At 40.1% G+C, this 72,089-nt stretch overlaps 3 protein-coding genes and 2 non-coding genes across 5 annotated transcripts; 3 read left to right on the forward strand and 2 right to left on the reverse strand.

Moving 5' to 3' along the window:
- Positions 1-15,382: 15,382 nt before the first annotated feature.
- LOC133534159 (uncharacterized) lies at positions 15,383-17,315 on the forward strand. The gene is made up of 2 exons (XM_061873245.1): positions 15,383-16,548; positions 16,716-17,315. Exons 1-2 carry the CDS (start codon positions 15,834-15,836, stop codon positions 16,745-16,747), a joined length of 747 nt encoding a protein of 248 aa, XP_061729229.1. The 5' UTR covers positions 15,383-15,833; the 3' UTR covers positions 16,748-17,315.
- Positions 17,121-18,064, reverse strand: LOC133534157 (uncharacterized). Its single transcript, XM_061873242.1, has 2 exons — positions 17,328-18,064; positions 17,121-17,175 (listed from the first exon to the last, which is right to left on the reverse strand). Exons 1-2 carry the CDS (start codon positions 18,062-18,064, stop codon positions 17,121-17,123), a joined length of 792 nt encoding a protein of 263 aa, XP_061729226.1.
- A 4,745-nt stretch (positions 18,065-22,809) lies between these two features.
- On the reverse strand, positions 22,810-22,882 carry Trnaa-agc (transfer RNA alanine (anticodon AGC)). Its single transcript has one exon. It is a non-coding gene; the product is annotated as a tRNA-Ala (tRNA).
- A 130-nt stretch (positions 22,883-23,012) lies between these two features.
- Positions 23,013-23,085, forward strand: Trnaa-agc (transfer RNA alanine (anticodon AGC)). Its single transcript has one exon. It is a non-coding gene; the product is annotated as a tRNA-Ala (tRNA).
- Positions 23,086-27,831: 4,746 nt separating this feature from the next.
- On the forward strand, positions 27,832-28,764 carry LOC133534158 (uncharacterized). Its single transcript, XM_061873243.1, has one exon. It carries the CDS (start codon positions 27,832-27,834, stop codon positions 28,762-28,764), a length of 933 nt encoding a protein of 310 aa, XP_061729227.1.
- The last annotated feature ends 43,325 nt before the right edge of the window (positions 28,765-72,089 follow it).

Below are 72,089 nucleotides of genomic sequence, written 5' to 3' on the forward strand. Positions count from 1 at the left end.
CAATTTACAATAGGGTACAAAACTACACTACTCACGTACTGTTGTTGAGTAATAGCAGTACTTAGGATAGGTTAGCAGGTAAAAATATATGCTTAATTTTTTCCCCATTTAACGGGTTCGATTCACGGCTCAGCCAGGTGATTTTTTTTCAAATTATTTGAATGCAGTTCATATTATTTTTAAATAAAAATAGAAATGAAGCTATTTTTACTTCTACTCCTCCTCAAATACGTTTATCTACGTTACGTAAACATAGCCATACATTTGACGTGCCCCTCCCCCGCAAAAATCGGCAGACTGTTTTGTACAGAAAATTACAGACGAGGCGTCTCCAGTTGTTAAATCCTCCAAGTTAAATGTATGCGACGCGGTCATTCTTTATAAGTGAAAAGGAAACAGCTTAATGCATGTACGTTATATAGTAAATTATATTTCCAATATACAGTTAGGTGCAAGGCTGTGTTCCGATATATTTAGCCAGTTGTCACCAAATATTTGACGAGTAAAAGTAAACATAGCTTCATGTCTATTTTTATTTTAAAACAATACCAACTGCATTCAAAGAATTAACAAAAAAAGCCTGCCTGATCCAGGAATCTAACCCGCTAAATGTGAAAAACCTACTATTTAACTGTACCGATAGAAAAACTAAATCAAAGGGATCTTCAAAATAACATAGCATCTTAAATAATTGTATGTAATTAACCTATTTAAAATTCTTCGAATGCAGTTCGTATTATTTTTATAACAAAAATTAAATCTTTTTTTCTATATTATCTACAGTATTCAGGGTACCTACTGTCTGTCCATGTAGTAAAGTGTCCCACCCCTGTCTACTGAAAAAATAATATTGCAAATTTATTTAAGAAGTAGTGGGTAACTGGGTAATAATTCTTAAATAACAAATGTTCAATACTTTTGACCTATCAAGTGCAAAAATATGTATCTCAAGAACCGTTGTATGTATGTACAGTCAACAATACTATTAGCTTAGCACCTTTGCATAGAAAATTCTATGCAGGGGATGTACCTTTTCTATGCAGCTGACTGTACATATGTATGTTTTGTGCGTTTAAATCTTTTTATCCTATAAAAGGAACTGCAAAGAAACACCTTAATCGTTTAATTTTTATAATGTGCATTACATCCGTTATCAACAGGGCCCGTACATTTCATGTCTTTGACGCAAAAATTACAGAATTTAACATACAAGGAGGTTTTTTACAATACTACAAATTTCGATAACTTACCTACAGACGTGTAGAAAAATAAAAATCGATGTTAAAAATCACATATATGTATTATTTAATAATCTATTATCTAGTTGAGTGACAATAAGATGAAAGTCAGTTAGACGTTTCTGTACTGATTCTTACGTATCTAAAGAGGTTAACAAATGATTAATTATTACCAAAATACTAATTGGAATCATACTCTATGTAGCAGGACGTCATTGTTCAGTCAATGGCATGAAATGTACGGGCCCGGGTTATCAACTATCATGGCTAAATTGATTCGGCTACCTATTTCAGTAGTTAATTTAGAAGAAACATGGTGTTTGAATTTGATTGATATACGAGTAAATAGTTGATGTCTCATTGGAAACTTACCTATGTTAATTATCGTTTCCTACTAGGCATTATCTACATTATTTGTATTTTTTTTTATTCTTATGGACATGTAACTGTTTTTGATTAATAAAAATTAGTTATATAAATATTGTTGTATTTTTTCAGGTAGCTATTGTCGTTCGGGACTTTTGGCATTGCTAGTTCCGCAATATTTCACTGCGGAGCTAGCAACGTCAGCATTGCTATCCCCGCAATATTACACTGCGGAGCTAGCAACGTCAGCATTGCTATCCCCGCAATATTACACTGCGGAGCTAGAAACGCCAGCATTGCTATCCCCGCAATATTACACTGCGGAGCTAGAAACGCCAGCATTGCTATCCCCGCAATATTACACTGCGGAGCTAGCAACGCCAGCATTGCTATCCCCGCAATATTACACTGCGGAGCTAGCAATGCCAGCATTGCTATCCCCGCAATATTACACTGCGGAGCTAGCAACGCCAGCATTGCTATCCCCGCAATGGCCGCAATATTACACTGCGGAGCTAGCAACGTCAGCATTGCTATCCCCGCAATATTACACTGCGGAGCTAGCAACGTCAGCATTGCTATGCCCGCAATATTACACTGCGGAGCTAGCAATGCCAGCATTGCTATCCCCGCAATATTACACTGCGGAGCTAGCAACGCCAGCATTGCTATCCCCGCAATATTACACTGCGGAGCTAGCAACGTCAGCATTGCTATCCCCGCAATATTACACTGCGGAGCTAGCAACGCCAGCATTGCTATCCCCGCAATATTACACTGCGGAGCTAGCAACGCCAGCATTGCTATCCCCGCAATATTACACTGCGGAGCTAGCAATGTCAGCATTGCTATCCCCGCAATATTACACTGCGGAGCTAGCAACGCCAGCATTGCTATCCCCGCAATATTACACTGCGGAGCTAGCAACGCCAGCATTGCTATCCCCGCAATATTACACTGCGGAGCTAGCAACGTCAGTATTGCTATCCCCGCAATATTACACTGCGGAGCTAGCAACGTCAGTATTGCTATCCCCGCAATATTACACTGCGGAGCTAGCAACGTCAGCATTGCTAACCCCGCAATATTACACTGCCAAGCTAGCAACGTCAGCATTGATATCCCCGCTATGTTACACTGCGAAGCTAGCTACGTCAGCATTGCTATCCCCGCAATATAACACTGAGGAGTTAGCAACGTCAGCATTGCTATCTGCACAATATGACACTGCTGAGCTAGCAACGTCAGCATTGATAAAACCACAAAATAAAAATTGTTAAGATAGCTATGTTCAGAATAGGCATCAAAGAAAAATTGTTAAAAACTAAATTTGTTAGATTAACAATGTTTATATTTCAATGTAAATATTTGCTAAATTAGCAACGTTAAAAACCACAATTTCTACTATGTTTTATTGTCAACGTTATTCCACAATGTCAGCATTGCTAAATATTCACAAAGTTAAAATTGCGAAATAGGAGCCGACAGAGTAAAATTGAGAAAAATGTCACTTTGTGAAATTAGCTATATGATTTTTCACAAAGTTGAAATTGCGAAATAGGAGCCGACAGAGTAAAATTGTGAAAAACTTGACTTTGTGAAATTCGCTATGTGCTTTTTCACAAAGTAAACGTTTCCGCTTTGTCATTTTCGCAATATTTTTTCGCAAAATTAAGCTTGCTGCGCCCGCAATTTAACTCTGTCGGCTCCTATTTAGCAACTTTTTTTTGTTATTTTCACAATAGTTTTTTCTGAGTGTATAGTGAACTCTGCCGTATACTAAACCATCCACATCGCAATGAGATGCGGTGCGACGCCAGTGTGATGACCGCCTTACGTTAATTTCACTCAATAGGCACAGTCCGTACCAAAAGTAACTCATCGTGTGAAATGTTGGAAATGATCTACACGCTTAATTTTGAATACCTTACACGCTTCACTACATTTGCCTGTCTTTCAAACCTTAAAACGTGCCTTCAAATCTAAGCGAGCAATGATTCCCCATTTGCTATGTATGAATTGTAGACACAACTTATCATTAAGCCAACTATTTATTAAAAGACGTCTTAATTAAACACAATAAGGCTTTATTTTGCAAACTCTTAAATCATGGATAACTTTAATCATGGTTAATAAATTAAGAAAAGAAGCCTTTAGTTTAGGACTTAGCCTTTAATAACTATGTATTACATAGTATAAAAATTGTATAGAAAATAAGGATCGCGGCCGCGTGTGTTCGGTCCGGCGACCTGTGGCGAAATAGAAAGAGCGTCGGCTGCGCCGGTGGCTGGTGGCGGCTTGGCGGGGTTCCTCACCCCCACGCTCGTCTGATGACGTTGTGCGCAGCGGCGCGGACATGCTGGGGGCCCTTGAAAGCCCTGCTTTCAAGAATCATGAAGAAGGCATATACGGTTCAGAGCCCGTCTGACAACTCCTCGCACGGTATCAATATCTGCGACTCGTGGTACTCCGTCTGAGCCAGTATGAAGCTTCAGCACTCTGCCCAGACGCCATAACATTGGGGGTTGATTTTCTTCTTTAATAAGGACTAGGTCTCCCTGCTGCAGACAGGCGCGGATACAAGATTTGGCTTAGGGGGGGGCCATTTTGAGAAAATCATATATTTTTGGTAAAAAATAAAATTTACTCAATTTAGTAATGTGAGAGCCAGGGTTTTAGGGGGGGGCCATTGCCCCTATGCCCCCCCCCCCCCTTGTATCCGCGCCTGGCTGCAGATCCCTGGCGCGCGTTCTCCATTTGGAACGTTGCTGCAGCTCCATGACGTACTCGGACTGCCAGCGCTGCCAGAAGTGCTGCCTTATCTGCTCCAGCCGATTGAAGCGGTCCAAGTTGCGAATGTTGGCTTCCGTCAGGTCCGGGGCCGGAAGCGACGTCAGTGGCCTGCCAAGGAGAAAGTGCCCGGGTGTGAGCGCTGCGTAGTCTTTGGGAGAGGAGGAAAGGGGGCAGAGAGGACGACTGTTAAGGACAGCCTCAATTTGAGCAAATAAAGTCGAAAGCTCCTCAAATCTGAGGTGCGTGTTCCCTAAAATGCGCTTAATATGAAATTTTGCTGATTTAATGCCAGCCTCTACATAACCGTTAAAATTAGGAGCGTAAGCCGGGGAGAATTTAAATTCAATGTTATGATCACCTGCAAACTCTAATATAGGGCCAGAATTTTGTTTGAAAAAGGTAGTAATCTCCTTGGCAGCGGCAACAAAGTTTTTGCCGTTGTCACAGTAGATTTCTTTTGGCTTACCCCTACGTGAAATGAAGCGGCGCAGGGACAATATGAAGGCGTCCTTAGAAAGTTCACTCACTGCCTCCAAATGTACACATTTAAATCTAAGACATATGAAGAGACATAAATAACATTTTGTTATCTTACAGCCACGGCCTCGCCGATCAGTGATCATAAATGGACCTGCAAAATCGACAGCTATAGTAGAAAATGGGAAGCCGGGCGTGACACGTTGTGATGGCAAATTGCCCATTATATTGGACATTGTTCGGCCATATTGCCGAATACAAATGACACATTTGCGAGCCGTACGTCGTGCTAAGTCCCTACCCCCAATGGGCCAGAACTGCTCACGCACGGATGCCAACATGAGTTGAGGTCCCGCATGTAAGAGGCGTTTGTGTTCGTAAGTGAAAATTAGTTTTGTGAGTGTGTGTTTGGAACAAAGAAGTATGGGATGTTTTACAGAAAAGTCATATCTGGATTTACCTAGCCTGCCCCCTACTCTCAGGATCCCCTGAGAGTCAACAAATGGAGCTAATGAAATGAGACGTGATTTAGGGCTTAGTTTTTTGTTATTTACAAGTGTAGGTAAATCTACAGGGAATGATTGTTGTTGTGACAGCTTCACCAAAACAGTTAAGGCATTTTCAAGTTCTATTGCACTTAGCGGGCCCTTCAAACATTGCTTTTTGCATTTGATATTGATGAAGCGTAATATATAGGCAATAACCCTTTTAAATTTACTTAATTGCGAGTACTTATAGAAATCTATGAGAGCGTCCCCTTTTTGTTCCACATTAGTCAAAAATGAAGGGTTCGCTGGTTTAAATTCAGGTAAATCATGGGTCACATGGTTAGTATTAAGAACTGGCCAATTTTCCTCGGGTTCTAGAAGAAAGGATGGGCCATGCCACCACAACTGTTGAGACTGTACATGCTGAGGGTCGATCCCGCGAGATGCAAGATCGGCAGGATTCAGAGCTGTGGGGACATGGCGCCACTCCGAGCTCCCGGTGAGCTCTTGAATAGCTGCGACACGGTTTGCGACATACGTTTTTAATTTTGAGGGACATGTATTAATCCATGCTAATACTACACTGGAATCGGACCAGTAAGTACAGCGTGCTATAGGCTTGCGAGACGCTTTGCTTACCGTCGAAGCAAGGCGACTGGCAAGAAGCGCCGCAGCAAGTTCCAATCTCGGTGTAGTCGCAGAACGCGTCGAAGTCACGCGTGATTTAGAGCAAAGCAAATTTACAGTTTGTTTGCCCGAGGGAAAGGTGGCTTTGATGTACATACAAGCGCCATACGCAGCTTGCGAGGCGTCAGAGAAGGAATGAAGTTCAATAAATGAAGGTGAGTCACTGTTATCAAATATGTTCCTGGGCACAGTAAGAAGCTTCAGGTATTTTATGTTATCTATGAAGTGTGCCCAGGCTCGCTGAATTTCAGGGGGCACTTGAGTATCCCAATCCAGTTTAAGAGACCAAAGTTTCTGTAAGAGAATTTTGGGTTTGACAGTACACAAGGTCAAAAGGCCCAAAGGGTCGAATATCTTAAATGTCGTGGACAAAATAGACCGTTTAGTTACTTTATCAGGTGAAGCACTACTATCGTCAATATTAAAATGAAGTGTGTCTTGCGTAGGATTCCATAATAATCCTAGCGTATGAAGTGATTGACTCAATACAAGACTGTCATTTTGTATATTTTCTAATTCAGAATTAATCAGAAGTTGAGAGTTTGATCTATATTTTCACAAGTTAAAGCAACCCCGAGACAGCGAATTAGATACAGCTTGTTTAATATTTAGTAAGTCAGACTCTTCATCAGCTCCGGTAAGTAAATCATCACAATAGAAGTCGTTTTGGATTATCGTTTTGATAGATGAATCAGCTGACTCCTCACCGAGCTGCCACAAGCATCTGGCTGCCAAGAAACTGGCACTAGAGAAACCGTAAGTCACAGTATTAAGTCTAAGCGTTTTAATAGGAAGAGATTCATTTTCACGCCAAAGAATCAACTGAAGGTCGCGATCTAGCTCGTTCATAACGATTTGTCTGTATTGCTTTTCTATATCACCTGACAAAACGTACCTATAGTGACGAAATCTCAATAAAATGTTGAACAAAGAATCTTGTATATTTGGCCCCACAATTTGAAGGTCGTTTATAGAATAACCTGACTTCGTGCGCATGGACGCGTCATATACTACGCGCAATTTAGTAGATTCACTCGAGCTCTTTAACACAGAGTGGTGGGGCACAAAAAATGAGGTGTGAGGCCTTTCTACGATAGAATCAGAAAGATGCCCAAGATCGCGGTATTCCTGCAAGAAATCAGAGTACATTTTCTTATGTTCCAGGTTTTGGTTAAGACGTTTTTCTAAGCTAAGAAAGCGCTTTTTTGCAAGGAAGTAAGAGTCGCCTAAACAGTCAGGCGTGTCAATAAGGGGCAATCTAACACAAAATTGACCATTTTCTAATCGAGTTGTGTTCTGAATAAAGTGCGATTCACTTTCGGTTAAAATAGGTTTAGATTCATGATGCTTGGGAAAGTCTTCGTACTCCCAGAACTTTTGAAGTTGTGAGTTTAGGTCAGTGTCGCTCTGTGTGGCCACAAAATTGCACGAAATCGTTTTATTTAGAGGCTTGCCCTTAGTTGGCATGCGGCCTCCTATTAGCCAACCTAACTCGGAGTTGTAAAGAGTGGGAAGATTGTTCCCTAGAGGGCGCTTCTCTGTGCCGATGATGGCCCAGAAAACTTCAGCACCCAATAAGACGTCAATTTGTGAAGGCTGATTAAATGTCGGATCTGCTAATTTGATTGATGATGGTATATTAAGATGGTTCACAGAAATGAAGTTCTCAGGAAGACGTTGAGTTATACGAGGAAGTACTACAAAGTCGAGATCGCAAACGAATGTACTCTGCCTTGATTTTATAAGAGCAGAGCAGCGTTCTGGAATGATGTTAATAGGGATGTCCATGACGGCCGTGATGTTGTCATTGGAACGATGAGAAGTCAGCTGAAGACGCTGTCTTAAGTCATTAGTCATCATACAGCTCATACTACCATTGTCAATCAGTGCCCTCACTGTTTCTACTTTATTCGTCTGCGGGTTAACAATATTTATTATCGCAGTACATAGCAAAACCGCAGACGAGGATACTGCTGACATAACAATTGAAGAAGAGGAAGAGCTCTCAGCACCACCGTTGTTGTCACCAGAAGGGCTAACAGAAGCTGGCGATGTGGGTGTGTTAGTGGTGTGTTTGTGTAGGCATGTGTTATGACGCCTCTTACATACGCGACATCCTCCCAGTCGACAGCGCGCCGTGTCGTGGTCGGGGCGCAAGCAGTTGAAGCAGAGCTTGAGCTTTGCAGCCTGGGCCCATTTTTCGTCGGTCGTCAGACTGCTGAAGACCTTGCAATCGAAGATACGATGCTTCCCCTGGCACACGACGCACGGCCGCGGTGTCTTTTCGATAGCTGAAATGGCAAATGATTTACTTTGAGGCATTTCTGATTTTAATTGAGGCTTAACTTGTTTATCTCTTTTTGATCTATACAAAGTTTCCAAAACATCAGCTCGAGATTTCAAAAAATTTTTGAATTCATCTAATGAGGGTAATTCGACTAAATTATTGCGATATTCTTCCCATTTTGTACGAGTAGCTTGGTCCAACTTCGTTGTTAACATATGTATGATGATGGTGTCCCACTGATCAGTAGGCTGGCCGAGCGTCTTTAACGCCCGCAAGTTTTTGGTCACATGATCACTAAGATACCTAAGTGCCTTATCGGATTCGCGCTGCAAAGGTTCGATGCTAAATAAAGAATTAAGATGATTAGTAATAAGTTGACGATTATTATTATATCGTTCGCACAAAAGGTCCCATGCTTCAGAATAATTATCAGCTGATACTTCTAAATTTGAAATGACGCGCGCTGCTTCACCTTCAAGGTATGACGTTAAGTAGTGAAACTTATGTATAGCCTTATGTAACAGACTGACATCTACATTTATTTATTTACTCTCTTAGAAATTATTGAATTTGTTTGGAGTGAATTTCGTGCATAATATTCGCACTTGTAATGTGACAGTGGCATCCGGTGACATCTGGCGGTGAATGACTGAACTAGCAGGTAGTTTACTCATGATAATATTGCATAGTACAATATTTGTTTATAATATATTTTTCAATATAAATTCTTAAGTAATGTTTATTGAATAATCGATTAAACACAATAAACTACTTCGTAAGCTTTTAATTTATTTATGTTATCTTTAGAGATGCCATCTGTTGTAAGGCAGATCAATCTAAATACGCGGGAATAAAAGTGACCAATCATAGACGAGGATAGTAAATATTATCCAATCAAAACTCTGCATTCTGGTTGGGCTTAGGAGTAGGATTAACATGGCGGTTGAGGGGTTCTCATGGGGGAACGAGGTTATTTAAGGAACTGCAAAGTGGATTCGGGATCTTTTGCCTTCAGGAGAGCGTCGAGTCAAGAAGGAATCCTGTGAGTGTTAGGTTGTAAGGAAAACCATGTGTCTAAGCTTGTTTGCAGATACGTCTATTAGCGGCCATCTTCAGGAGATATGAAAAGAACAGCGACTGCAATGGGCGACGCGCGGGTCGTATTGACTTGAACCATGGTTGTGAAGAACTGCGTGAGCCTACCACGGGCAGCTGCCGAAAGGGCTACATTTCACGAGCATCGGGTCTTAAAGGTTCTTAATTTGTCACTGTGAGTGGCAAATCATAAGAAAACCGTGTATTAGAACTTGTTCGCAGATACGAGTATAAGCTGCCACCTTCGTTGGAAGCTTAGCGTGTGGATACGGCCAACATGGGCGGGACGCTGTAGGAGCTTCATCCGGACCATGGGCGTGTTGAAAAACACAAAACCATCATGAGTCAGCTGCCAAACAACTACGTGTTACGATGCGGTAATTTCATATACCTACTTAATTATTTGCATATCATTTTATATCTTGAGGAAACCTAAAATACATATTTCGTTCATTCATAGGCTCCAATGTTTGCTTAATATCAGTAGGATTGTAGGCTTGGTTGATACCAACGAGTTGCCCATAAATAAAATCATTATTTCTATATATGAATAGCGGGTAGGTTGAATAGATCGCGTTGGGTACCCTTCATTGTGGAACGAGATGACGATTCTTGTGCTCTGTGAATGCAAGTCGGATTCTTGTACGAGAGTGTTATTTTAACTACGACGGCAAAATGGATTGAGATATTTAATTTCATTTGTTCAGTGTATTTCTAAATCATGTATATGCTTTTTAAATATAATCAATTTTGAAGATAGGTAAATCAGTGTTCGTGTGTAATATGATTATAGGGTAGGTAGATGCATTCAATTACGATAAGTACTTGATTTGAGTTGTGAAATCATTAGCAAATAAATGAATGTGTGTTTAGTAGTAAACGAGCGCGTTTATTATGGTGGATTAACCGTTTACGAAAAGAAGTGGAACGTATGTATTTTCCATGTTTTAATTCAATGGCAAGGGTGGAATGTGTCTCGATTTAGATATAGATGGCATAAGTAGATGTGTTCAATTAGGTTGATAAATAACTTTAGTTGGGTTACACTCGGCGGTCATTTCTTTATCGTTTATGTAGGTTTAGCCGTCAATATCAGTCATTATTACCATATATAGTATAACACGTAAAGTCAACGAACGGTGTAGGTAATTTAATTCATGAAATGTTTTAACATGTATTTAAAATTATTTATTTCTGAATTCTCGGTTCATGTACGAGGAATATCGAGTCCTGTCAGCGGATCCTAAGGGCGCCTGCTTCGTGTCTCGCCATCAATTCCTGGGGTGTTCTGCCTTCGAGAGCTTCAACGCTTCAAATCAAGATGCGGACCTCGCAGATGTGGGCGAAGTCGAAGATTCACTCCGGTGCAAGCTAGTAGACACGGTGCGTTGGTTCTGATTTATATGTTATCTCAATCTTGACCTGACATATCTATATATCGCATACTTTCATGTTTCAGTGTTAGTGAATTACAGCACTTTGATTGAAAATGTAGGTTGATAGGTTGAGTGTATTAATTATGATGTAATACGCAGTTACATAATTCACCTTTTACAATACTACAAAAATAATTGGTTGTGTAATTATTTGTGCGCGCGTATATAGGTATACGGCCACGTTTGTTTAATTAGCAACCAAGTTCATGAACTAGATTGATATAATTGTTTGGTGAATGAGTTTTACAAAATACTTATTTATTTAGAATGTTGTACAAATGGCTAATGACGTAATATTATGTCGCAATACATTATAGGTTTTATTCAATGACTTCTTACAGTAGCTTAATTACTGTGGCTACTGTTATAGGTATTCTGTACGTCACTAAGTTTAGATCCTTTGACTTCCACTATTATAGTTTGACTATCATAATTGAAATGATTCTTCCTTCGAATGCCTAGTTGTTTTTATTCATATAGATACTTAGCTTCATATATTCCGTAGGGCGTAAATGTTTAACTCGATTAGAATATTAAGCACTATTTTTGTCTCAATTTCCGGTTCACGGTGGTTGCGGAGCGAGTCTTGTTCCATCAGCGGCTTTCGAGTGTCTCGGTGTCTCCGAGCATCCTCGTCGGTACCTGATCAACCCCACTGCCACGGGCGCCCAGATGCAAGACCTACCTTCTACATGAAGAGGCTGGCTGCACTACGCCGCATCTGTATCTCACGCCTGCACATTGTGTCCAGTGCGCCGTCCATTTGCGTGGAACGAGAATTGATCCTGCCTTGCCTTGTCTTCTCATCATGATGTGAGAGCATCGAAGCCCATCAAGCAGATCTTAATACCTAGCGGTGACGTAACCTTTCAATAAATTGTACAAAAGGTTTTAATTTCATAGTCTAGTTATGATAGGAGTATACAAGCGGTTTAAATAATATTCACGATTCCTAACTGCTTACTTATTTGTAGGTAGATAACTGGTGCCTATTTGATACGTATTTTATGATCATGATTCCGTTTTATAGGTACATACCTAAGTATATTACGTATGTTGAAATGTTATTGTGGGTGTATATATTTTGATCATTTGGTATATAGTTTGATCTGTATTTGCCAATGTATTATACCTGCCCTAATTTATTTGTCATATTGAATCAAATCATATGACTAGAATGTGGTTATTACATTTTGGATTATGTCCAATTGAGAGGATATTATATATATTTACTAATCAATTGTAGTTGTTGAAACCTGTCACAGTGGTTTTATAAGTGGCTGTTTTAACAATGCGGTTTTTGGTTATATTTGGGATTGTCGTTGCATTTGATTGATCCCAGTTATGACTAAAGGTATCAAATCCTAAACCGACTGGCTTTTAATTTAATTAACAGTTGTACTCTTTGCGAGATGTCGCATATAATAATTTAGTAAAATGGCTGATCTCATGATATTAGGGGCAACGCTTATATCATTGTCTTGTATATTTTCGTTCTTGGTCACTCATGTCATTTATTTACTATTATCCCGGTTTCAGTACTTGATAGTCTGAACCTTACGTGTGATATTCCATTAGGCTACATGCCTCAGGTACTGCAGACGGTGCAAGGTCCAAGTGACTTACCTATGGAAACATTTCACGTGGGATTTGCGGCTTGACATATTAGGGAGTTGTCCATAGAGCGGTGTATGCATGATAATTTTATGAGATTCAAAAGGTTGCCTTATAGTTGACTGCAACCAGCTATTTTATTTTACAGTATATTAAGGTGATAAAGTTGTGTGAAGCCAGACTACACCCCGTCGATCCTACCTAATTTTATAGCGTATTTATGAATGTGTTATCATAAGTACTAATATATCTTTACTTATATTTGATCAAAAGGTATCAAATCTTAATCCAACTGGCTTTTAATTTAATTAAGTCTTACTCTTTGCGTGACGTTGCATATGATAATTTAGTAAAATGGCTGATCTCATGATATTAGGGGCAACGCTTATATCATTGTTGTTAAGACCTATCTTAACAAGTTTAGGTATTACCATACCTAAATACCTACTTACCTAATCTAGATAGATTAAGTCTCTCTATCGTCGGTAGGTGGCACCACCTATGAAATGTACCTAATTAAGGTGACATCTACCGAAACCTTGTGTACTTGCTATCTAAGCTTAGCCATATCAATGTATGCAATAGTTCATAAACAATCCATAGTGTGGCGCTGTACGCGACTATATAAGCTTCTACATGTGTATAGATTAGATCACTTTTTGCAACTAGCCTTCTGTTAACATTAAATATAACTATTGTAATTCTCTGCTTTGATTCGGTCTCCATCACCTCCAACGCTGAACATATGGTGACCCCTAGTTTAAATCGCGGTTAATCTCAGTATTCACAAGCGAATCGCTAGTAAAGGCTGTAGCAGGATAGCCTAGGAAAAATTGCCCCCAGCGATTTTGGGCCGAAACTGTAATCAAACGATGCCTTTTGGGGAGGTTATACTCTGCACAAAGTTTCATCCCTCTGTTACCCCCTGGGGGTGAAAAAAACCCGATTAACCCCAAAACTGTTTTAATTATTTTTTCCTAAACTATGAAAGTGACGAATTTCAAATTTCGTACAAATATTAATAAGACTAAAAGCTATGTGCTAAAAAAATATTAACCCCCTAACCATTGAAATTCTTGTAAAAAAAACAAAAATAAAAAAAGAATCAACCTGTATATCAAGTTTGGCTCATGGTACCACACCATTTTTTTTTTTCAAAAATGAACCAGTTTATATTCTACATGATACAAAAGTTTCATGGACCTACTCCAGAAGGAACATTGCGAAATTAATATGTATTGGCTCTTTGGTGCGTACTATTCATTGAACTCCCACTGAGAGCCTTGCATTATTAATAAACAATGGCTTGCGATCGGACCGCTGCTCGTGCCCGATTTGAAAAAGGTGGGGATAAAGAAGAATGAATCAAACTCATTTGTACATGGATCTCAAGTTTGGCTCATGGTACACACACCATTTTTTTTTTTCAAAAATGTACCAATTTATATTCTATATTATATAAAAGTTTCATGGACCTACTCCAGAAGGAACATTGCGAAATTAAAATAAACGTACTATTTCGTAGCTACTAATCATTATACTCGTATCATGCTTAATACGCAACGTCTCGGACCCGAAAACAAAATAATTTAAAAAAACCGGCCAAGAGCATGTCGGGCCACGCTCAGTGTAGGGTTCCGTAGTTACTCTTCCGTCACAATAAGCTAAACTGGAGCTTAAAGTATAGTAAATTGTTAACCAAGGGATGAAACGGTACCTTTCACGTGAGTTAAACAAATAGGCAAATTTGCATAATCAGTACCTAATTAAAGTATGTCTTTTTACTATGAAGGGGAAACTTTTTGCGATAACTCAAAAACAGCTAACTGATCATGTCCGCTATAGTTTTCATTTAATGTCTTTCTTAAGCTCTACTTCCACGATTTTTTTAATTTTTTTTGGACCTATGGTTCAAAAGTTAGAGGGGGGGCGGGACTAATTTTTTTTCTTTCGGAGCGATTATCTCCGAATATATTCACTTAATCAAAAAATGTTTGTTGAAGACCCCTATTAGTTTTGAAATACCTTTCCAACGATACCCCACACTGTAGGAATGAAGCAAAAAACAAAAATTCACCCCCACTTTACGTGTAGGGGAGGTACCCTCAAAAAAATTAAATTTTTAGATTTTATTGTACGACTTTGTCGGCTTTATTGGTTTATATATCCATGCTAAATTTCAGCATTCTAGCACTAACGATCACGGAGCAAAGCCTCGGACAGACAGACAGACAGACAGACAGGCAGGCGGACATGGCGAAACTATAAGGGTTCCTAGTTGACTACGGAACCCTAAAAATGTTTTTATAAATACAAATGAGTTTGATTCATACTTCTTTATCCCCACCTTTTTCAAATCGGGCACGAGCAGCGCCAGCGGTCCGATCGCAAGCCATTGTTTATTAATAATGCAAGGCTCTTAGTGGGAGTTCAATGAATAGTACGCACCAAAGAGCCAATACATATTAATTTCGCAATGTTCCTTCTGGAGTAGGTCCATGAAACTTTTGTATCATGTAGAATATAAACTGGTTCATTTTTGAAAAAAAAAAATGGTGTGGTACCATGAGCCAAACTTGATATACAGGTTGATTCTTTTTTTATTTTTGTTTTTTTTACAAGAATTTCAATGGTTAGGGGGTTAATATTTTTTTAGCACATAGCTTTTAGTCTTATTAATATTTGTACGAAATTTGAAATTCGTCACTTTCATAGTTTAGGAAAAAATAATTAAAACAGTTTTGGGGTTAATCGGGTGTTTTTCACCCCCAGGGGGTAACAGAGGGATGAAACTTTGTGCAGAGTATAACCTCCCCAAAAGGCATCGTTTGATTGCAGTTTCGGCCCAAAATCGCTGGGGGCAATTTTTCCTAGGCTATCCTGCTACACCCTTTAGTATAATTTGCAAGCCGGTACGTCGAGGAATCGCCGCGTATCCTGATTTAGGCCGGGAGAGCAACGTTACCACGTAGGCAGCGACCGCGTGGGGCTCCGCCGACCTGAAGAAGCTAAAGAGGTGACTAGGAGGCGACCACACCACTCGATCGAGCGGCCTGAGCCAACGCGAAAGGCGCCGACCGAGCCACCAAAGCGGAACCACGTGCGTGGCACGCGGCCCGCAGCAGGGAACGACGACCGCAACTACCAAAGGGACCACGTGGGTGGTACCACATCCAAGGCAGAAGGAGTGCCCAAGCGAGGGCAATCACCAAGTAACACCACGCGCACGAGCTTCAATCGAGAAGGCAAGTGAGCTGGCAATTCCTAACCTATTTACCTAATCTCCCTACCAAATTTAATTGTAATCGTTTAATCTCCCTACCAATTGTAAATTGTAATCGTTTGCTTAATCATGAGTAATGAGACAGAAAAATCCAAAATAACTCTAGGGGAGTTAGAAATTAAACAGTTAAAATGTAAACGTGGTGTCTATAAGCGAAAATTAACTATATTTAAGAAATTCATAGAAAATATCGACACAAGCGCATTGACGGCCGAAATAATTTTAGACGTAAGCTTAAGACTAGATCAATTACCAAAGTTATACCATGATTTCTCTGAGACACAGGACCGGATCGAGACACTGTGCAGCGAGGAAGGTGACATCGAGGCCCAAGAGGCCGAACGTGAGTCTTTCGAGGACACATTTTACCGACTTAGCGCTAAGGGCAAGCTGCTGGCGAAAGTAAATACCGAATCACCACCAATTGACCATAGTCCGCAAGCCCCGCAGCAGCAACCCCTCGGTGAGTCGATAAAATATCCCGAAATTAGCCTCCCTAGCTTTGATGGAGACCTAACGCAGTGGCTGCAGTTTCGAGACACATTTGATGCTCTAGTCAATCAAGCTAGCTTGGCACCGATCGTAAAATATAAATACCTACGCAGTTGTTTACGAGACGGTGCACTCGAGGTAATTAGTTCGCTCGATTTCTCCGAGGAAGGGTACACGCTCGCATGGCAGATGCTTTGTGAACGTTATAACAATCCTAAACGTTTAGTTTCCAACCACATGCGAGCCTTGTTCGACGTGGAACCGGTACCGTCAACTCCTTCGGGTCTTAGAGGTCTGTGCGATAATATTTCCAAACATTTGAGATCTTTGCGTTCATTAAATGTACCTACCGAAAATTGGGATCTCGCAATTATTCACTTACTAGTTAAAAAGTTAGACAGCCGATTGCAATCAAAGTGGGAGAATAGTGTTGATTTGAGAAAATTGCCTTCGTTGCAGGATTTCAAAAACTTTCTAAAGAACCGAGCTGACCGGCTGGAAGCGACCAGCCCAGCAGTACCATCGGACGCACCCAGCACTTCCAAGAAGGCCATGGTAACCACGTCCGAACCTATTAAGGTAACCTCAAAACAGTTTAAATCCAACCAGTGCCCGTATTGTTCGAGTACACATTATATTAATCAGTGTCCAAAGTTTATTGCATTAAACGTTATCGCGCGAATCCGAGCCGTGAATAAATTACGATTATGCTTTAATTGTTTGTCCGGAACGCATGTCTTAACAAACTGCAGGGCCAGTACATGTCGAGTATGTAAGGGCAAGCATCATGCGTTACTACACAAACCAAATACCAACACTCATGTAGGTAGTAACCCCATACCAACGCGATTACCAATATCAACATTAATCGACGAACAACCGAGTTCTAGTCAAATCGAGACTACCTTGTCGAATAACACTATAATCGAAAAACAAATAAACAATGCGCGAAATAGATCAGTTTTCCTCACAACAGCCCAAGTGCTCGTTAGGGATAAGCATAACAATGTGCATAAACTAAAAGCATTTTTAGACAATGGCTCCCAAGAAAATTTCATTTCACAACGGCACCGATCCGACCGCTTTGATTGCCCCTCCAGACTGCACATCCTAGCGTCGAGTTTCTCCAAAGCAGCTAACACCGCTGTCATGTCCGGGATGGGCGTTGCTCCTCCTCGCGAGGACGATGTTTTTACCTCGGCCACGTGGGAAGTCGGCCTCACCGCCTCTAGCACCTTGTCTGCGATGGCGGCCAGACTGTCCAAATTCTGCGTGTCGGCGACTGCAACTGCTGCTCTAGCCGCTTGAGGTAGGTGATTCTGCCACAGAATACACAGCGTCTGGTCAGGGACGTTGCCTCTCGCTAGATCCCTCATCTTCCTCAACAGGTGTGATGGTTTTTGGTCGCCCAGCTCCATATCGCTGAGGAGCTTCTGCAGCTGAGCTTTTGCACAGTCCTCATAAATCTCCAAGAGCTTTTCCTTAAGGGCAACGTACTTCCCTGTTGCTGGCGGCTGAAGCAGAAGGTCTGTGATCTGCCCTATCGCACTCTTCGTCAGCTTCCCCAGCACTAGGTCATACCTCGCCTGGTCCTTGAGGTGCTGTGGATTTAGGATGGCCTCCACCTGCAGGAACCAATGCCTGGGCTGGTCCGCCCAGAACTCTGGCAACCTTGATGCCACCGTGACAGCTGCCAGGTCCAACTGCCTGTTGGTCCGTTCCTCTCTCGCTGCAGACGACGCGTCCGCCGGCGGGGGGCGCTGGCCGCGCTCCCTGACGCCGGGCGCCTCGCCTTCACCGTCTGACATATTAGAATGTCTTTGTGTACTTGCCCCGGTTCACTCCCGCAAAATGAGTTGCCCCCGATAAACAGAAAACAACTTTCCGCACTAAATCGTTTATAGTCACTATCGCGTTTTTGTCGGGGTCACCACTTGTAGGTTTCTATCTACTGTCTATTTATCTGACTCCAAGGGTTTAACTAATTGGTGAGAAGGGAAAGTCACTTAGCACGGAAAATATAAAAGTTTATTACTTCACTGTTACACTACAAAGATCAAGGTTAAAACTTAATTGCTTCTACGAACACTATACCTATGTATAGTTGGGAGAGAACCGGGCTAGTCGAAAGGCGGGGGACAACTGCCGGGGCCCGCGCCTCGCGGCTTGCACGTGGAATGCCAAGTCAGCATTCCTGCAACTGTGTACACATGTGTCCCTACAAGGTTTTGTGTAAATTGTTTTAAATATAACGATGTTTTCGGAAAAAATCACGCTGGCTAGGAGCTTTAATCGAAAACGCTGCCTAATCCGTTTGAGCTATAACAACACAATGTATGGTGGGGTTGTTTCTCATTCATAGGTCTACAAAAAAGTCCGCGATGTTAAATGTCTATCTTTTAAGGATAACTTACTATATCCATTCTTAACTTCTAGAAAAAGATCACGTAATATGTGGCATTTGCAAAGCTACCTATTTACATGGATACATTATTAACAATTATCAAAATAAATACGTTAGTTATATTAAGCATTTCATACAGATTACAATGGTCCCTTACACCATACAATTTAAATGAATATTTCAGGAGTAATCGTAAATCAAAGTTTCATTTCGAGCCATATAATTGTACGAAATGTTAAAGACGCTATCCGCAGTTAGTTCAAATTTTTACCACCTTACGAGCTGGGATCGCTTTACTTACCCCCACCATGCACTTCGCACGGTCCCAATATACAATACATTCATAATTTAAATAAATAAATATACCAATAATAAAAGAAATTAATATTAGATACCTACATATCTAAATATATGTGCATACATAAATTATATAAGTATATGCACAATATATACCTACACAGCGGCACATTAAGGAAGAGACAAGTAATGATTTTTAGTAGGGTTTCAAAGGTTTGTAGAGTTTATTGCACAAATTTAAATTGACTTAGGTGACAACCTGTCTGGCCTATTGGGTAGTGACCCTACCTATGAAGCCGATGGTCCCGGGTTCAAATCCTGGTAAGGGCATTTATTCGTGTGATGAGCATGGATATTCGTTCCGAAGTCATGGATGTCTTCTATGTATTTAAGTATTTATACATATGTATATCGTTGCTAAGTACCCACAACACAAGCCTTATTGAGCTTTCCGTGGGACTTAGTCAATTTGTGTAATACTGTCCCATAATAAGTAGTTTATTTATTTATTTATTGCGATGGATAGATAACATCCACCATAATCTTCTACGTCATTTCTTTTTAATTACTGTATTATTGTGCAGATTAAAAACGGTTGGTACGTGGCGTATAAATAAATTGCTGCAGCGGCTAATGCTTCCACGTCCATCTTGTAAAACGAATAGATCGCAACTGAATGTCGCCATCGTGTAGTGGCGTGTCAGCCATCGCATGGCCATCTCACTGGGTCAGCGCTGGGCCATCGTGAAGAGGAGCCATAACACGCAACAGATACAAGTGCGAAAAATAGGAAATTGCAACAAGTGGGGATAAATTAAAACATGACCGATGGGAGTGTTTTAAATCGACACGAGTTGCGAATTATCTATTCGCACATATATCGTACGTTTTACAGTACATAAATTTTCGACATAGTTACGTAATGTGCTAATTATAGCACTAGTGCGATAAAGTAGCGCCATATGTACTGTAAACTATATTAGAATGCATTAAGGTTCTTTTTATACTGTAAACGTTGTTGTCTATGGACTACTGGTTGTCAAAGGGTTAAGGAATTTGTAATTGAATAAAAAAAAAAACAGTTTAAACACGTATTCTTTTATTAAATTAAAACTTTAACAGATACATACTCTTAGATTCAATATTTCTAATAAGTATACAGTCACCACATCAAAAAAATACTTTCACTTTCCTACAACTTTGCCCGGATCATTCAGTATGGGCAAAGTTGTAAATTAAAGTATCTAATGACAGTTTATGTGGATACGAAACTAAACACTTGCATTTAATCAATGTACAATTAACGTAATTTTAACATGGAAAGTAAGAAATGTACAATATATGTTTATAGATCGTGTCATTCATGAAGACGCGTGCCTTGATTCGTATTGTCATATTATTAAAGGTCAGATTTGACAAATCTGCGCGTCATCGTGAACGACACGAACTACATCATTGTCAATTTGAATTTCCTTAAACGCACCTTTTGATTACATTGATATTAAAGCAATACGATACGTTATTTTGTCTAATAGGCAGAAACTAATACAAAAGTATGTTACAAAAAAAGTATGTTAGTTTTTGAGAATGAAAGCAAACAGAGCAAAATACAAGAATTATAAGAGACATTTTTGTCCAGTACAAAAATAACCGCTTAAGATAAATGCCCGAATAAAAATAATAACATTATTATCTATTTGACATGTTTACTCCAAGGAGGAGTCCTATCACCACTACTATGGAACCTGGTGGTGAATGACCTGATCACCACACTAAACAACAATCACTATTACACAATCGGCTATGCTGACGATATAGTGATACTGACGAGCGGCAATCATTCAGGTACGGTATGCGATGTTACCCGCTCTGCACTAGCCATCGTGGAGCGCTGGTGTATTAACAACGAACTCTCAGTCAATCCCAACAAAACTGAGCTGGTTATGTTCACCAACAAACGCAACTTGGGAAACTTCTGCCTTCCCAAACTGTTCAACACTGAACTCCAACTATCTGCAGAGGTAAAGTATTTAGGGTTAATACTTGACAGCAAATTGAATTGGAGTAATCACTTAAACGGCAAAATTGACAAAGCCACAGTCGTATTCTGGCAATGTCGTAGAATGGTGGGTAGAACCTGGGGGCTAACCCCCAAGATCACTCTATGGCTTTACCAGGCAGTCATACGACCAATAATAAGCTACGGTGCAATAGTTTGGTGGCCACGCACCAAACTATCCACAGTTGAAGCTAAACTACAACGACTCCAGAGGTTGGCCTGTTTGGCGACTACGGGCTGCATGAGGACAACACCAACCGCGGCCCTGGAAGCTTTACTGGGCCTGCCGCCGCTGCACCTCTTTATACAACAGGAAGCGCTAGCTTCGGCGGTACGTCTCAAAAAATCGAATCTCTGGAGACCACCCAGGGTACCACACACCGAGATCCTCTACGAGGCGATAGGTAAGGAACCGCTAATAGAAGCGGTGACTGACAGGATACCCAGGCAATACATCTTCGACAAGAAATACAAGATACAGTTACACGAAGAACCTCGTGAAGGACTTAACCCGAGAGAGCTGAGAATCTTCACGGATGGATCAAAGACAAGGTCAGGCACTGGCGCGGGAGTATTCTCAGAGGACCTAAACATACATATCTCAACACCACTAGGCGCCCACAACACAGTCTTCCAGGCGGAATGTATGGGCATCATAATGGCAGCACACGCAATCGTCTCAAGGAAAGTAGAGGACTACCCCATCCGCATACTCTCTGACAGTCGGTCAGTACTGCAAGCTCTGCAAAGTTATACTTTGACCTCAGGGCTAATCTACGAATGCCACAAGGCTCTGTCAGAGGTAAGCACCACCACCAGCGTAACTCTGCAGTGGATTAAGGGACACAGCAACTCGCGAGGGAACGATGCAGCCGACATATTGGCGAGAGGTGGCTCGGAACTGAGGGTGGCAGGACCGGAGCCAATCATACCTCTGCCTTATGCCTGGCTCCGGAACATGCTGAGACGCAACACCAAGGTAAAACACCAACAGTACTGGTCTAACCTAGGCACGTGCAGGCAGGCGAAGGAGGCCCTCCCGACAATCGACCCCGGTTTGCGGTTTGGTTTCAGCTCCGGCTTTTGACTGGGGCCATAACCGGCCACGCCCCACTAAACAAACACCTATTAACCCTACGTGTTACAGATAGCCCCCTCTGCAGAGCGTGCATGGAGGAGGAGGAGACAGCCGCCCACGTCATTCTTGAATGCCCAGGGGTGGCAGAATACCGGGCACAATACCTCGGTTCCCCGGGGTCTCTCCCAGAAGTCGTCGGCAACATCAAGGGTCTGCTAGGCTTCCTGGTAGAGTTGGGTTGGCAGGAGTAGTGCCGTCAACCCACCATCACGCAAAATAGGCGCGAATTGCGACGTCGAGTTGCGGAAACCCAGCCCGCGAATACGAATACGAATACGAATACGACATGTTTACTGTATAGATACTAGGAATTACATTAAAGGCCTACCTCAAACTAGACTAAATTGTCTCATTATGATCTAAATAACACACCACTCAGTGCATCTTGCTCGTACTTACAGTCAGACCAAGACAAGTCTGCAACGATTGATAGCACACGCAGTGAAGTGTTATTTAGACGTCATATATTAATAGAAGTTTGATGTTTCAAATTACAGTTGCACTGCGTGTGGTATCAAAATCGTTGCAGGCTTGTCTTGGTCTGACTCTAGACTGCTTTTCCTCTGAGACAGAGATTAGAGATGTGCGGGAATGAACCAATGGCATTGGTTCTCCTTCCCTACGCTGGAAATAAATTAAAAGTGGAAAAATTCACTGTCTTGGGTGGGACCTGAACCCACGACCACTGGATCGCTAGCCCAGTGCCCTGCCATCTGAGCTACCAAGACCGTACCCAATACAGCGAATATTTCCACCATATATGAGCCGTGGGGAGGCCCTAGCGACATCTACCGTAAAAGTTTTACACTTCTTAAACGGCTACCGGAGTTCCTAGTCATATTGGCTGTATTGGGTACGGTCTTGGTAGCTCAGATGGCAGGGCACTGGGCTAGCGATCCAGTGGTCGTGGGTTCAGGTCCCACCCAAGACAGTGAATTTTTCCACTTTTAATTTATTTCCAGCGTAGGGAAGGAGAACCAATGCCATTGGTTCATTCCCGCACATCTCTAATCTCTGTCTCAGAGGAAAAGCAGTCTAGAGTCAGACCAAGACAAGCCTGCAACGATTTTGATACCACACGCAGTGCAACTGTAATTTGAAACATCAAACTTCTATTAATATATGACGTCTAAATAACACTTCACTGCGTGTGCTATCAATCGTTGCAGACTTGTCTTGGTCTGACTGTAAGTACGAGCAAGATGCACTGAGTGGTGTGTTATTTAGATCATAATGAGACAATTTAGTCTAGTTTGAGGTAGGCCTTTAATGTAATTCCTAGTATCTATACAGTAAACATGTCGTATTCGTATTCGTATTCGTATTCGCGGGCTGGGTTTCCGCAACTCGACGTCGCAATTCGCGCCTATTTTGCGTGATGGTGGGTTGACGGCACTACTCCTGCCAACCCAACTCTACCAGGAAGCCTAGCAGACCCTTGATGTTGCCGACGACTTCTGGGAGAGACCCCGGGGAACCGAGGTATTGTGCCCGGTATTCTGCCACCCCTGGGCATTCAAGAATGACGTGGGCGGCTGTCTCCTCCTCCTCCATGCACGCTCTGCAGAGGGGGCTATCTGTAACACGTAGGGTTAATAGGTGTTTGTTTAGTGGGGCGTGGCCGGTTATGGCCCCAGTCAAAAGCCGGAGCTGAAACCAAACCGCAAACCGGGGTCGATTGTCGGGAGGGCCTCCTTCGCCTGCCTGCACGTGCCTAGGTTAGACCAGTACTGTTGGTGTTTTACCTTGGTGTTGCGTCTCAGCATGTTCCGGAGCCAGGCATAAGGCAGAGGTATGATTGGCTCCGGTCCTGCCACCCTCAGTTCCGAGCCACCTCTCGCCAATATGTCGGCTGCATCGTTCCCTCGCGAGTTGCTGTGTCCCTTAATCCACTGCAGAGTTACGCTGGTGGTGGTGCTTACCTCTGACAGAGCCTTGTGGCATTCGTAGATTAGCCCTGAGGTCAAAGTATAACTTTGCAGAGCTTGCAGTACTGACCGACTGTCAGAGAGTATGCGGATGGGGTAGTCCTCTACTTTCCTTGAGACGATTGCGTGTGCTGCCATTATGATGCCCATACATTCCGCCTGGAAGACTGTGTTGTGGGCGCCTAGTGGTGTTGAGATATGTATGTTTAGGTCCTCTGAGAATACTCCCGCGCCAGTGCCTGACCTTGTCTTTGATCCATCCGTGAAGATTCTCAGCTCTCTCGGGTTAAGTCCTTCACGAGGTTCTTCGTGTAACTGTATCTTGTATTTCTTGTCGAAGATGTATTGCCTGGGTATCCTGTCAGTCACCGCTTCTATTAGCGGTTCCTTACCTATCGCCTCGTAGAGGATCTCGGTGTGTGGTACCCTGGGTGGTCTCCAGAGATTCGATTTTTTGAGACGTACCGCCGAAGCTAGCGCTTCCTGTTGTATAAAGAGGTGCAGCGGCGGCAGGCCCAGTAAAGCTTCCAGGGCCGCGGTTGGTGTTGTCCTCATGCAGCCCGTAGTCGCCAAACAGGCCAACCTCTGGAGTCGTTGTAGTTTAGCTTCAACTGTGGATAGTTTGGTGCGTGGCCACCAAACTATTGCACCGTAGCTTATTATTGGTCGTATGACTGCCTGGTAAAGCCATAGAGTGATCTTGGGGGTTAGCCCCCAGGTTCTACCCACCATTCTACGACATTGCCAGAATACGACTGTGGCTTTGTCAATTTTGCCGTTTAAGTGATTACTCCAATTCAATTTGCTGTCAAGTATTAACCCTAAATACTTTACCTCTGCAGATAGTTGGAGTTCAGTGTTGAACAGTTTGGGAAGGCAGAAGTTTCCCAAGTTGCGTTTGTTGGTGAACATAACCAGCTCAGTTTTGTTGGGATTGACTGAGAGTTCGTTGTTAATACACCAGCGCTCCACGATGGCTAGTGCAGAGCGGGTAACATCGCATACCGTACCTGAATGATTGCCGCTCGTCAGTATCACTATATCGTCAGCATAGCCGATTGTGTAATAGTGATTGTTGTTTAGTGTGGTGATCAGGTCATTCACCACCAGGTTCCATAGTAGTGGTGATAGGACTCCTCCTTGGAGTAAACATGTCAAATAGATAATAATGTTATTATTTTTATTCGGGCATTTATCTTAAGCGGTTATTTTTGTACTGGACAAAAATGTCTCTTATAATTCTTGTATTTTGCTCTGTTTGCTTTCATTCTCAAAAACTAACATACTTTTTTTTGTAACATACTTTTGTATTAGTTTCTGCCTATTAGACAAAATAACGTATCGTATTGCTTTAATATCAATGTAATCAAAAGGTGCGTTTAAGGAAATTCAAATTGACAATGATGTAGTTCGTGTCGTTCACGATGACGCGCAGATTTGTCAAATCTGACCTTTAATAATATGACAATACGAATCAAGGCACGCGTCTTCATGAATGACACGATCTATAAACATATATTGTACATTTCTTACTTTCCATGTTAAAATTACGTTAATTGTACATTGATTAAATGCAAGTGTTTAGTTTCGTATCCACATAAACTGTCATTAGATACTTTAATTTACAACTTTGCCCATACTGAATGATCCGGGCAAAGTTGTAGGAAAGTGAAAGTATTTTTTTGATGTGGTGACTGTATACTTATTAGAAATATTGAATCTAAGAGTATGTATCTGTTAAAGTTTTAATTTAATAAAAGAATACGTGTTTAAACTGTTTTTTTTTTTATTCAATTACAAATTCCTTAACCCTTTGACAACCAGTAGTCCATAGACAACAACGTTTACAGTATAAAAAGAACCTTAATGCATTCTAATATAGTTTACAGTACATATGGCGCTACTTTATCGCACTAGTGCTATAATTAGCACATTACGTAACTATGTCGAAAATTTATGTACTGTAAAACGTACGATATATGTGCGAATAGATAATTCGCAACTCGTGTCGATTTAAAACACTCCCATCGGTCATGTTTTAATTTATCCCCACTTGTTGCAATTTCCTATTTTTCGCACTTGTATCTGTTGCGTGTTATGGCTCCTCTTCACGATGGCCCAGCGCTGACCCAGTGAGATGGCCATGCGATGGCTGACACGCCACTACACGATGGCGACATTCAGTTGCGATCTATTCGTTTTACAAGATGGACGTGGAAGCATTAGCCGCTGCAGCAATTTATTTATACGCCACGTACCAACCGTTTTTAATCTGCACAATAATACAGTAATTAAAAAGAAATGACGTAGAAGATTATGGTGGATGTTATCTATCCATCGCAATAAATAAATAAATAAACTACTTATTATGGGACAGTATTACACAAATTGACTAAGTCCCACGGAAAGCTCAATAAGGCTTGTGTTGTGGGTACTTAGCAACGATATACATATGTATAAATACTTAAATACATAGAAGACATCCATGACTTCGGAACGAATATCCATGCTCATCACACGAATAAATGCCCTTACCAGGATTTGAACCCGGGACCATCGGCTTCATAGGTAGGGTCACTACCCAATAGGCCAGACAGGTTGTCACCTAAGTCAATTTAAATTTGTGCAATAAACTCTACAAACCTTTGAAACCCTACTAAAAATCATTACTTGTCTCTTCCTTAATGTGCCGCTGTGTAGGTATATATTGTGCATATACTTATATAATTTATGTATGCACATATATTTAGATATGTAGGTATCTAATATTAATTTCTTTTATTATTGGTATATTTATTTATTTAAATTATGAATGTATTGTATATTGGGACCGTGGGAAGTGCATGGTGGGGGTAAGTAAAGCGATCCCAGCTCGTAAGGTGGTAAAAATTTGAACTAACTGCGGATAGCGTCTTTAACATTTCGTACAATTATATGGCTCGAAATGAAACTTTGATTTACGATTACTCCTGAAATATTCATTTAAATTGTATGGTGTAAGGGACCATTGTAATCTGTATGAAATGCTTAATATAACTAACGTATTTATTTTGATAATTGTTAATAATGTATCCATGTAAATAGGTAGCTTTGCAAATGCCACATATTACGTGATCTTTTTCTAGAAGTTAAGAATGGATATAGTAAGTTATCCTTAAAAGATAGACATTTAACATCGCGGACTTTTTTGTAGACCTATGAATGAGAAACAACCCCACCATACATTGTGTTGTTATAGCTCAAACGGATTAGGCAGCGTTTTCGATTAAAGCTCCTAGCCAGCGTGATTTTTTCCGAAAACATCGTTATATTTAAAACAATTTACACAAAACCTTGTAGGGACACATGTGTACACAGTTGCAGGAATGCTGACTTGGCATTCCACGTGCAAGCCGCGAGGCGCGGGCCCCGGCAGTTGTCCCCCGCCTTTCGACTAGCCCGGTTCTCTCCCAACTATACATAGGTATAGTGTTCGTAGAAGCAATTAAGTTTTAACCTTGATCTTTGTAGTGTAACAGTGAAGTAATAAACTTTTATATTTTCCGTGCTAAGTGACTTTCCCTTCTCACCAATTAGTTAAACCCTTGGAGTCAGATAAATAGACAGTAGATAGAAACCTACAAGTGGTGACCCCGACAAAAACGCGATAGTGACTATAAACGATTTAGTGCGGAAAGTTGTTTTCTGTTTATCGGGGGCAACTCATTTTGCGGGAGTGAACCGGGGCAAGTACACAAAGACATTCTAATATGTCAGACGGTGAAGGCGAGGCGCCCGGCGTCAGGGAGCGCGGCCAGCGCCCCCCGCCGGCGGACGCGTCGTCTGCAGCGAGAGAGGAACGGACCAACAGGCAGTTGGACCTGGCAGCTGTCACGGTGGCATCAAGGTTGCCAGAGTTCTGGGCGGACCAGCCCAGGCATTGGTTCCTGCAGGTGGAGGCCATCCTAAATCCACAGCACCTCAAGGACCAGGCGAGGTATGACCTAGTGCTGGGGAAGCTGACGAAGAGTGCGATAGGGCAGATCACAGACCTTCTGCTTCAGCCGCCAGCAACAGGGAAGTACGTTGCCCTTAAGGAAAAGCTCTTGGAGATTTATGAGGACTGTGCAAAAGCTCAGCTGCAGAAGCTCCTCAGCGATATGGAGCTGGGCGACCAAAAACCATCACACCTGTTGAGGAAGATGAGGGATCTAGCGAGAGGCAACGTCCCTGACCAGACGCTGTGTATTCTGTGGCAGAATCACCTACCTCAAGCGGCTAGAGCAGCAGTTGCAGTCGCCGACACGCAGAATTTGGACAGTCTGGCCGCCATCGCAGACAAGGTGCTAGAGGCGGTGAGGCCGACTTCCCACGTGGCCGAGGTAAAAACATCGTCCTCGCGAGGAGGAGCAACGCCCATCCCGGACATGACAGCGGTGTTAGCTGCTTTGGAGAAACTCGACGCTAGGATGTGCAGTCTGGAGGGGCAATCAAAGCGGTCGGATCGGTGCCGTTGTCAAACGCGAGGAAGATCCGCATCACGAGGGAACATGCGTCGCCGTTCAGCATCGCGCGGAAGGAGCACCACCAGAAGAACGCCTGAAAGCCCTGACTGGCTATGTTCTTACCACTACAGGTATAGAGAGAAGGCGCAACGATGCGTACCACCTTGCGCTTGGAGAACAGAGCCGTCGGGAAACTAAAAGGAGTACAAGAGGTAGCGGAAACTTGTACAACTCCACCGTCGCACCGCTTGTCAGTGACAGACTCTAACAGTGGTTTTCGTTTTCTAATCGACACGGGTGCCGAGGTCAGTGTAATACCTACCGGTCAAAAACAAGTACTTTATTGGTGAAAGTGTGTGTAGATTATATGCCGCTAATGGTTCAGAAATTAAAACGTATGGTATAAAGACTCTAGATTTAAATTTAGGTTTGCGAAGAGCATATAAATGGTCATTTATCATTGCTAATGTCCGACAACCTATATTGGGTGCAGATTTTTTAATTAATTATGGTCTTATTGTAGATTTGAGATCCAAGAGGTTATTAGACAGTTTAACCTACTTAAGTGTAATCGGATCCATTGAGCATTGTAGTAATCCGTCAATTAGAGTTTTAGATAGAAACCACCCTTTCCATGACTTGCTACGTAATTACCCGGACATTACCAAACCCGTAAATTTCAGAGAACCACCTAGCCATAGCATCAAACATCATATCGAGACCAGAGGACCTCCAATTTTCGCTAGAGCGAGACCACTGCCTCCGGATCGCTACAAAAAGGTAAAGGAAGAATTTAGAATTATGCAGGAGTTGGGTATCTGCAGGACTTCAAAAAGTCCTTGGGCAAGTCCGTTGCATGTCGTTCCAAAAAAGAACGGCGAACTTCGCCCATGTGGAGATTATAGACGGTTAAATCAGGCCACAAAGTCCGACAGATATCCAATCCCGCGCATACAAGATTTTACGTACATTTTGACAGGAAAAAAGATTTTTTCGACAATAGATATCAACAGGGCATACCACTTCATTCCGGTGGTGGATGAAGAATAGAGAAGACAGCCATAATTACGCCTTTCGGTTTGTGGGAGTTCCCAAAAATGTCATTTGGTTTGAAAAATGCAGCGCAGACATTTCAGAGATTCATGGACACCACAGTTTTCCCAAATTTTGATTTTATTTTTGTGTACATTGACGATATTCTCATAGCTAGCGACTCGGAGCAAGAACATGAGGGACACCTTAAAGCTGTGTTCGAGAGGTTGAACCAGTTTGGAATCACCATCAACGTGTCAAAATGCTGTTTTGGTAAGTCGAAACTGGATTTTCTAGGTTTCGAGGTGTCTACAGAGGGCATACGGCCATTGCCAGAGAAAGTGCAAGCAATCACAGACTACCCGAAACCCGAGACGGTACAGGACTTACGCCGTTTTCTAGGTATGGTTAACTTTTATCGGGCTCACTTACCAAACGCAGCATCATACCAAGCAGAGCTCAACAAGTATCTGCATAACAGCAAGAAGCGGGACAAAACCAAGATCGCATGGACAGCAGAGTCGACTGAGGCGTTTGAGAAATGTAAGCAAAGCTTAAAAAACGCGGCTACATTGTCTCACCCTCACGTTGATGCTCCCATGGCGCTGATGTCAGATGCATCAGACCGAGCAGTTGGTGCAGTTCTACAGATACAGGTAGGAGACTCATGGAAACCTTTAGGATATTTCTCTAAAAAACTGACGGACGCACAGCAGAAGTACAGTACTTACGACAGAGAGCTGTTAGGAATTTTTCTCGGAGTTCGTTATTTTAGAAAAATGTTTGAAGGGCAACCTTTAATCATTTTTACAGATCACAAACCTCTCATTTATGCATTCAAAAACGGAGATAACAACAAGGAAACGCCTCGTAGGGCAAGGCAGTTGTTATTTATTAGCGAATTTACAACAGATATTCGATATGTAGAGGGTAAGAATAATATTCCGGCAGATTGTTTATCGCGAATAGAAACGGTTTCCTGTCCCACGATTCTCGACTACGGTGCAGTTGCTGACGCACAGCAACGTGACAACTTCATTTCCAACGAAGCGCTCGGCGAAAACAACAGCTCACATTTCAGAAAGGTATTTTTGCCCACTCGCGATAAGGCAATCTATTGCGAAACTTCAACTAGCAATATTAGACCTTATTTGCCTACTGACTTTAGGAAAGTAGCATTCGAGTCAGTACACAACCTTAGCCATCCAGGAATAAGGACTACAAGGAAAATGATCACTAGTAGGTTCTTCTGGCCAGGTATGAATCGTGATATAGGAATTTGGGCGAAATGCACATGCACATGTAACAAGGCACACCTTGTCAGAGTTTAATGAGTATCCACCCGTCGATAGGTTCGAACACATTAACGTGGATATAGTAGGACCTTTACCCACTACGGAGGAGGGGTATAGGTGTCTACGACAACAAGTGACCGCGCGGGGCGCGGGCGCGCGGGGTACGGACCCCACCACACTCCATTAGCTCCAGCGGCCGCCACAACGCCGCACGCGTCTTACATACCTATTACTCGCGAATACCAATTTTGTATCAGTTTCGGATATTAAATCCATATTAAGTATACATCAAGATCTTTTACTTGCACCATAATCGCCTGCAAGTTTTTGGCGACCGTGACAGGACGAGTTACCTCAACAGACCTGCGCGTACGCGACTTAGCAACAAGGAAGGCAGAACGTTCGAGAAGCGCGAACAAAGAAACTGCAGCGCGTAACCTTTGGACTGCATGCCACGCGTGTTTCCACGGCGATCTACTTCCAGGGGAGTGCCCAATTCTTATACTTTACCTCTTTACCTTACCTAGTTTTGATTTTTGTGCTTAGTGTACTTTATTCTAAAAGAAAATAAAATCGTCATTTATTAATTTCTTAAAATTCCGGTAATCATCTTTCTTATCTTTTGTGCATTCTTCGCCTATGTTGCTACGCGCCTTTACATAATACAACATTAAAAATTACTCGGAAAAGTAAAACATTTTAAGCCTAAAAGCAATTTATCCGTTGGCCTGCTGGAGCTAATCAACCTTAATCTATAAGTCATAAAGTGCTAATTGCATCGCATCTTGAGTTTGCACTGCTTAAAAATAAAATTTATCTTAAGTTGTTTACGTAAAAATAATAAGTGCTTGTGCACCGAACACGCCTTTGTTCACGCTTTCTTTATACAAAGCATTCCTTAATCATTATTTCGCTTAGCTATTTCATAAAGGCAATTCCTTTAAGTAACTCTAAATTAGTAAAATTAATTTGTTACAATTTTATAATTATTTTCTCACATTATTAAACATAGTGTTTATTCCTCAAAGGTCCAAACAATTAGATACCTTATATATTTGCATTATAGCTCATTTCGATTCGGGCCGACATTTCCAGGATAAATCCTTCGGACTGACTGCGCTCGCGTCGGCTGTGCCTAGCAACTCTCTGCAGTGCCGACCTACTTCGCGTCAGCTGTTCGAGCGAGACTTGACCTACTTTCGCGCGGCGTCCCCGCGCACCTGGAACTCCTGCCTGGTTTGATGCACAGTTTTCTTGTCTTGTTTATTGATTGCCCTTCACTAGATCTCGTTTATTACCGTTTTTGTTGGGTCATTATTTATCCATTTCAACTTCAGTGTCTCGCGTAAGAAATAAATTAATATAAATTTACATAATGTCTCCAACCGGAACCCCTCAAGGCGGTGTAGATATTGAAAATGAATTAAAGCTTAAAGATTTAATTAAACAACGCGGTTCAATTAGAGGTAGATTGACACATTTTGAACAATTTATTGAAGAGTTGAAAGGGATAAAAACTGACCAAATTTCCGAAGCGCAATTTAATGAATTGAATTTGCGAAGCGTAAAAATTGAAGCATTATTCTGTGATTTTGAAAATTGTCAAAGTCAAATAGAACTATTTCATCCTAACGTGGATGAACAAATTCAAGAAAGAGAGAAAACTGAAAGCCGGTTTTACAGTGGTATTGCCTGTGCTCAAACATTATTAAAATTACGACCCATAAATAATGAGGATAAGCAAAGTTCGCACAGTAGTTGCTCGCGTCAGGATAATGTAAACGTAAAGTTACCAGTTATCAAATTACCGATATTTGATGGTAATTATTTTTTATGGCTGGAATTCCGCGATACGTTCGAGTCATTAATAAATAATAATGAAACTATCCCTGACATAAACAAATTCCATTATTTACGATCGTCCTTAGAAGGGAGCGCGGCACTTGTAATCAAGTCCATTGAATTTTCGTCACAAAATTACAAGGTTGCATGGGATTTGTTATGTCAGAGGTATAATAATAAGAAAATTCTTATTAATAACCACCTGAAGGCTCTCTTTAAAATAGAACCCTTAACCAGAGAATCTCATAAATCTTTAAGATACTTAATTGACCTTGTGACAAAAAACTTGAGGGCACTGACTACACTTGGTCAGCCAGTTGACCAATGGGATACGCTGATTATATTTATGGTGTCCAGTAAACTGGACTCGACCACCAGTGGTAAGTGGGAGGAGCATAGAAATAATCTCTCCGATTTGCCACTGTTGGATGAATTTATCGAGTTTCTCCGCAATCGAGCGGACATTTTAGAAACTACATTAGCTAATAGACATGAAAAAAGCGTCTCTCATATTCATAAAGATAGTCAACCGAAAAGTGAACATAAGGGCTCATTCACGCTGAATGAACATAAAGGCTCATTTACACATAGTAAATTTTCAAAAAGTTTCCTCACGTCCAGTGCTTCTAAACCAGCAGGTTTCTCGTGTCCAATGTGTAGTCAGGGTCACAGAATCATAGACTGCGAATCATTCAAATCTTTACCGATCGAAAACAAGTGGAGCGAAGCCTTAAAGTTAAAACTTTGCACCAACTGTTTACGACGCGGACATGAAGCACGTAATTGTAAATTAGGAGAATGTAGATTATGTCATAAGAAGCATAATACATTACTACATAAAGAAAATAACGTAACTCAACCCTTGCCTGTGACGACACCCACGGTTGGATCATCAAATGACCTTGAAGTAGTCAACCAACCGCATAGGGCTTTATCAGTCCGTTCAGGTAGGCAGGTTATGCTTGGTACCGCTTTAGTTAAGGTATCCAATCCCAATACAAATGTAGATTATGTAGCTCGCGCTGTCCTTGATGCAGGCAGCCAATCTTGCTTTATTACTGAAGACCTAAAAAACAAACTTGGATTAGGGAATCCTGAACCCGATTCTTTAGACATATCGGGCATAAAAAATATTAAACTCTCAGTATCCGATCAATGCGACGTAAATGTCAGTTCCCTGTCCAATCAGTTCCAAGTGACGTTAAACTGCTTAGTCATATCTGAAATTACAGATCAGCTGCCTAACTTGCCAGTAGACCTTACTCAACTAAACTTACCAAAAAATATTCAGCTCGCTGATCCTGAATTTCATCAAGTTTCTGATGTTGATATGTTGCTAGGTGCTGAAATATTTTACGAAATATTAGGTTCTGAGAAAATATCTCTGGGCACAAATATGCCCATTCTTGTAAATACAGAGTTCGGCTGGATCGTAGCAGGTCGTTTAAGTCCAACTCATTGCCCTAAGCTTAAAGCCCCACAGAAGATTAATTGCTTTTTTACAAAGGAAATCAGTGAAAAATTAACCAGGTTCTGGAACCTTGAAGAACTTCCTGAAGCCAAAGCTCCCTTGTCAGCTGACGAGGAGTTTTGTGAAGAGCACTTTAAAGCTCATACTTACCGTTTACCAGACGGCAGGTTTACATTTCAGATGCCACTGAAAGGGACACCTGAAATGTTACTAGGCGACTCTTACCGAGGAGCTGCCAAACGATTTTATACCTTAGAGAAAAAGTTAAATAACAATCCTAATTTGAAAAAACAATATAGTGATTTTATACATGAATATGAGTCTTTAGGTCATCTCACACGAATCGATAAGCCGAAATTCGGTTATTACCTAGCACATTTCTGCGTTTTAAGAGAAAATAGTGAAAGTACCAAATTAAGGGTAGTCTTTGATGGTAGCATGAAAAGCGCCTCTTTAAAGAGCCTAAACGACATACAATATGTAGGCCCTGTGGTGCAAGACGATCTTTTCAATATTTTGATCAGGTTCCGTCAACATAGATATGTTTTTACGGCAGATATAGAAAAATGTTATCGCCAAATCCTAATTCATGATTCGCAACGAAATTTACAGTTAATATTATGGCGCGAAGATGACACAAAGCCTTTGCAAGTGCTTCAATTAAATACTGTCTCCTACGGCACGGCCTCAGCACCGTTCTTAAGCACGCGGTGCCTTTTACAGCTCGCCTTAGAATGCCCGGATCCTTTAGTATCTGAAGTCATTAAAAGTGATTGCTATATGGATGATATCTTAACAGGTGCAGATAGTAAAGAAACTTTGTTTCACATACTCAACGGAGTAGTAGGCACACTTAATTCGGCATGTTTTCCAGTGCATAAATTCCGTAGCAACTGTCCTGAAATATTTAAGGATTCAGCAGTATCTGATAATCTAAACCTAAGTAAACAGTCCAGTGTGTTAGGTGTACAGTGGACACCAAATATTGACAATCTTACCTTTGCGATAGAACCAATTCCTAAAGATGAAATAGTTACAAAGAGAACCATCTTATCTAACACTTGTAAGATATTTGATCCTCTTGGGCTCCTAAGTGCTTGCACTATAACACTTAAAATCTTACTTCAAAGACTGTGGTCTATCAAGTTGACTTGGGATGAGGAGGTACCCGCGGACATTAAGAAAACGTGGCTAAAATTACATAACGACTTGCATGCTTTACTCTCAGTTTCTGTACCTAGACATGTACGATGCTCGTCTCCTGTCGCTTGTGCGATCCATTGTTTTGTAGACGCGTCTAAAGACGCTTACGCGGCGTGCGTATACGTACGCACCACGGATAGTTCAAACGTCATAACTGTCAGATTGCTTTGCGCCAAAACACGAGTCTGTCCCCTTAAAGTTCAGACTATACCGAAACTTGAATTGGCAGCAGCCTTACTGGGCGCGCGACTCGTTTCCAAGGTCAGCGGAGCTCTCCGTTGCTCCATACAGGAAAAGGTTTTCTGGTCCGACTCAACTGTAGCACTTGCCTGGATAAAAACAAGCCCTAAAATACTTAAAACATTCGTGTGTAACAGAGTGAATGAGATTCGTGAGCTTACCTCTAGAGACTCGTGGCGTCATGTGCCTACTGATAAAAATCCCGCTGACCTGGCCTCGAGAGGAGTAGCTCCAAGTTAGGGAATGCTAACCGGTTAACCGGTTAACCGGTTACCCGGTTACCCGGTAATTTGACCAATATTACAGTCGGTAAAATACCGGTAATATCCAGCCGTAACCGGGAATTTACCGAACGTTGTATAGGCAAATAAAAATGTAAAAACCTGTTGAATTAGCCCATCTATGTCTTCGTACTTACAAAAAAAAAACAATTACTACGGTTTACGATTACGAAGAGACACTTAAAATACTTACTTTTCTGCATCTTATGATTTCGTCGGAGTAGGAACTATTTAGGAAGCAATGTTTTTGAGTGGTCGCTAATCCCTCGCCCTTTCCCTTCTCGCCACCCCTACCCGACCCGCCTTACTATGTTCAGTGTCCTTTGTTTTAGTCTGTAGTGTCCGACAAGTGTAGAATGCGAAAGAACATTTTCTACCGCTGGTTACTTGTGTTCAAGATATCGTTCACGAATGTCTAAGCAACATTCTAATTAATCGCCTAGATATTAAACAAACGCAATTATTTTATATATGTATAATTAACAGAATGATCTGATGATGACATGTTCCTGATTCCAACTCCTATCTTAAGAGCCCGGTAACGATTTTAGAGCAAACATTTTAAATTGATAGATTTAGTCGTTGGAATTGTACACCGTCCGTGCGTCCCCGGTAATAGGTAACGAGAAGGGATAGTTTTTAAAAATTCATATAAATTATGGTAGTAAATTATACAAAATGATGTATAAGAACAGTTTCAGCAAATGTTGTAGATTGTTTAAGTATCAAAATTACGTTGAAATTAAGTCAATTTTCAGAGAAATTGTCACTTGTTTTGAAGTTATTTCTGGAGAAAATTGATTTCGTCTAACTTTCATTTACACTACTTCAAATTTATAGTAACAAAAATGTAGTTTATTAAAGTTGAAGTACAGGATATGTGTAATACAAAATTACCATTTTTAGCAGTCCAAACTTAACGAAATTTACAAATAAGATCGACAAAATCACTGCTTTTCGCGCGTTTACCTAAACGTTCATCAGAAAAAAAAAACATTACTAATTACGTGAGTCTGTTTAAAAAAATATATTTATTATAATGAAAGATAACAAGACGTGCTAAAAGAAACCAATACTTGTCATTTTTAATAGTTAACAAAAGGTGTACAATTTCATGCGCTTAATCTATCAATTTGACATTTTTGCGACTAAAATCGATAACGGCCTCTTAAAGTGCAATTTTAAAGTAAATTCTTGCTGTTAAATTTTTTTTTCTTATATTTACTAGATTTTAATGAATGTTGATTACGGTTTCAGTTACTTTAATAACAATATTATATTGATAGATGTGTAAATGCAAACTTGTATGACATTTAAATGACGACTGTCACTCTTTAGTTATAATTTTTGTTACCCTTTGATTACTGCGATTTTTAAAGAATTAAAAAAGTTTGATGTTGCTTATTTAATGTACAAGTTCATTTCGCTTTGAAATGATACATGTTTGATTTTTTATTTAATATGATTAGTAAATATATCTTGTTTAATGTTTATGGTTTATTTTCATTATTTTGTTTTCTCGATGTTTCTATAACGTGCTGTTGATTACTTTTAAAGGTTACTGACGAAAATAATGCAAAATCAATGTTTTTTATTTCATAAACGTATAACCGGTAATTTACCGATTAACCGGTTAGTGGGACCTCGCATCGGTAAATTACCGGTAATGAAAAACGCCCGGTTATTGCATTCCCTACTCCAAGTCTCCTTGTTGAGTCATCTTTGTGGTGGGAAGGTCCAGTTTTCCTGAAACATGACGAATCTCAATGGCCGCAAAACACCACCACTGAGACGGTTTTACCTGAAATAAAAGTGTTACAATCAAAATCAAATATAAATCAAAACAATGAAACTAATAATTTGATTGACATAAAAAAGTATTCAAGTTTATTACGCTTAAAAAGAATAATTGCCTATGTACAAAGATTTATAAGTAATTGTAAAATCATAGAAAAACATAATCGATCAGTTGGACCCCTTAAAGAAAACGAACTTAGTTCAGCCTTAACTTACCTTATAAAAATAGCCCAGTCAGAATCATTTAAAAACGAACTTAAATTAATAAAAAACAATAAAAAACTTACCTCGTCCCATATGTTACAGCTGTGTCCGTTCCTTGATGACGTCGGCTTGCTGAGAGTAGGTGGTCGGCTCAATAATAGTGAATATAGCTATGATAAAAAACATCCAGTTTTACTACATGCTAAACATTACTTAACGAAATTGTTGATGCGGGCCGAGCATCTACGCTTACTGCATGCTGGCCTTCAGCTACTCCTGGCAAGCTTCAAGGACCAGTTTTGGCCCCTGGGAGGTAGAACGTTGGCACGAAGCATATATCACCGCTGCGTAATATGCACTCGTCTTAGAGCCGAAGCCATGAAGCCGCTAATGGGCCAACTACCAACTAGTCGAATCACACCTAGCTATCCTTTTGCTATAACGGGAACAGATTTCTGTGGTCCATTTCCAATTTCAAGCAAAATAGGACGCGGATATCGAATTAGCAAATGCTATATTTGTATATTTATTTGTTTTTGGACTAAGGCAGTTCATTTAGTAACCGTTAGTGACCTTAGTGCTAAAGCATTCATTTCTTGCCTTCGCAGATTCATTTCGCGTAGAGGAAGACCCAGTCAAATTTATTGCGATAACGGTACTAATTTTGTTGGTGCAAACAATGAACTGGGACAAGCATTACAGGCAGGCATGAGGTCCATATATAATTACACAGCCGAAGAGCGCATTCAGTTCATTTTTAATCCCCCTTATTCCCCCACTTTCGGCGGACTGTGGGAGGCCAACGTGAAATGCTTAAAATATCATTTAAAAAGAACAATAGGTAACTCTTGCTTAACGTTTCAGGAGTTAAGTACCCTTTGCACGGAAGTTGAAGCGGTCCTTAACTCCCGACCCCTGACCTCTCTTACATGTAACCCCAGCGACCTTTCTCCATTCTCTCCAGGGCACTTCCTCATCGGGCGTCCTTTGACTTCGCTGGCGTCCCCTCCTGCTGCATCCGGAAAGGGCATAAAGACGCGCTATCAGCTGCTCGAGTCGCTGCGTGACAGTTTTGCTAAGAGGTGGAAAAACGAGTACCTCTCAGAGCTACAAAAACGAACAAAATGGAGGCATCCCTACAGAGATCTTAAGGAAGGCGCTATGGTAGTGTTCAAAGAGGATAACCTACCTCCCATGAGATGGAAACTAGCACGAGTCCATCGACTATACTACGGCAAGGACGGAATCGCCAGGGTTGGCGATTTTAGAACCATTAGAGGGATCGAACGACGGGCACTGAACAAGGTGTGCCCCCTCCCTGATGACAATGATGAGATGTTGGAAGAAGCTTCAGCGCCAGCCAGTACTAACGACCCTTCAGCTTCCTCCAACGGCCCCCCAGCATGTCTACGACAACAAGTGACCGCGCGGGGCGCGGGCGCGCGGGGTACGGACCCCACCACACTCCATTAGCTCCAGCGGCCGCCACAACGCCGCACGCGTCTTACATACCTATTACTCGCGAATACCAATTTTGTATCAGTTTCGGATATTAAATCCATATTAAGTATACATCAAGATCTTTTACTTGCACCATAATCGCCTGCAATAGGTATTGTGTTACCGTCATAGACAGGAAAACGCGTTGGCCGGAAGCTTTTCCCGTCAAAGAGATCACCGCAGAGAGTGTTGCGAAAGCCATTTACGACGGTTGGATAACTCGTTATGGGTGCCCACTCAAGCTGACCAGCGATCAGGGTAGACAATTTGAGAGCAATTTATTCAATAATTTACTCAAAATTTTAGGTATCAAAAGATTAAGAACAACGCCCTACCACCCGCAGAGCAACGGATTGGTGGAGAGGTTTCACAGGTCCATGAAAAGCTCGCTTAAGGCAAGCTTAGACTGTAAGTCATGGGTTGTCGCGAACGTATTGCGAACCAGCTAATATTTGCCACCGTCATGGAGTAGATGGCGCTAGTAGTCACGTTTAATTTAAGTAACCGCTTCTAGGTTATTGAGATTTTTTGAGGGAAGTTGAGAGGGTAGATGAGAACGACAGTAGGAAAAAGGAGGTTGTGTGCGAACAAATCGACGCGGCAGTGATATTTGCTTTTAGATCAAGTCAAGGACGTTCTTATGGTGTTAATAGAATAATGATGTGTCTCTTGTTGATTGTGACCAACGTTATCAGTACTCAGAGTGAACAGTGATCCAGTGAGGCTAATATGAACTTAAGGTAAACTTTGTGTGAGGAAAGGGGTCGCTATAAGGGGAGGTTTGGAGGCGACTATTAAGCTCAAGAAACCAGGTTGGATAATCATATGAAACTCATTTACATGCAGGTAATAAAGTCGGACACCAGCACAACTCATATCGTCATCTCACTAACGTCCAGGCCTCGTATAGGTATGTAGTATATTTACATATCGCTTTCCAGTATCCGTAAAACCATTAGCTCATTCAATTAGTATGCCTTTCATTTGAAGTCTTCTCAATAATAATATATTTTAATATTTTTAACCCTAGGTTTGGGTCATCGCATTTACATGACATAGATACAGACACAATTCAGAAGTTAAGTTAATATTTATCTAATTAGTTTATATCAAATCGCTAATCTGTGACTGTCCACACTATGAATCAATGGTTGAATAATAATAGGAAGTCCTTATACCTATAGGGTATGGCTTAGGTGCAAACATATTATAATAGCCTGGTGGCTTATACTAAACAGTTTTGCCTTTGCAATTTACTGTTATACAAGTTGATATTTACTGATTCTCTGATGACAATCTCTAGATTGGAATGTTAATTGGGATTGAATCAAGATACTGTGCTGAGTTACATGAACAGAAAAAGTAAGTGAATATTATTTAAACATAATATATTCGGCAGTTCTTTATTCGTTTACAATCCTTTTAACCGTTTATTTTTCAGGACAGAAATATCATGCATGCCAACTGTTAAATCTAGCGAGCCCCATTATTGGCATGCCAGCAGGTTGCTGGTGCCATTGGAGTGGCCGCGCCGTTCTGATTGGGTCTCAATGAGTTTGGGTAGCCATGTACATATTATGACATCAAATTGTAATCTGATTTCAAATGCCTCCTGCATTTTCACTGAGGCACGTTACAGGTTACTACACCTAAATGATACCAACTTGTAAGAAACCAACCCATAACAATTCCTTACAACTGTAACAACAAACAACAATGAGGCAAGTCATTCCTTAACATCTCTTATGTTATGAGTGATTCTAGTCCTTCAAACGAAGTGAAAGGGTTAAATTCGAATTTTGAATTACTTGCAATGCTTCTGATTTTAGCCTAGTGAAAATATGAATGCGCAAAACATACGATTATAATAGCCTAGTTTGGTTGTTTGGAAGATGTTGCTCTTCAGCGATAAGACCGCCTGTTGTGCACCATAGTTTGAGTTATGTGCGTAATTTGTATGTTATGTTCCTTTATTATTTTATTAATCATGATAAAATAAATTGAAAAATCTAAGAGAACATTTATGGATCATATAAGTATAACGAACGAATGTTGAATCTGGTTCCTACCTAATACGTTAAACATGATACATTCGTTTTCTAAAAAGACACGCAGTATAAATTATTTCCATACACCACACTTGCGCGCACGACGAGTCAAATCAGGGCTGAGCTGATAATTTGTGATAAAGCGGATATTCTGCAAGCAATGCGTGTTATACAAAAGCATCGTGATTCATAAGAGATTATGGTTCTTTTCACAAAATATTATATTACACCAATATAACTATATCCCGAAGTTACAGAAAATATACCAGACCGGAGGTCAGACCTAAACTGGTTAGTAAGCAACAACAGTCCGCCAGCCATAATATCAACTATCCGCATGATAAATAAACTTTAAATTTGGTACTAGGTACGAGTATTAACCATAACAACTGTTCCGCCAAACAGAACAATGAATGTGAGATTTTGATTCTTATTATTTTAATATTAAGATATTAATTATTTTGTTAAATTGTTGATCAACCGCATAATTTGAATCTGTAATGAACTCGCTGTTTGAAAGGATCCATTCTGTTTCACAACACAAATCGACCAGCAAATTTTAATTCAAAATGTTTATTAGTGCATGATTTTATTTAATTTATATCAAAGATTGGTCAGGCAACTAAATCTTAACACGTAAAGCACCTTGTCCCCTACATAATCAAACATAAATATCAAATTTAACGTAACATAATATACCTATATATATAGATTATAGTTAAACTTGTTCAATTTAAACATGTTAGGTATGAGCAGGTATGGTAATGGCACCAATTATAGGACTTGAAGATAACAATTGAATAATTGCTGACACTTCACTGACAATTGAATAAAAATCTACCGCTTTGGGCGTTAAAATTTGAGCTGAATGTCCTTTCACCCTTTATTATTTTCGACATGTTTAGTGAAATATTTAGTTAGGTACTTGGTTTCAATATAATGAAATGTGAGACTTAAGAGTTCTATGGCTCTTGTTGAAGGTAAAATGTTACTAAATAAGTCAGTGTTTAAAAACTGATGATAAATACTTGTTTTATAGAATTTATAGTAAACATACCAATACTGGTGCCACGTCCGTGGTGTCAACTATACCTAATTACCAATGTTTACTGATACCTACCTGATAAATGACTTACAGATACATGAATGATTACTGATTACCTTTTATTAGTAGGTAGAGGTAACTATATTTTCTGATGTGACAATCTTTGCCACTCCTCGAATGAGAGAATGAGAATTCTTTTAACATAGAAATGTTGAACCCGTTTAGTAACGTCACACATAACCATGAGCGTAGCGAGTGGTTAAAAAAGCAGAATCGTGAGCGTTCCGAGGGTTTCAAGTCACGTGAGTTGAAAACAAACTTTGCTGCTCTGGTGAAACACAAACATTTTTATCACATCAATCAGTGACAAATACTGGGTCTAAAATATAAAAAATATAAATGAATCCTTTTAAATATCAAAACCATCACTTGAAATTCCATTCCACTGCTTATTGCTGCTTTAGGGCTAATTAACACACTGTTTTCAAAGATTAAAGAGAGCCTTTTAATTCAGACTACCCTTTGTCGCAAAATATTAATAATCGTGAAAGTATGTATTTAGATATCTGCTTTTTATAAACTATATTATGATACCTACTGACACTTGCAATCTCTTGTATATTAAAGAGCAAGAATGTTCAGTTAAAATGTAGGTACTCAATTGCTTATGTGCTCAGGTGAACCACTAACATTCGCCTGCTGAATACCTTTTTGCAAGAAAAGGGTTACATAAATATGAGCTTCATGGTTGAAATAAAACATTAAATTGAATTAAATAAACCAAAAAATGCAGCTTTGTAGTTGTACGCGCGTAAATAAATTGACTTTTCATCTGTTAGAGAGAAACATATGTTACTTTTGATGATGACAACAGTACATGTGAATAAAAATTCCCAGCATGCTCCACCATGTCGTCAAGCTCACCATACTTATTAACCTATCGAATGAGCTAATGGTTTTACGGATACTGGAAAGCGATATGTAAATATACTACATACCTATACGAGGCCTGGACGTTAGTGAGATGACGATATGAGTTGTGCTGGTGTCCGACTTTATTACCTGCATGTAAATGAGTTTCATATGATTATCCAACCTGGTTTCTTGAGCTTAATAGTCGCCTCCAAACCTCCCCTTATAGCGACCCCTTTCCTCACACAAAGTTTACCTTAAGTTCATATTAGCCTCACTGGATCACTGTTCACTCTGAGTACTGATAACGTTGGTCACAATCAACAAGAGACACATCATTATTCTATTAACACCATAAGAACATACTAACTTAACTTCTGAATTGTGTATGTATATATGTCATGTACATGCGATGACCCAAACCTAGGGTTAAAAATATTAAAATATATTATTATTGAGAAGACTTCAAATGAAAGGCATACTAATTGAATGGGCTAGTGGTTTCTTTATTATCTATTTTATTCGAACAAAAACAGGTAAGGGAGTGGTAGATAATTTAAAGAATAGTCACCCAGCCATGCATAACTATTTTAATTTTGTTAAATGAAAGTGGAATCGAGCAGTAGATGTCAACTCAATCGAGTCTACTCGTCGTAGATGTACATATTAAGTACCTTCAACCTTCATACTCATAGTAATAATTACAAAGGCGGTAGAAGACCATGGTGGATACATTTCTGAATAAGATCAGAATTTCTCAAGTATTGTGTTATTTTAATAAATGTAATGACAGAAGGAATTCAGATATAATATCATCTATGTTGTATAATATCATCTTTAGAAACAATAAAAAGAACTTTATTATTAATTATTTTAGTATGCAAAAGCTCAGACCATTAAACCTTTAAAAGGAAGAGATTAATCATAAGCCAAATAATTATTGATAATTATTGATCGGGACACCTCAGCTTGTTAGCTTATTTATCAGATTTAATCGAATTTAAATGCAGACTGGAGCTACACTATGATCCCAAGAATCATAATCACAATTAGAATCAGATGTCATATAAGGAAATTCGATATCTTTCTTGATTCATTTTAATATTGCCGTGAAATATCGTAGTGTTAAGGCTGCACTTGACGCCAATGACCTCGCGCGTGTGGGCGGAGCTTTATACCCCTCACCGCACCACCCGCTGCAAAAGATCGAGCGCGCAGAGCTATGCGTTCGAAATAGAATATCGCTTTCTCGCGCGTGCAATGCACCACAGGTCCGTCTAGCAATACGACTTGCCTCGCACTGCCTCCGCAGAGGGGGGTGATGGTAGGCATCTAGGCGGAATTTAGGCTTATTGTTTTTAGGAATTGAGGCATAGTTTTATGAAATTGCAAAAAGCAAGTAAACCAAATCATTTTATAGTGTCTTGTGAGAATGATTGTAAAGTTTCATATTTTTGCAGAAGTAATACCGATCTAACTGAAAGAAATATAGTTGTGTACTTTAAAATAGATTTCCAGGAAAATATATCGTTGGTCATATCTTGTAGATTGTTATATATTTTTTGCTGCTCAGAAAGTATCAATCTTTAATATAAAATATGGTTCTGAATAACTTAGTTTTACGGTATTTTGCGGGAAGAGGAGCCGTAATTGTTTTATGTACGACTCCTACAGTAGCAATAGTCACAAGACAGATTTATCAAAGTCTTATTCGTTGCCGTATCGTCATAACTCACTGGGGACACCTATCCTGTGTGGTTCTTCACCAGTGCACTCGAAGCCACTCTTTCTTGGGCGGTGTATGCTAGCCTGTAATGTGGATTTATCTTTAATGTTATTCTGTTTACCCAACGCCGTGTGACCATACGTCCATCCCTACGCTTCCTTGGCTCTTCCTTTCTTGGTTCGGCCTCGATAGCCGAAGAAACTAAGAACGCTATGGGTCCAAACAGTGGATAACCTCGGTGATGTCGAGTTTGTCAAGAGTTGAAGCAGTTGTACCGTAGTAACGTTCAAGCATTCTTCGCCAGCATCATATTTCAAATGCATCTGTCCTATGATGGGTTTCAGTTTCAATGGTCTAGGTTTCGGACATGTAAAGAATATGATCGAGAAACCAAGGCGCCCGCATTAGTCTGATCCATGTTTTATGTTATTCCATATGCATATCCTGGCGAGTCGTTTCACCGCAGCTTTGGCCATATGAGCTCTTCTGATCACCTTTTAGTCGCAGATGCCATCGTCACTTATTTAAGATACCAAGTAAACCAACAACTTGCCTCAAGATCGTGCAATTCATTGATTCTCTTAATTTTACCAGGAAGATCGACATGCATCATCTTTGTCTCATTTCTATTGATCATAATGTATGGATCTGGATCCTGAAAATGGACTCATTACTGGCATACTCAATCTTTTGTAGCAGAACCGAAATTCATTTTCCACAGACACTTAACCTAATATAGTCATGTCATCTGCAAAACTGAGTTTATTGATTAGTTGGCCACCAACTTGGACATCACCCTCACAACCTTCCAATACTCATTGTCTATTCACAGATTTCAGTGTACAGTTGCACTCCTCGTTCAACTATAAAAGGATTACGTGTTGCGGTATCCCCATTTCTCATAACTCTGAACATTTTACTCCAGTTGAAGGAATCAAAAGCCTTTGCGAATGCAAAGTCAATAAAGCGCAAAGCCTTAAAGAGTATACAGACGCCGCACCCACTGTATTCTTTATTAATTGGCACACGTTGAGAATTTGCTACTGAGTACCCATCTATATGTCTCGCATGGTTGTTAAAGTTGTGAAGTGATTATTCGTGAATAAAAGAAACAGAGTGGGTCAATTTGATGGACACCGCAGTTAAAACACTGTGGTGTGGAAGGCTGGCGATATTTTGCTTAATTTAAGATCTGATCGGAATGAGGAAGATGGATCGGTACCTCGGATGTACAGTATATTTATTGCTGTTTCTACCATCCTTAGCAGGACTGATGCATGTGCACGGGGATGTAATCAAAGAGTAAACATATCGAAAGCTGCCACGAAAAGCGGACTTACTGTGTTGCGTGCCGTTAAGCCTGAGTACACCACGTATATGACCCTTCGAAATCTTAAGTTTTTCAAATAGATAAGACGGCTGTTAACCGCGAATGACTCCAAAAAGCAATGATGCAAAGTGCAAGGTAGGTCTGGCAGACATATTTAATAGGTTATAACGGTTTAAAAATGGTGTGATGTGAGAACGGCAAGAAACAGAAAAGAAAAGCATTTTGAATGCGTTGAAATAATACCGAGGTACTCGCCAGCATCCACCCCCCAAAGGCGGTATCAGTGTAGCTCAATTTAGACAGAATAAAGTGTGGCAAAAATGTTTATGCGTAAATCGACGTGAATAAAATCACGGACGCGATATAATACTTTAAGCCTATAAAACAGTTTAAAACAGTTGCTGACAACTTGACTGTCCCAACATATTTAAACTAGATTATTTCACACCAGGCGCGATATAAACGCACCAGAGAATGATAAGAAGAATAAAAACCACTTTGCAAACAAACAAACACAGTTCATTTTGACTCAATATCTGCTTGATAAATCGAAATGAACGGTAAGAAAAGGTGCCTTGAATATCACATCACTTGTTTTGGATTTGACGGTTCGAAGTGGGAGCCTGATTTGACAAGTCTATTGAATGTCCAATTAGCATAAAAAAAGGAGTGTGGTCGAGTTGTAGATAGATTCTATTTTACATTCTGATTTGTGATTATATAAAAATAGCGTGATTCTCCCTTGGCTGGGGAGGGCTGCCGGACATGAAGTGGGTGCACCCAGAGATGGACATGTCAACAGTGGCTTTAATGGATGAGCGAATAGATTTAAAGCGAATACTTAACATAGATTACTGCGAGTAATATACAGTAAAGAGAAGTAGTGGGAATTTAGGTTACATACACCCGTTCGGATAAGACGGCCGCATTTGTCTGTGTGGTAACTATCATTGCATATAAAAACGTATGTTCTTTTCGATCACGCGGTCGTCGTAGTGTTCAAAACAGTTACAGTTGTTTACGTCTGCTGTAGTAATAGTTGTGACACTTGAACTACTTGAAGTGGTGAAATAGGTTATTATGTTAATAACGATGTCAAAAGAGCAAAGTGACAAAGTGACAGAGCGAATCACAGATGGTAGTTATAGATGGGATAGACCTATCGCGAACGGAGTTCTCACTGTTTAACAATACCGATATTTGATATCAGATCGCATTGGCACTCTCTGACACATGGGCCGCATGACGCGGTCTCTTCTCGTGACCTAAATTGCAACTAGGGACTGCTCGGAGCAATCTAGAACCGTACGCGCGGGAGTGTAGGAAATAACATTGGTCATGGGTTGACGGAGAGACCAGTAATGGACCAAATATGACAGGTCGCAGCCGTGATCCCACTCAGCTCAGCTCAGACATCGATGGACGCTCACACCAGTTTCAGGATCCTGCTTTCAATCAGTTTAGCACGGAAATTGATCAGTATTCAGATCAGTCTTAGGATCCTGTTATTAGTTGGCTCAGCACAAACATTGATGAATGCTCAGACCAGACTCAGAATCCTGTTCTTTATCATCTCAAGACAGATCACTCACAACTCAACTCAGACCAGATGCACGATTGGATCGATCTCAGAAACGCAGTGTCTCAGCACATTTCTGTAACGTCATCAGAAATTGCACAAAGTCTCAGGCCGTGCCGATTCACGACGCAAAGGGTGAACCATGCGGTTCGAGAATGGACGGCTCAAACACATCGTTATTCACAAGTGTTCTTATTATCTGATTGTTGATTTATTTATATGTTTGCCTATAGACATCTAATTTCAATTAAGAGTAGCATTTTCTTTCTGGGCGGGAGTGTCGCGAACGTATTGCGAACCAGCTAATATTTGCCACCGTCATGGAGTAGATGGCGCTAGTAGTCACGTTTAATTTAAGTAACCGCTTCTAGGTTATTGAGATTTTTTGAGGGAAGTTGAGAGGGTAGATGAGAACGACAGTAGGAAAAAGGAGGTTGTGTGCGAACAAATCGACGCGGCAGTGATATTTGCTTTTAGATCAAGTCAAGGACGTTCTTATGGTGTTAATAGAATAATGATGTGTCTCTTGTTGATTGTGACCAACGTTATCAGTACTCAGAGTGAACAGTGATCCAGTGAGGCTAATATGAACTTAAGGTAAACTTTGTGTGAGGAAAGGGGTCGCTATAAGGGGAGGTTTGGAGGCGACTATTAAGCTCAAGAAACCAGGTTGGATAATCATATGAAACTCATTTACATGCAGGTAATAAAGTCGGACACCAGCACAACTCATATCGTCATCTCACTAACGTCCAGGCCTCGTATAGGTATGTAGTATATTTACATATCGCTTTCCAGTATCCGTAAAACCATTAGCTCATTCGATAGGTTAATAAGTATGGTGAGCTTGACGACATGGGTAGACCAGTTACCGTCAGTCTTATTTGGTCTCCGTGCAGCACTAAGAAGCGACAATAGCGTTAGCGCTGCCGAGATGACATTCGGGAGGAATCTACGATTACCAGGTGATTTTTATGATACGAATCAAGCAGAGTCAGGCGACGACGATAGTCTCGTGAAACGGATACGTCAAACAATAGGTAAGTTAAAGCCCACTCTGAAATCTCATAGTAGTTCAAAATCATTCTTTGTCCATCCCGATTTGAAAACATGTACTAAAGTTTTTGTGCGCGATGATACAGTTAGACGCCCACTTAAATCACCCTATGACGGACCTTTTAAAGTTGTGAAACGTTATGATAAAGTTTTTAAAATTAAGCTCCCTGACCGTGTAGTAAATATTTCAATTGATCGACTCAAGCCAGCATATCTATTAAATGATTCGAGCGACTTAGAGTCGGATCAAACTACTACCGACATAACTGACAGACAGACTAACTTGAGACATGAGGCTACGGATTTACGGCCTAGCCTTAGGACAACTAAGAGTGGACGAGTCGTCCGCAGCCCTATTCGTTTTGATATAGAATATCAGTAGGTCAAGTTATACTGGTTATGTAGCTACAACTAGCTAACCTGTGAGTAATTACATTTTGCATCATTACAACACATGTTATCGTATGAGGTTAAACTCATTATTAGTTTTATTCATTTATTGTTGTAATTGTCAATTAGTTGATTCTATATCATTGCCTATAGTGCCCCAGTGTATAAATACAAGTATAAAAACTCCGACTAAATTATTCATACGTGTTCCGGTCAAGGAAAAAATGCGAAGAAGTGGTTAAAACTGGCAAGGAGGAAAGATGCTCATTGTTTATCAACAACATCGAGAATTTATTTTTGTGAAGATCATTTCGATGTATTATTAAAAAAAGTAGTGACTACATATTCAACTCGTAAATCTTAAGAAAAACGAAAGCTTTTTTTGTTGCCCTGGGAGCAAACAAACAATTATTTTCTAATTCTTACTTTCGAAATAGGCAATTAAAAACCCACTATTCCACAAACTTGCGATAGGGCTTAAGACACTAAGACAAAGTAGTGTCTTTACAATATCATCTCTCTATATTTTACATTGTAATTCTAACCTCAAAATCAATTAATTTGCAATTGGTATACATACCTTCAAATAATAATTGACTGCGTGCTAAAGTGAAATATACGTGAAAATGATAATAAGCAGTATTTTAGTATTGTTTATACTTACATAGAAGTTTTAACATTACGAAATTCCGATGAACAAAAGTCAGTGTTCGACGCGAAAAATCGGCCTAGCATAACAGCGTCAATTTTGGGTAAATTATTGCTGTTCGCTTTGATAAATCCAGGTTCCATGGCAGTTTATGCTAGTATTATCCGATATGGGTGGAAATAACACTCTCAACTTGTCGAAAAATGATAATAATAGAAAAAAACGAAGTGACTTGTGCTGTTGTATGAAAATCATAACCAAACGTCAACAACAACAATGGCGCATATCACCATGTGACGTAATACGTTCTAATTGGCGTTCACGGCGGAGGGGCCAGGGGGGTATTTTTTTTTATTTTAATTTGTAAAAATAACAATAATCTTATTTTTTTATGAGGAATTATTTCGGTTTTCCTTGATTAAATATTACAATTTACGCCTAGAAACATTCATCCATTGGTTTCATTGTTAGTTGACACAAGCCTATTGCACAAAGCCGTCTATTAGGAACTACTTTAATTATCAGACAGTTAGACAAGAGGTTGAAGCAACTGTTAAATGGTGGTATCTACTATAGCAGTTGCCTAAACTTACAGGAGAGCGATTTTGTAAAGACATTGTTAGTAAGCGATTTTGCTAAGTATAAAACTTTAATCGTCTTTGTCAAGACTAAGATATATTAATAAGGTATAAAAGTAGACCGGTATAATTTTAAAATCTGAAAAAAAAAGAAATTCTTCTTCCTCGCGTTGTCCCGGCATTTTGCCACGGCTCATGAGAGCCTGGGGTCCGCTTGACAACTAATCCCAAGATGTGGCGTAGGCACTAGTTTTTACGAAAGCGACTGCCATCTGACCTTCCAACCCAGAGGATAAACTAGGCCTTGTTGGGATTAGTCCGGTTTCCTCACGATGTTTTCCTTCACCGAAAAGCGACTGGTAAATATCAAATGATATTTCGTACATAAATTCCGAAAAACTCAAAAGAAATTAAAAACAGTTTAAGTTCTAAGATGTACATTATCAAAAACCATCCTGTATATGTTAACATTTATAGTATTTTTCAAACTTGATGGGTAGGGTGACAGGTGTTATCTCTATATAATTTTAACCTAAAAACGCCAAATCTCGCAAAATCGTATTGAAACAACAGCTGTCAGCATACTAGTGATGGGTAGGACATCAATTTAAAATGAGTTTGTATGAGTACCTCATTCTCTAAAATGAGGTGTTACAATGTCTTACTTCAAATGAGGAGAGGTACTAGCAGTTTTGCAGCATCGACTATTCCATCAACTCCAACGGCAGCAAACCATATTTAATGTAAATACATATTTAGGCATTGCTAAACTTCCTTTTAAATATTTACTTGGAGTGCAATTCTGGAGGTTTAAAACAGAACTTTAACAACAGAAGACATACATTTAAGAATCAAACTAAGGAGTTAAAGTACATACATCCTATTGCAACTTAATTTGATGCTTTTATGAAACTTGTTCTAATTTAGCAGTTTATTATTTTTATTGTTAGATTGTTCAGTATCAATCCTTGCTACTTGATATAATTTTAAGTTTAACATTCATATATTGAAATAAATACTAACCATAAACTACCAAACAAACAATTAACAAACTAAGGAGAACAAATCCAATATTTTTTGTACCATTATTATTATATAGAAATTACTAACTTACCACCTCATAATTTATCAGTAATAATAGCATTGTAATATGATAACAAACGAAAGCCTCAATAACGTTCGCGCGGTAATGCCACCGGCGTGTAATATACACTTGATTTTTGTATGCAAAAGACACAAAGAAAGACCCACAGGTATATTTTATCGCGAAAACAATGTTACTATATTGTTATTTTGGAATAATTATAAGAATGGTCACTGATCACTATTTATAAAACACAACTAAAGATTACGAACAACTTTTTCGAGTTTCTCGTACTATAAATATGTCAAAATCATAAATGATCGAAATACTATACGAAGTACGTTAACAAAAAGTATTACAAATTCAAATCGTTAAAATGTACATGTTTATTTCACCTATACAAATTATATTTACTTTTTTATTAATAAACTAATGTAAAATATCATATTTTGTGTACGCCACTATATATATTTCAATAATTTAAATAATATTTTGGTCTCTTAAACGATAACTGTTTTAAGCTAGCTTCGTAAATGCCCAGTGAGACTTGGTTGGAATTTCAATCGCTTATCAAGTAACCATTTCACTGTCCAGTCTAATTGATTCAGATTATACATGACACCAGCAATATGAACCTTGAGGTCAGGTTATACTGGTATGCGCGTTAGTACAATAATAGCTAACAAATATGGAGGCCTACCGCGAACCACGAAGTTTTGCTTTGCTGTCGCACTTACGTATGAAATTACAAGTGCGACAGAGAGAAAAAACTTTCTTCGGTAGGTTCTTTGATGACTTAGATTTTTCGCTTTTGACAAGTAACTTAGCAATGCTAGGATCAAAATGGCGTAATATGTATGTAAGCTTGCGGACGCTTACGCTTGTTTTCTTTCGTGTTTCATTTTTAACGTATTTTCGATGAGGTGTTATTGAAGCACGGCGCGTGTCTGTCTCACTCCCTCTTTCGGTAAATCTAATTCATTGTTTCATTTTGAAAGGATTTTTGAGGGGATGTCACAGTGAGGCGAAGGCGAGGTACAAACACAACGCATTTCTCGGTGGACCTTTTGTCCTTGCAATAAGGTTTGTAGTTGGGCAGTTGATAGTGTGAGCGATGAATGCGATGACGTCAATGACTCATTTCTTCATTTGAATGTCGGCGAGCACCGAGCGCCTCGCGACTCTCTTGCGAGTTGTGAGGAACGCGAGTGAGTTTGAAAGGCTGAGAGTTTTTTTTCAAATTTGAAGTGTTTGAATGGTTTGAGTGGTAAGAGCTGTGTGTGATGCGCGCGAGTAAATGAGTAAAATTAATTGAGGAGTGATGTATGACATTTATGCGGTGTGAAGTTCTGCGACAATTTAACTAAATGAGTGGTACAAATGAAGTGCCTCACGAGTGAGCAACTCAACACTACAGCATACCCATATAAAAAAAAAACTATAGATAGCACCACACACGAGCTGAATTTTCTTTGAATGGCAATTTTAAGAAAAGGACGATTCAGTACGTTTTTCTTATTGCTCCTTGTCAAGTAAAATCAAACTGAAAAGCATACTTACTTTACTCTTTGCTGAAAAGTCATATTAGTCATTGACGTTTTGACAGTATCCTGTTAAATAAATTATGTGAATTATGTTCTTAAGGCATGCGGATTACAAATCAGAGGTCGCTGGTTCAAACCCCGGCCCGTGCAAACGAGTTTTTTTTTTCTAATAAATGTGTTGATTTTTTCGTTTTTTTATATAATAAGTAGGTATATTTGTTTTACATAAAGATTACCTAGGCTATACAAAAATTGGTACCTATGAATAAAATAAAATTATTCGTGTCATTAAAATATGTTTTTTATACACATATTTAAAAGAATAACTTTATTTCTGTATAAGACAGACAAGATTTACTTTTACAATAAAATAGAAAATAAGGAAGTTGCGATTAGATTGGTTATAGATGTCTCGCATTTTTTCTTTGGTGTCTACACGACCACACAGCTACCGATACATTACAGAAGCTGTCGAAATTTCCTTACCCGTTGTAATTGTTCAAAGAGTATTAGACTTTGACGTAGCTAAGCAAACACGCAGACATGCGTAACGTATAGGCCTGTAAAGATAGCTCCATTCGTAGTAGACCTCCGATTCCGTTACTAGTTAATAAAGCTACGACTCAACGTTTATTGGATATGTCGATTTTACGTAATTTGGAGCGCTGCGCGATTTGACATAGGTCTTACCTCTTTGAGGCACCACGGCCATCTAACATTACTGGCATAAAGGACGCATTTATGACTTTGACGCATGACAGAAAGAGAAACCGAACTGCGTAAAATGGGCGTTTTCTGTTGAATTCATAAAATCAAAAACGAGAATAAATCCGTTTGTATAAGATAATAAGTTAATATTTAGTTGAATGATGTTTAAGACGAGATGAAAACCTTTACTTTAAAGTGGATTATGCTGGATGAAGATGTGTTTTCTAGTTGCACTGAGGTAAACACTAAACATGTAGATGTAACTTTGGATTTATATTCTATCGAGAAAATTTTAAGCCTTTTTGTTTCGACTAGTATCATACCTCTTATCATATAGTCAAGATACATATATCCGAAAATCACGCCAGTTTGTTTCCGGGGCTAGCCCCTGCCACGCTTCAAAGATCCCGTTATTTTTCGATGCAGGGCCTTAACAAGTTCAGCATAATCTTCATGTAACGCGATAACGAATTCTACGTGAACGAAACCGCGGGCAATACCTATTATAGTAACAACAAAATAACAATTTTCTATTGCTATTAATTTAAAACACGCTTTAGGAATTTTTTTGATGGACCGTAGACGCAGTCAAGGGCACCCCGCTCCCCACTACCGTTGTTCGCTGCCTCCTGCCACAGCGCGCGGCGCGCGCAAACTTGCCGCGCGTTTGAAACGTAACGTATTTATATAAGCAAGGAATGCATACTTATCAGTAATGAGTGTCGCCGTGATTTTATATTTCTAAATTTTTGTTTAGTAACTGAGATCATTGTTGATGATCGATTATTATTAACTCTACAAACTTTAATTCAATATTAGCTATACTGCTTAACCTGAAATCAATATCTAGACAAGCACATTGTCTACATGTCTAACTTTTTACTAGAATACTAAGTTGATCGATAATATCGTAATTTTGCAATATCAGCAACTCTAATTCTATATTTACAAAATAACTCGTGTTTTTACGTTTACCAGAAAGCAGCTGTTCCAGATTTCTAAAAACTGAAAATTGTACATAAATTGAAGTGTTATTCGATATGCTAAAGTTTTCTGTAACTTTAATTCTATATTTACTTAGTTATTAGCAAAAATTAAAATATTTAAATATAACCGAAAGCTCAACCTTAAAATTTCTAACTTTTTACCAAAGTATTATTTAACATACTCCCAATGACATATCAAAAAAGAAAAAACTTTAATATTATCGAAACCCATTTTTGTTCAACCGCTGGTCTACTCTTAACACACAATATTGCAGTCTCGGTAGACAATCCCTGACGGAAGCCGAATTGTGCATCATGCAGCTTCACGTATCTACAAAGTTGCTCATTAATAAGGCTATCAAGTACTTTGGCGAGAACAGTTGCCAGAGAGATGGGCCTGTAGTTTCCTATGTCCGACAAATCCCTCGTTCTGTTCTTTATCAGCGGCACTACAACTGTCCTAGTTAGCTTCCTAGGGAGATAAGCGTGTCTTAAGCACATCGCGTAGAACATGGCCAGCACCCGTGGCAGGTGTATGCCCGCATACTTGAGATGCTCTATGCTGAGCCCGTCATGCCCCGGCGATTTACCCCTTTGCATGTTTTTAATCACATTTTGAACTTGCTTAGCTGAGAAACTAAGGGTACTTTCACCCATAACGGACTCAGCACATAGCACCGCTTTTACAGGTTTATGGAGGATTGGGTCTATAGAAAACACTCGCTTGAAGTTATTCGCGATGCCCTTCTTGTCGCTAACTCCCCCTACACTCCCAGGGACACTAGGTCTCACATTAAGCTTATTAGTGCTTTTCCAGAAGGCTTTGAAGTCATTTGTTGCTCGTTTAGTGGCAAGGATGTCGGCTTTAATTTGGTCCTGCCTATCTTGACACCATTTTAATTTTGACTTGAAAACCCTCCTGGAATCACACATATCATCATACACTCGTCCCTGTTTAGGTTTATTTAACGACATCCACACCATAAACTTTTCTCTAGCGAGTCTATGGGCGCCCGCGACGTACTTGTTCCACCCCGCTACGACATTTCGCTTGGCGTGCCCTTTCCTGCTAGACTTTCTCGCCGCATCCGTCAATGTGTCAATTATGTCGTCATACATTTTATCTAAAATTACCGAGTGATTTCGTTCCATACATAATTTATCAGCACATGACGTTAGCTCGGTCGGAAAGTCTAGCATTCTCAGGCTCTCGTTGCACAGTGCTTGGTACACTTCTATTTGCGAAGGTTGCCTGTCACCCCACATTACCCCGTAGTAGTGTAAATATGTATGTTCCATCTCAAAACTATTCCGCCAGAGGGCGCCACTTGGTAGTTCGGCAAAGATCCGTTAGATGGCGCCACTTGGTAGTTCGGCAAAGATCCGTTAGATGGCGCCACTTGGTAGTTCGGCAAAGATCCGCCAGAGGGCGCCACTTGGTAGTTCGGCAAAGATCCGTTAGATGGCGCCACTTGGTAGTTGTTCATTGGTCCCCGTCAGATGGCGTTACTTTGTACGTGTAAGTTAGTTATCGATGAATTTAAAAAGTTCGGCAAAGATCCGTTAGAGGGCGCCACTTGGTAGTTGTTCATTGATCGCCGTTAGATGGCGTTACTTTGTACGTGTAAGTAAGTTAGTTATCGATGAATTTAAAAAGTTCGGCAAAGATCCGTTAGATGGCGTCACTTGTTCCTTCCGCAATGATCCGTCTTTGTAAGTAAGTTAGCTATGGATCTGTTTAAAAAATATATAGAGGGCGCCACTTGCCCCCTTCCCGCCGCCTCCCCGCCCTCCCCCGCCCCCTCCCCGCCGCTGCCCCTGGCCCTGCGCCCCTTGGTAGTTGTGCATATATCCTCGCCAGTTGGCGCTACTTTCTATGTTTAAGGTATTTATCTCCCGAGGGAAAACTTCGCTAAAATAGATGGCACCACTTTGTACGTGTACGACAAACAAAAAGTGACGAGGTGGCCTCCAGTGGCGAAGGTCGGATTCGAACCAGCGTCTTTAGCTAACCGGGGCGTCTTTAGCCAGTTAACGTCATGAACCCCTAGGCCACCCCGTCACGGTGAAACTGGTCCTAATTTCTCGTTTTTGGCTCAATTTAGGTATTTATCTCCCGACGTGTTGCATCAGCCGCCACCGTGGCGCCGACGGCCACCTGCAAATTCCTACGTGGGCGTCGAGGTCGATCGAGATAAGAGAGAGAATAAGTTAGATTTAAAATATGCATATATATATTTATATATTGGCGCTACTTTGTATGTATCTGACGCCACAGAGCACGTGTACGCGTCAAGGTCGAGGTCGATGGCATCGGCTTGCTCCAGGTGCGGTTGGTTTTGGAGCTTGTGGTCAACAAATATATGGACTTTGTACTTTTCCAACTGCCCAATAAGTTTGTTTTAAAATATGCATACGGGCATATTTGCAAGAGCACATAATATAGAGTGGTTAAAACCGGATAGAAAAATATATATTTTCTTGAATACCTGGGTATTCGATATTTATCCAGGTACTAGTCGTAATGTTAAACATACATGTTTTTACTTACAGTACGGGATGTTTCATGTTAATCTAAAAGTTGTAACTATTTCTAGTTACATCTGGTAATATTTACATCACACTTTTTAGAAAAAGGGGGTTTTTAAACCTAATTATGTCGTTAACTAGCAAAGTCGAGTATATCTGTATGTGAATAATAAATAAATATCGAATACCCAGGTATTCAAGAAAAAATACATTTTTCTACCATGTTGTAACATCTCTATATTATGTAATAGGTATTTTTTAGCTGACCTAATTCAGATTCCTGGTACTGGTGAACTTATTTATACCACGTCGGTGGCAAACACGAATACTGTCCGCCTGATGATAAACTGTCACCGTAGCCTATGGATGCCTGCAACTTTTTTTTATACCACGTCAGTGGCAAACACGAATACTGCCCGCCTGATGATAAGCTGTCACCGTAGCCTATGGATGCCTGCAACTTTTTTTTTTATACCATGTCGGTGGCAAACACGAATACTGCCCGCCTGATGATAAGCTGTCACCGTAGCCTATGGATGCCTGCAACTTCTAAGTTGTTACATGTGCGTTGTCGATCACTGGTATTGGTGAACATTTTTATACCACGTTGGTGGCAAACAAGAATACGACCCATCTGATGCTAAGCAATCACTGTAGCCTATGGATCATGCGCGTTGTTGATCATTAAAGTATGCGAAATGTTGTGAAATTGCATACGGCGCGACCTGCCTGATTGTAAGTGTAGTCAGTGTAGCCTTTGGACGCCTGCAACTTCAAAGTTGTCACATGCGCGTTGCCTCGCCCCAGTTTGCGTGTTTGAGGACTACTAACGTATTCTAATCTAGAAGAACTTGTGTTATACAACTATTTCTACAAGTCATGGAATTGAATAAATATAACATCACCCAATTTCTCGATCCAGCATTTTATATGTACTGAGACGTCGGTGGCAAACAACCATACAGTCCGCTCAAGTAAGCACCCTAGCCTATGGATGCTTGCAAGTACTATTGTATGTACTGGTGAATGTTTATTTTCGGTTGGTTTTGGTCAGATAAACGCCAGTCCATACAATAAGTATGACCATTGAGCGAGGTTTTCGACAGAGGGGTAAGCTCTTAAAGGCGACTCCGGTTTAAATGCTCTAAGGATTGTAGGCATTTAACGGAAAATTTGAGGAAATATTCAACCTTAAACGCTTTGAAATAAGCTTCATTAATAATTCACGAGAGCTGATATTTGCTTGTAATTTCATACAAAATATTAAGGACAGTAGACCTTATTAACCTTAAATACGGCTTACCATATTACCATACCGTATTAAACCTTAAGCACTTTGAAATAATACAATACTTAATTCACGAAGACTGATATTTGCTTGTAACTTCATACAAAATATTAAGGACGGTAGATCTTATTAACCGTAAAACTCTATCTGTCAAAATCAAATATATTCTAGATTAACATAAAGAATAATGACAAACAACGATCAACTCTAAGTACTAGAAATAAAGTAGAATTTTACTCAAATCGGCCGGCTGTAATGCGACATGCATAATTGAGGCGATGGAATAAAAGTTTCACTTTAAGGAGCTCCCTAGTGCCAATGACCTTCGATCTGAATCCCCTTAGTTACCTTACCATAGCTAGTAGCCAGCTTACCATATTTACTTCAAGTTTATTGTCTTCGAGATATTTGGCATCAAAGTTGAACAATTTTAGGCCAAAAAACTGGTTTTCTGGACATAACTTTTGTGTTAGTTAACTAGTTAGTTTAAAATTAAAATCTCTGACGAGTTTTTAGAGACGACAGACGAACCCAAATGTGTAGATTTCGTATATGTAAAACCCTTCACAGCAATCGAGTAACGAAAAAAGTGTTTTTATAGACAATATTTAAAAAAATCATAAATAAATAAGTGTTCATGTTTCTTTTAAAATCGGCAGACCAGAATGGAGATAAAATATTGAAGACCCGATAGCCGTTCGTCATAAAATTCTATCTATAGTGCAAATGTAGGAGTAACGACTCAAAACTTGTCAAAAATCTGGACTGGGGACTGTGACAAGAACAAACAATAGCAACGCCTTCTCTGCTACTCCTACTGAAAGATAAATAAGACTATCCCGTTCGGTCATTTCCCCCACCGCTCATGCCATGGTTCAGAGAAATGTTATCATAAATGAGACCACATTACCGGCAACCTGCCACTAGCGCATACGCATTCTAAAATTAATTAAAAATCAGAAAATAACAATGGAGTACGTAATTGAGCTCGTTGTGAGGCTGTGGTTCAGTAACAAGGGGTTGGGGTATAATTATAAATGCGGAGATAGCGACGAAACAAATATTGCTTTCATCTCATCAATCGAGGCGCTAGCACCTGACATGGACATCTACAAGTGGGAGGCAGCCCGGAGCGATCTGAAGAAGCTGATCAAAGAGATTTTGGAGGAGAGGTCCGTCCTCCAGTTACACTCGGGATACCATGCGGAGGGGCTACTGCTGGAGGTGCTAAGGAAACACAACATTAGATCATTGCTCTCCGTGCCTGTTAAACAGAAAACTTTAATCTGGAAAGACGCGGGGTTGTGGTTCGTGGAGGTGATTAACCCGAAAATCATAAAAAATATATATGTGTTTGCGGACTAAGAATAATTGTATTTGTATGCATTCCGAAAATAAAAAAGTTTAAAAGTGAATGACTAATTATTTATTTATTTACCAATCATTTAGGTATTTTATAACGTCCCCATGCAAAGGTTTTAATACCATCGTCTAAAATTAACCCTTTACCGCATACGAAGCTATGTATGGCGGATATGATATTCAACTATATTGACAACTGTTAAAGTTCAAATTTCAACAAATATCTTTATAACATGTGTAAAGGGGTTAATCTCTTTTTTCATTTTTTTAATTTGTACATATTGTGCTTCATCATCATCATCTCAGCCAAAAGACGTCTACTACTGGACAAAGGCCAAATTATACATGTTATCATAAAGAGGTTTACGTAAGTCTAAACAGCAAGAGTATTTATTCAAATTTAATCGTTGTCGTACAGGAGCGGCATTAATACCTTTCGTTTTTTACACATTTAATTTTGTTTATGTCGTCTGAGGCCAATATACACGCATACATTTTTGGTCTTAACGCAACCAATTCTCGCACTATTCTCCATTTGTTTTCATCCTTCATCATGCCTAAAACTTTTTATTGACTTGTGGTAAATTATATACATTGTTATTAGAGGTCACATTAGAGTAAATTGTCTATTTATAAGGGGGATTCTACGTGTTTGCTTCGGCTCCACGCACGCATACCAAATTTCAGGTCCTGAGATTATGTAAAGATAAAGATAAAGATAAAAAATATATAAGTAAATGACAGAGATAATAATTAAGTAAGTAAATAATCTTTATTGCACCACAAACAAAACAAATTTAAAAACAGATTTACAATGTAGAGAAAGGTAGCAACAGGCGGTCTTATCGCTGTAAGCGATCTCTTCCAGACAACCTTAGGGTATCAGGATAAAAAGAACAGTAAGTTTTTATAACAGGTAGTGCACGAATATATTAGAGGAATAGGAAAATTACACAAACATTAAGCAGACAGTACATACAGTACATTTACAATTTAAATAAACAAATAAATATTACAATACATACCAATATTAAAATAAATAAATATTAGTTACATATCTAAATATACATACATAATACATACATACCTAATATAACACAGTGACACATTAAGAGAGACAAGTAATGATTTTTCAGTAGGGTTTTAAAGCTAATTAATCCCTTGCTTTTAGATTAAATTGTCTTAAAGGACCTCTGCGCTGTTGGCTTCGGCCCCAAGCATGCCTCCCAAAGGTCCCGAGATATGGAAAGGACAAACAAACAAAATAACTAACTAACTAATAACTGGAACTGGAAGAGATCCCTGAAAGGGATAAGTTCGCCTTTGTACACATGATGTGTTTTTTTTTTCTGTTTTATGTTTCTTTTTGTACAATAAAGTGTTTTACTACTACTACAATAATAATAACTCTAGACCCTAGCTAATTACGAGCGTGAGCTCTAATATGCCCTCGTAAAGCCGAAACTCTGTCGCAGGTGGGGTAGTAAAGTTGACGAGAATCATTGTAGGTATAATTATAGGAGGGTTTCGGTAGGGATTTACCTATCTGACGTTTCGCATCAAGTTCAATGAGACTCGTGCCTTCAAAGTTCTTTACACTTGTTTTAAAACGAGAACGTCATTCTGACCGCAGAGATGCATAAGTACTCCTCCCATTTGTCAGGTGGTATAGCGTAGGTGGCGCGTAAGCACGTCCTTATTACGTAGGTGCTGCCCACATTGCTTCCGATTACCAGTTGATAGCTGGGAATAGAAAACGGCTTTCCAGTCCAGTCTGCAATCCGCCATACGCCAAACATGCCTACACCACCTTAGCTGACCCTTCATTAAGAGCGCCTCCATGTCAGGCATCTTGCATCGACTAAGAACTTCAGTGGTGGGCACGCGATCTTACCATCTTAATCGCAGAATGGAACGTGGCTTGCAAGCGAATGTCGCCTTTGTACAAATACCAAGAATCGAAAGAACCATGGCTCTGTACATCGACAACTTCGTCTGCAGCTTTAGATTATGCGATCCCCAGATACGATGTGTTAACCGACTGAAAGTGGACGCAGCAATCCTAGTTGGGATCTCGGAGGCTAGTCTGTTATCCTTTCTGATTTGGCTCCCAAGACACTTGTAAGAAGACACTTCTGTTAGGAGTTTCCCTTCTATAGTAATAATATCAAGGACCGAGGCACTTTAAGAAATAAAGAACAAGTAATGTTGAAAGGTCTTGTAATGAAATATGTGCTCTCTCACCATGATTTGAGTAAAATCTAGTGGGCATAAATGTTTTTAATGCAGTCAGGGTTTCCTAAATGAGCCCTTGACCCCACTGTAGGAGAGCAGGGAAGATCCCATCCGAACCAGCCGTCTTGTAGGGATGAAAGCTGTCAATGGGCCCACGCCTGAGTTTTTCAGCGGTGACGAGATTCTGTACGCCATTTGTCAGTTGTACTGTATTCCTTGTCCTGCTGATCTTCATTGTTGAGACTTACGCGTCCTAGAAAGTGGGTTACTAGGGAGAGAACGCGTTGGGTCTCTGTAGGGGAAGATGTGTATGTACCATCGGGCTGCCCAGTTGTGCTGGGGGCTTGTTTTTCGATGCTGCTGCAGACGTTCCTCCATGATCTCCAGTACCGCAGTATGTACCTGGCCTTGGCTTCATAGTAGTTGTCCCAGTCTATCTGAGCCGTTGTGTTCATGGCCCTTATAGAACATACCCCATTCTATTAACTATTAAAACAGACCAATTCCAAAACAGGTCACAACAGAACAGGCAAACCAGAATAGGTTAGAACAGGTTTTGGAATTGGTCTGTTTTAATAGTTAATAGAATGGGATATGTCACGCGTCAACCTGTTCTAACCTATGCTGGTTTGCCTGTTCTGTTGTGACCTGTTTTGGAATTGGTTCTTAAAGTGCCTCGGTCCTTGATATTATTACTATAGAAGGGAAACTCCTAACAGAAGTGTCTTCTTACAAGTGTCTTGGGAGCCAAATCAGAAAGGATAACAGACTAGCCTCCGAGATCCCAACTAGGATTGCTGCGTCCACTTTCAGTCGGTTAACACATCGTATCTGGGGATCGCATAATCTAAAGCTGCAGACGAAGTTGTCGATGTACAGAGCCATGGTTCTTTCGATTCTTGGTATTTGTACAAAGGCGACATTCGCTTGCAAGCCACGTTCCATTCTGCGATTAAGATGGTAAGATCGCGTGCCCACCACTGAAGTTCTTAGTCGATGCAAGATGCCTGACATGGAGGCGCTCTTAATGAAGGGTCAGCTAAGGTGGTGTAGGCATGTTTGGCGTATGGCGGATTGCAGACTGGACTGGAAAGCCGTTTTCTATTCCCAGCTATCAACTGGTAATCGGAAGCAATGTGGGCAGCACCTACGTAATAAGGACGTGCTTACGCGCCACCTACGCTATACCACCTGACAAATGGGAGGAGTACTTATGCATCTCTGCGGTCAGAATGACGTTCTCGTTTTAAAACAAGTGTAAAGAACTTTGAAGGCACGAGTCTCATTGAACTTGATGCGAAACGTCAGATAGGTAAATCCCTACCGAAACCCTCCTATAATTATACCTACAATGATTCTCGTCAACTTTACTACCCCACCTGCGACAGAGTTTCGGCTTTACGAGGGCATATTAGAGCTCACGCTCGTAATTAGCTAGGGTCTAGAGTTATTATTATTGTAGTAGTAGTAAAACACTTTATTGTACAAAAAGAAACATAAAACAGAAAAAAAAAACACATCATGTGTACAAAGGCGAACTTATCCCTTTCAGGGATCTCTTCCAGTTCCAGTTATTAGTTAGTTAGTTATTTTGTTTGTTTGTCCTTTCCATATCTCGGGACCTTTGGGAGGCATGCTTGGGGCCGAAGCCAACAGCGCAGAGGTCCTTTAAGACAATTTAATCTAAAAGCAAGGGATTAATTAGCTTTAAAACCCTACTGAAAAATCATTACTTGTCTCTCTTAATGTGTCACTGTGTTATATTAGGTATGTATGTATTATGTATGTATATTTAGATATGTAACTAATATTTATTTATTTTAATATTGGTATGTATTGTAATATTTATTTGTTTATTTAAATTGTAAATGTACTGTATGTACTGTCTGCTTAATGTTTGTGTAATTTTCCTATTCCTCTAATATATTCGTGCACTACCTGTTATAAAAACTTACTGTTCTTTTTATCCTGATACCCTAAGGTTGTCTGGAAGAGATCGCTTACAGCGATAAGACCGCCTGTTGCTACCTTTCTCTACATTGTAAATCTGTTTTTAAATTTGTTTTGTTTGTGGTGCAATAAAGATTATTTACTTACTTAATTATTATCTCTGTCATTTACTTATATATTTTTTATCTTTATCTTTATCTTTACATAATCTCAGGACCTGAAATTTGGTATGCGTGCGTGGAGCCGAAGCAAACACGTAGAATCCCCCTTATAAATAGACAATTTACTCTAATGTGACCTCTAATAACAATGTATATAATTTACCACAAGTCAATAAAAAGTTTTAGGCATGATGAAGGATGAAAACAAATGGAGAATAGTGCGAGAATTGGTTGCGTTAAGACCAAAAATGTATGCGTGTATATTGGCCTCAGACGACATAAACAAAATTAAATGTGTAAAAAACGAAAGGTATTAATGCCGCTCCTGTACGACAACGATTAAATTTGAATAAATACTCTTGCTGTTTAGACTTACGTAAACCTCTTTATGATAACATGTATAATTTGGCCTTTGTCCAGTAGTAGACGTCTTTTGGCTGAGATGATGATGATGAAGCACAATATGTACAAATTAAAAAATGAAAAAAGAGATTAACCCCTTTACACATGTTATAAAGATATTTGTTGAAATTTGAACTTTAACAGTTGTCAATATAGTTGAATATCATATCCGCCATACATAGCTTCGTATGCGGTAAAGGGTTAATTTTAGACGATGGTATTAAAACCTTTGCATGGGGACGTTATAAAATACCTAAATGATTGGTAAATAAATAAATAATTAGTCATTCACTTTTAAACTTTTTTATTTTCGGAATGCATACAAATACAATTATTCTTAGTCCGCAAACACATATATATTTTTTATGATTTTCGGGTTAATCACCTCCACGAACCACAACCCCGCGTCTTTCCAGATTAAAGTTTTCTGTTTAACAGGCACGGAGAGCAATGATCTAATGTTGTGTTTCCTTAGCACCTCCAGCAGTAGCCCCTCCGCATGGTATCCCGAGTGTAACTGGAGGACGGACCTCTCCTCCAAAATCTCTTTGATCAGCTTCTTCAGATCGCTCCGGGCTGCCTCCCACTTGTAGATGTCCACGTCAGGTGCTAGCGCCTCGATTGATGAGATGAAAGCAATATTTGTTTCGTCGCTATCTCCGCATTTATAATTATACCCCAACCCCTTGTTACTGAACCACAGCCTCACAACGAGCTCAATTACGTACTCCATTGTTATTTTCTGATTTTTAATTAATTTTAGAATGCGTATGCGCTAGTGGCAGGTTGCCGGTAATGTGGTCTCATTTATGATAACATTTCTCTGAACCATGGCATGAGCGGTGGGGGAAATGACCGAACGGGATAGTCTTATTTATCTTTCAGTAGGAGTAGCAGAGAAGGCGTTGCTATTGTTTGTTCTTGTCACAGTCCCCAGTCCAGATTTTTGACAAGTTTTGAGTCGTTACTCCTACATTTGCACTATAGATAGAATTTTATGACGAACGGCTATCGGGTCTTCAATATTTTATCTCCATTCTGGTCTGCCGATTTTAAAAGAAACATGAACACTTATTTATTTATGATTTTTTTAAATATTGTCTATAAAAACACTTTTTTCGTTACTCGATTGCTGTGAAGGGTTTTACATATACGAAATCTACACATTTGGGTTCGTCTGTCGTCTCTAAAAACTCGTCAGAGATTTTAATTTTAAACTAACTAGTTAACTAACACAAAAGTTATGTCCAGAAAACCAGTTTTTTGGCCTAAAATTGTTCAACTTTGATGCCAAATATCTCGAAGACAATAAACTTGAAGTAAATATGGTAAGCTGGCTACTAGCTATGGTAAGGTAACTAAGGGGATTCAGATCGAAGGTCATTGGCACTAGGGAGCTCCTTAAAGTGAAACTTTTATTCCATCGCCTCAATTATGCATGTCGCATTACAGCCGGCCGATTTGAGTAAAATTCTACTTTATTTCTAGTACTTAGAGTTGATCGTTGTTTGTCATTATTCTTTATGTTAATCTAGAATATATTTGATTTTGACAGATAGAGTTTTACGGTTAATAAGATCTACCGTCCTTAATATTTTGTATGAAGTTACAAGCAAATATCAGTCTTCGTGAATTAAGTATTGTATTATTTCAAAGTGCTTAAGGTTTAATACGGTATGGTAATATGGTAAGCCGTATTTAAGGTTAATAAGGTCTACTGTCCTTAATATTTTGTATGAAATTACAAGCAAATATCAGCTCTCGTGAATTATTAATGAAGCTTATTTCAAAGCGTTTAAGGTTGAATATTTCCTCAAATTTTCCGTTAAATGCCTACAATCCTTAGAGCATTTAAACCGGAGTCGCCTTTAAGAGCTTACCCCTCTGTCGAAAACCTCGCCCAATGGTCATACTTATTGTATGGACTGGCGTTTATCTGACCAAAACCAACCGAAAATAAACATTCACCAGTACATACAATAGTACTTGCAAGCATCCATAGGCTAGGGTGCTTACTTGAGCGGACTGTATGGTTGTTTGCCACCGACGTCTCAGTACATATAAAATGCAGGATCGAGAAATTGGGTGATGTTATATTTATTCAATTCCATGACTTGTAGAAATAGTTGTATAACACAAGTTCTTCTAGATTAGAATACGTTAGTAGTCCTCAAACACGCAAACTGGGGCGAGGCAACGCGCATGTGACAACTTTGAAGTTGCAGGCGTCCAAAGGCTACACTGACTACACTTACAATCAGGCAGGTCGCGCCGTATGCAATTTCACAACATTTCGCATACTTTAATGATCAACAACGCGCATGATCCATAGGCTACAGTGATTGCTTAGCATCAGATGGGTCGTATTCTTGTTTGCCACCAACGTGGTATAAAAATGTTCACCAATACCAGTGATCGACAACGCACATGTAACAACTTAGAAGTTGCAGGCATCCATAGGCTACGGTGACAGCTTATCATCAGGCGGGCAGTATTCGTGTTTGCCACCGACATGGTATAAAAAAAAAAGTTGCAGGCATCCATAGGCTACGGTGACAGCTTATCATCAGGCGGGCAGTATTCGTGTTTGCCACTGACGTGGTATAAAAAAAAGTTGCAGGCATCCATAGGCTACGGTGACAGTTTATCATCAGGCGGACAGTATTCGTGTTTGCCACCGACGTGGTATAAATAAGTTCACCAGTACCAGGAATCTGAATTAGGTCAGCTAAAAAATACCTATTACATAATATAGAGATGTTACAACATGGTAGAAAAATGTATTTTTTCTTGAATACCTGGGTATTCGATATTTATTTATTATTCACATACAGATATACTCGACTTTGCTAGTTAACGACATAATTAGGTTTAAAAACCCCCTTTTTCTAAAAAGTGTGATGTAAATATTACCAGATGTAACTAGAAATAGTTACAACTTTTAGATTAACATGAAACATCCCGTACTGTAAGTAAAAACATGTATGTTTAACATTACGACTAGTACCTGGATAAATATCGAATACCCAGGTATTCAAGAAAATATATATTTTTCTATCCGGTTTTAACCACTCTATATTATGTGCTCTTGCAAATATGCCCGTATGCATATTTTAAAACAAACTTATTGGGCAGTTGGAAAAGTACAAAGTCCATATATTTGTTGACCACAAGCTCCAAAACCAACCGCACCTGGAGCAAAGCGATGCCATCGACCTCGACCTTGACGCGTACACGTGCTCTGTGGCGTCAGATACATACAAAGTAGCGCCAATATATAAATATATATATGCATATTTTAAATCTAACTTATTCTCTCTCTTATCTCGATCGACCTCGACGCCCACGTAGGAATTTGCAGGTGGCCGTCGGCGCCACGGTGGTGGCTGATGCAACACGTCGGGAGATAAATACCTAAATTGAGCCAAAAACGAGAAATTAGGACCAGTTTCACCGTGACGGGGTGGCCTAGGGGTTCATGACGTTAACTGGCTAAAGACGCCCCGGTTAGCTAAAGACGCTGGTTCGAATCCGACCTTCGCCACTGGAGGCCACCTCGTCACTTTTTGTTTGTCGTACACGTACAAAGTGGTGCCATCTATTTTAGCGAAGTTTTCCCTCGGGAGATAAATACCTTAAACATAGAAAGTAGCGCCAACTGGCGAGGATATATGCACAACTACCAAGGGGCGCAGGGCCAGGGGCAGCGGCGGGGAGGGGGCGGGGGAGGGCGGGGAGGCGGCGGGAAGGGGGCAAGTGGCGCCCTCTATATATTTTTTAAACAGATCCATAGCTAACTTACTTACAAAGACGGATCATTGCGGAAGGAACAAGTGACGCCATCTAACGGATCTTTGCCGAACTTTTTAAATTCATCGATAACTAACTTACTTACACGTACAAAGTAACGCCATCTGACGGGGATCAATGAACAACTACCAAGTGGCGCCCTCTAACGGATCTTTGCCGAACTTTTTAAATTCATCGATAACTAACTTACACGTACAAAGTAACGCCATCTGACGGGGACCAATGAACAACTACCAAGTGGCGCCATCTAACGGATCTTTGCCGAACTACCAAGTGGCGCCCTCTGGCGGATCTTTGCCGAACTACCAAGTGGCGCCATCTAACGGATCTTTGCCGAACTACCAAGTGGCGCCATCTAACGGATCTTTGCCGAACTACCAAGTGGCGCCCTCTGGCGGAATAGTTTTGAGATGGAACATACATATTTACACTACTCCCCGTCGTTACGTACCCTGCCAGTAGTACATTTAATCTGTAGCTTATTTAATTTACAATCAATTATGAGCGGCAGGTGGTCCGACCAATATGCGTCATATTTCACACTCACGTTGCAAACCGTTTGTCTCGCTGCCTCCGTGACAACACAGTGGTCCAACCACCTGTTACATCCGTGCGCTTCACTCGTAAATGTAAATGTCCCCGAATCAGAGCCCAGCATTTCCAAATCCACGCAACTCCACATCTGCGTTTCGCAGAACTGCAGCAATTCATGGTAAAAAAGTTCCTTAGGGTGCGCATTAAAGTCCCCTAAAACATATATCGCCTCAACGTCCGTGCTGTCCTCGCTGATAGCACTAATCTCGCCTAAGCATTCAGTGAACAGCGGCACATTTTCAAGCTCATTTACCGGCATATATACACTAAATACTAGGAATGTGGACTCCCGCACTTTCACCTTTATTGCCACTAACCGCACATTTTTACACTCGACTACGGTGACTTCCGAAAACGCAGACTTTCTCCATAGCAGCCCGACTCCCCCGTCTGGCCGCCCTATAAGTATACCGGCCCCTGTGTCGACTGCAGATGATCCCGTATATGCGAAGTCTTCATGTATTGTCCCGAGAAGCGGCAAGTCGTGCGGCAATAGCCAGGTCTCCTGCAATGCCACAATGTCTCCTTCCTTGCACAGATCCCTTACACCCTCTATCGACCTCTTCAGACTTTTACAGTTAAAACTTATTAAGCGACTAATGGGTGTATCTGTCATATTGTTCGTTCTGTATAATATTTCCATTCTCACCGCTTTCCTTAAGTGCCTCCTCTCCGCGATCCCTCAGAGAGATGAACCGCCTGTAGTAAACCCCCTCCGGCCACAGTGCGTCATCCATGAAAATATTTAATTTGTCTGACGCCACGAATAGTTTATAGGAGTGATAGGCCTTCTGTTTTCTCATTTTTATTTTTACTAAGGCTACATTTTCACCGGTTTTCTGCAATAATCCCTTATGTCGTCCTCTGACACATCTTTATGTACATTATAAATAAATAATGGCACTTTGACCTCCGCGGCTTTAAATCTCATGTTTGAGCTCGACTCGGCCTTGCCTTTATTTCCGATATACTTATATTTTGGTTTTTTACGTTGCACCGTCTCCCAACCATTATCGTTATTCGGTTGTTTCCATTCAACCCCATTTTGTAGCATATTCGCAAAAGATAACCTGTTTCCATCCGCACCGCTAGCTAATGTGTTTACCTCTTGTCTTGACTCGTTAACAACCTTGTCATCCGGCTGCACCGAACGAGTTTCAACCTTATTGCCACTAATGACGGTCGTCTGTACCCGCTCCAAGCAACGTTGTTGTGACGTAGAATCGTCCGTAGCGCCCGGTGAACCTGCATTCTGTCTAGTTAACTCGTATGAGGGAGATAGTACTCGTTCGCTACTCCCGCGCGAACGGGACGGCGTATCTCGCTGCGGCCAGTTAATTTGCGCGGGCGCCTCCGCTTGCGCTTTCAAGAACGACGAGTCACCGCGGTCATTGCCATCTTGCCCGATCATTGACCCGCCGCCCGGCGATAAGAATCCCATCGGCCCGCTATTTAAAACGCACGCACCTCTTCTTTTATTAACGTTCGCCTGCCCGTACAAAAAAGATGCATATTTATCCTGTGACCATTTGTTTTCTAGTTCTTCCACTTGCTTATTAGTCGCATATGTATTTTTTATATCCTGTACTTCCTGTTTCAACCTAACTATATCTTTTAATAATGACGATGCATCCAAAAAATCAAAAGTAACCGCTGGTAGCCTATTCAGGTCTCTGGCTACAAAGATTGGCAACAGCTCACGTTCCACTTCATTAAATACCAGCATAATGTCCTCCAGCTCCCTAAGCGTTTTACCCTCCATTCTTCTCGCAATATTTCTTCTTGTTTTATCACTCATGGATTCGAAAAGCATTTTTTTCGCCTCACTTATTTCTTTTTCGTTGAAGGCAGATAAACAGATCCTCAACATACTATCGTTGTCCATCACACCCGCTTTATTTTGAACATACGCTAATAGTTCACATGTTACAATATTGCAATTCGCGCACTTAACCGTCTGAGATGACGACATTTTTAATCGCGCTTCGAGTGCACCTCACACGCACGCCCGTACGTAACCGCGGTCGCGCGCACACTCAATTACCCTATCATTAATTTTAGGAGATAATTTAGGCTTGCATAGTGTATTAGGATTTGTTGAAAGTTTTTCATGCAATTTTCCTTGCAGAACATGTAAAGTAGAGAAAAAAGTCATGGCAAATCAGGTTTATGAAGATGAGTCTCTCTTAAGGACCGAGTCAAATTACCAGGATGATTTAAAAATGAATGATTCTTCTCTGACAGGCGTCAAAGAAAAATGTATATGGCTCATAGAAATAGGATAGTATAGAACGACTGTCAAACTTGGAAAGTGTGACCAAAAATGAAATGCAAGTGTGTGCGTAAATTGTCTATGTGCGAACAAAAATAGTGATGTCATGTTACAACATATTAATAATCTATCGATGTTTAACTGCTTTATCGACTACTTTTTCAAATGTGTTTGAAAAAGTTGAAAATGATAAAGTGGAAGTTGTTTGAAAATGTGTTCGCAAAGAGTTGACTTACCAAATAAAATTTGAATTTCGCGCCTTTTCCTGCTGACAACTTGGGTTGGATGTGTATACGCTGTGTACAAGTATACGCCGTCTTGTTGTTTCCTTGTGTTGGCGGCAAAGCCGTGGAAAAGTGGTTAAAATGTAAGTACTGTGTTGGAAAGTGAAGTTTAAATTTATCACTAAACATGTACACG

This window comes from Cydia pomonella, unplaced genomic scaffold (genome assembly GCF_033807575.1).
Source record: "Cydia pomonella isolate Wapato2018A unplaced genomic scaffold, ilCydPomo1 PGA_scaffold_62, whole genome shotgun sequence".
NCBI lineage: Eukaryota > Metazoa > Arthropoda > Insecta > Lepidoptera > Tortricidae > Cydia > Cydia pomonella.

What these genes read in the sequence shown, in the direction of transcription:
- LOC133534158 (XM_061873243.1), top strand. Translation starts at nt 27,832, where the DNA reads ATGTCAGACGGTGAAGGCGAGGCGCCCGGCGTCAGGGAGCGCGGCCAG.
- LOC133534157 (XM_061873242.1), bottom strand. Translation starts at nt 18,064, where the DNA reads ATGTCAGACGGTGAAGGCGAGGCGCCCGGCGTCAGGGAGCGCGGCCAG. An exon ending in CAATCAAAGCGGTCGGATCG is followed by an intron (nt 17,176 to 17,327) that starts GTGCCGTTGTGA and finishes TTTCGATTATAG; the next exon opens with TGTTATTCGACAAGGTAGTC.
- LOC133534159 (XM_061873245.1), top strand. Translation starts at nt 15,834, where the DNA reads ATGAGTAATGAGACAGAAAAATCCAAAATAACTCTAGGGGAGTTAGAA. An exon ending in AACTCCTTCGGGTCTTAGAG is followed by an intron (nt 16,549 to 16,715) that starts GTCTGTGCGATA and finishes CCTTCGTTGCAG; the next exon opens with GATTTCAAAAACTTTCTAAA.